Source organism: Triticum urartu, chromosome 3A (assembly GCF_056163025.1).
Source record: "Triticum urartu cultivar PI428250 chromosome 3A, HENAU_Tu73, whole genome shotgun sequence".
Lineage (NCBI taxonomy): Eukaryota > Viridiplantae > Streptophyta > Magnoliopsida > Poales > Poaceae > Triticum > Triticum urartu.
This window is the reverse complement of record NC_141875.1, coordinates 452,450,024-452,521,822: the sequence shown is the minus strand read 5'-3', so window position 1 is coordinate 452,521,822 and position 71,799 is coordinate 452,450,024. Positions and strand designations below refer to the sequence as shown.

General features: G+C 47.4%; 2 protein-coding genes and 1 pseudogene across 5 annotated transcripts; 2 read left to right on the top strand and 1 right to left on the bottom strand.

Moving 5' to 3' along the window:
• Positions 1 to 53,840: 53,840 nt before the first annotated feature.
• LOC125544295 (Peptidase S41 family protein) lies at positions 53,841 to 62,596 on the bottom strand. Of its 4 annotated transcripts, none has more exons than XM_048707922.2 (13): positions 62,149 to 62,593; positions 61,879 to 61,998; positions 61,145 to 61,282; positions 60,411 to 60,515; positions 60,141 to 60,309; positions 59,707 to 59,783; positions 59,293 to 59,337; positions 55,961 to 56,044; positions 55,461 to 55,499; positions 55,319 to 55,381; positions 55,078 to 55,207; positions 54,934 to 54,990; positions 53,841 to 54,146 (listed from the first exon to the last, which is right to left on the bottom strand). In XM_048707922.2, exons 1-12 carry the CDS (start codon positions 62,497 to 62,499, stop codon positions 54,935 to 54,937), a joined length of 1,377 nt encoding a protein of 458 aa, XP_048563879.1. In that variant the 5' UTR covers positions 62,500 to 62,593; the 3' UTR covers positions 53,841 to 54,146; position 54,934. The 4 variants fall into 4 exon arrangements, with proteins under 4 accessions (XP_048563879.1, XP_048563878.1, XP_087403457.1 ...); XM_048707921.2 differs by having other exon boundaries at positions 54,902 to 54,990; positions 62,149 to 62,592; XM_087547331.1 differs by having other exon boundaries at positions 54,934 to 55,207; positions 62,149 to 62,596.
• On the top strand, positions 56,051 to 58,174 carry LOC147980040 (uncharacterized). Its single transcript, XM_087547332.1, has 2 exons — positions 56,051 to 57,702; positions 57,789 to 58,174. The coding sequence occupies exons 1-2, from the start codon at positions 57,442 to 57,444 to the stop codon at positions 58,116 to 58,118; spliced, it is 591 nt and encodes a 196-aa protein (XP_087403458.1). The 5' UTR covers positions 56,051 to 57,441; the 3' UTR covers positions 58,119 to 58,174.
• Positions 62,597 to 70,739: 8,143 nt separating the features above from the next.
• Positions 70,740 to 71,799, top strand: part of LOC147980039 (protein FAR1-RELATED SEQUENCE 5-like) — a 2,630-nt pseudogene continuing 1,570 nt past the window's right edge.

Genomic DNA, 71,799 nt, shown 5'->3' with positions numbered 1-71,799 from the left:
AACACAAAACCGACAAAAGAACAGAGACACGCACCTCTCCAAGAGAGGGCGGTGGCCGAGGCCACCTATGTTTGAGTTCAGAGGTATGGCGCCGCGAAGATTTTAACCTTGGGCCCATGACCAACACTCATATTTGAAGTAAAATAACCATCAAAATGGCTAAAGTGAAAGAGTTTGATTAGTTTATGCATTATGGGGGAGGGAAAGTTCATTGAGAGAACAACACTCCCCCTATGTCCATGCCTATACCTAAACTAGACAACAAGTTGAGTGTGGTGGGGTGAGCAAGGGCTCAAGTCACATTGCTCGAATCAATGATATTTAGCTCATGCCTTAACTCGCGAAATCTTGCTTCATCCAAAGGCTTCGTGAAAATATCTGCAAGGTTATCATGAGTGTTGACATAGCTGAGCTCGATCTCCCCTCGCCTAATGTGATCCCGGATGAAGTGATACCTAATCTCAATATGCTTTGTCTTGAAGTGTTGCACCGGGTTGAGAGAAATCTTGATGGCACTTTCATTGTCACACCAAAGAGGCACTTTGTCACAAGTGACACCATAATCCTTTAAAGTTTGCCTCATCCGTAAAAGTTGTGCACAACAACTACCGGCAGCCACATACTCCACTTCCGTGGACGAGAGAGACACACAACTTTGCTTCTTGGAAGACCAACTCACCAAAGAGCAACCAAGAAATTGGCACCCTCCGAAAGTGGACTTCCTATCCACTTTGTCTCCCGCCCAATCCGAGTCCGAATAACCTACAAGCTTGAAGTTTGCTCCTCTTGGGTACCATAGGCCAAAGTTTGGGGTATGAGACAAATATCGAAAGATTCGCTTGACCGCCACAAAGTGACTTTCCTTAGGTGCGGCTTGAAACTGTGCACAAATTCCCACACTCAACATGATATCCGGTCTAGATGCACAAAGGTAAAGCAAGGAGCCAATCATGGAGCGATATACCTTTTGATCCATCGCTTTACCATTGGGATCAATGTCAAGTTGGCACTTGGTGGGCATGGGAGTGGAAGCCGGCTTGACATCACTTAGCTTGAATCTCTTGACCATGTATTGAGTGCATTTGGCTTGGTTGATGAAGGTTCCTTCTCTCCCTTGCTTCACTTGGAACCCAAGAAAGAACTTCAACTCTCCCATGGAAGACATCTCAAACTTTGAGGTCATGAGAGCGGCAAATTCCTCATTGAAACCTTTGTTAGGGGAACCAAAGATAATGTCATCAACATATAATTGGCACACAAACAACTCCCCTTTGACCTTCTTAGTAAAAAGAGTGGGGTCGATTAGCCCAACTTCAAAACCATGGTCTTGTAACAACTCGGTAAGGTGGTCATACCACGCACGTGGGGCTTGTTTAAGGCCATAGAGTGCCTTATCGAGTTGATACACGTGATCGGGAAAGTAGGGATCCTCGAACCCGGGGGGTTGCTTGACATATACCAATTCATTAATAGAACCATTAAGAAAAGCAGTCTTCACATCCATTTGTTGTAACTTAAAGTTATGATGAGAAGCATATGCAATTAACATGCGAATGGATTTAAGACGAGCAACGGGAGCAAAGGTTTCACCGTAGTTAATACCCTCGACTTGGGAGTAGCCTTGTGCTACCATACGAGCCTTGTTGCGAATGATAATCCCATGAGAATCTTGCTTGTTCTTGAATATCCACTTGGTTCCAATGACATTGTGGTTCCCCGTAGGCCTTGGCACCAACACTTTGTTGCGCTCGAAGTTATTGAGTTCTTCATGCATGGCATTGAGCCAATCTGGATCTTCGAGCGCCTCATAGACCTTTTGGGGTTCAACACACGAGACAAACGTGTGATGTTCACAATAGTTTGCTAATTGTCTATGTCGGATTTTGGGTTCCGGCAGACCCTTGAGGTTCGAACACTGGGGTGCGCGCGGAGATTTCGCCTCCTACCTACCTGCACCCCTCCGCCACGCTAGGATCAAATCTATGGGAAGAACAGCACAAGAGACACAGGGTTTATACTGGTTCGGGCCACCGTTGTGGTGTAATACCATACTCCAGTGTGTGGTGTGTGGATTGCCTCTTGGGCTGATGATGATGAACAATACAAGGAAGAACAGCCCTGCGAGGGTCTGTTCTTGGCTGGGGCGATGAACTGCTGGGAGGAGTTCAGTCACCTTTCTCTCTCTCTCTCTCTGCTTCCAACCGGCCGACCTCTCCCCTTTGCTGTGTGGGTGGCTGGTCCTATTTATAGAGGCCCTAGTCCTCTTCCCAAATATTGAGCGGGAAGGGAGCCAACAATGGCGGGCTAATTTGAAGGGGGACAGCAAGCATCAGCTATCCTGACAAAAGTAGTCTTCGCCTGTGCAAAGCTCTCGTGATGACGCCGTCTTGGGCTCCACGGTGACCTTCGTCTCGTAGTCCTCCTGGTCTTGGTCTCGTTGCACCGGAATGGCAACCTTTGCCTGATGCCTCGGTACTCCGCGGCTGCACTTGCCCCCTTTGCACCAAAGAGGAAAGGAGGACGCTGCGCGGGCTGGCACCCGCCTGGCGCCCTGAGTCGTCATGGCTTGCGTCATGGGCACCTCGTGAGGTACCCCGCCTTGATCTCTCCGCCTCCTCGTGAGCCTGCCTGATGAGGCAGTGCCTGAGGAGGCTCCGCATCGTCCGCCCCGTGAGGCTTGGCCCCTCGCGATGGTCTTGAGTTTGAGTTGGTGAAGATGGGCCGTGCTGGGCCCCCCTTTGAGCCACGCCGCAGGCCGCAGGCTGGCAAGTCTGGGGACCCCCATTCCCATAACGCCGACAGTAGCCCCCGGGCCCAAGGCGCGCCCGGACTTGGCCGTGCAGGGAGGCGGAAGGGCAAGAGCGAAGCGCCGCGGGCCCTAACAGCCTGCGGCCTTGGGCGCTGCGTGGCGATTGACTGGACGTGGGCGCCTCCACTTCCCCACGGCGCCTCGGCAACTGCACGGATTGGACAAGTCCCTTCATGCAAACGGGTCATGATTACCTGCGATCATGGAGGTTGGCGGTTGGCCTCTACCGGCTATAAGTACGGAACGTCGCGCGCCCTTCCAGTCCATCCCTCCTTGCTTCTCCTTCTTCCCGATTCTTGCTCCGTCTTGCTGCGATGGCTCCGATCTGCCGGTTCTCAACGGCAGAGAAGGGAAAGGCTCCCCGAGAGGGACCAGACCCACTTCCGCCGAAGAAACGGCATGTCCACCGTGGCCCAGACGAGGGGTCCCTTCAGGTGGTGTCGAGGCCTTGGGGCGAGCGGGCGCCACCGGGGTTCCCGCTTCCATTGTACGCCCACGTCGAGGGCCCCGAAGGAGCTGATGCCGACCGCCACGGGCGGCGCCGACGGGTCAAGGTGTGGGCCGTCCCCCCTGGGGCCCACACCAAGGGCTCCTCCCAAGAGTTCGTGCTCCACGTCGCCATTCCTCTTCAGTCTTGGATCCTCCTTCCTCCCTTCTTCGCCTCCGTCATCCCGCAGGGGGAGCCCCTGGAGCTCTGGCTGCAGCATGCCGGCTGCAGCACCCTCGCGACCGAGGCAGAGGTCGCGGTCGTCGCCCCGGGCGAGGTCTACATGACCCGGGGCTGGAGAGAGATTGCCCGGGTTTGCAGGACAAGTGGCGTCTTCGCGGTCCACTTGGACTACGACGGTGCTTCGGTGATGCTCCTCAAGGTCTTCGACGCGAACGGGCGCCGGGTGGAGTGCTGCCCCGGTGAAGGCGGCCAGGGCCCTGCTGCGACGAGGACTGGGCTCGCCAATCGCTCCCTTGGTGGCTCCTCAGGCGGTGGGGACGTCGGAGGCTCCAGCAACTCCGGCGAGCCCTTCGCGACTCCGGAGACGAGCGATGACAGTTACGAGCCCCCAAGCCGGCGCCGCTCCCGGAGCAGGGCAGGCTCGTCAGGCCGCCGCCGACTCTGATCTGGATGGGGTTGGCGTCGGTGCTTGATGGCCCACTGTTGATGATGGCATCTTTTGTAGCGATGCGCGCAGTTTGCGTCTCTTTAGGATCTGTTCCCTGCGAGGAACCAAAAACGCGCCCCGTGGGGGCTTGTAAGGTGCCTGTGATCCTGTTTTGTTAATATAACTCTTGTCGTAGATTTGTGCGAGTTTCTCATCCCGTCTTAGCTCGGTCCTCCCTTTCGAACCTCACGAGGGCTTGGTGCTCTGCGCCGACAGGTCCCAGTCCCAAGGCGGCTTCAGCCGTCGCTGGTATGCCAGGTTGCGATGCCGTGGTCAAGGCCAGGAGGTGAGAGACCCGGAGTCCGGTAAGAGCCCCTGAGTCGCGATGCTCAGGAGGTCCCCTTTGGCGCCCAAGCAGCCGTCGTTCGGTGAGAAAGGGGAGCGACATCGCTAACATGGGATAGCATTAGGTGCAGGGATGGTGCCACGGTAGCTGGCGCGTTCGGGCGATAACTTATCTCGAGGATCAGGGGCCGCTCTCTGGTGTGTGGCCGGGTCCGTGCATCGACAGGCGCGAGGTTGCTCGGCAAGGTCCTTGTGTGTCTCTCCCCTCTCGCCTTTGCTCCCCTTTCTGCTCTATGTCCTCGGGTCCCGGCCCTCGAGCGAGTCTCAGCCGTCGCTGGTATGCCAGGTCGTGATGGCGTGGTCAAGGCCAGAGGGTGAGGGCTGGAGAGCCAGTAGGAGCCCTGAGTCGCGATGCTCAGGCACCCCCCCTTTAACGTGCAAGCGGTTCGCGCGGATGAGAGCGAAGGAGACACAGCAAGAGCCTCGCCTGACGCAGCTCCTTCAGGAGGTCCTGCAGGTCCATCATAGAAAAAGCAAGGGGTTGCCATAACAATTGACGGTCAGCCGTTGGTTGCTTCCGAAGGGTAGTGAGGCACTGAAGGCTTGACGTGGTGACGCTATGCGGGGCTGCCGCGGCCAGAGCTCAGCCATCCAGGTTTGTCGGCGTTGCAGGGACGGACCCATGTGCAAGCGTCGTGCCGTTTGGGAGCAGCTCCGTTAGTTGGCGTCAGCTGAGCAGGCAACTAGGTAAAGCACATTAGCCGCGGAGGAGTGGATTTGTTCAAATAGATGCTGGGAATGCGGAGATCACTAGGTCAGGCCCGAGCGACTTGGGGGTCATGCTGCCCGAGGGGCGCCCCCAACAAGGTAAGCTAACAACATGGAATGTAAAGGGATACACGCCGTAGGGACGGACCCACGCGGCCTGGGAATAATGCAGCCCTGGGGGCGCTCCCAGCTTGAAGTGAAACTTGAATGATGTCACCTGATGATGCTGAGGACGAAGGGGTGTTGGTGTAGCCGGCTCGGTGGGGTGCGGAAGCCGATCCTCATGAGCCCCCAGGCCCAGGGGCCTTGGGAGGCTCCGAAGGCGCTGGCGGTTCCTCGCGGGCCATCTTCATCTCCGCCAGGGCTGCGGAGCGCCTGGCCTCTTGTGCCTCCGTGATGCCCCTCATGAGGCGCTGGTGCGTGCCAGCCGTGCTCGGCAAGCCGTGAGGCATGCGAACGTAGCTGTGGGGTGGACCTCCGCAGCGCCCCACTCGCGAGGGCCAGAGGCGCTCTAGGGAGGCGACTTGGTTGAGCCCTGGTACGTCGACGTAGACGCGCAGCTCGCCATCCTCGCCTGGATGGGGAGCCACTGCTGGTAGGCGGCGGGCGCCTCTCATGACTCTTGACTCCTGTAACTCCTGAATGGCCTTGCTGACGAACTCCTGTGGGTCTGGATCTCCTTGCCTTGCTCCTTCTTGAGGGAAATGTGCTTCGAAACACGCCTCCATGTGGTGCCCAAGCGCCTCCCTCGTGACCCTAGCTAGGTCGGTGGCCCTCCAGGGGGGAGCCCCCGAGCCCTGCCTGAGGAGGGCGCCGGGCGCGCTTTCCTATGCGATGGAAGGAGGTTCCCCCTGGGCAGGCACGGGCCCAGAGGGGCCAGGCCGGACGATGTCTTCTTCTTCTTGGGGGCGGCCTCGGGAAGCCTCCTGCTTCCGCGATCCGGGTCTTCCAGTGACGCGGCCTGAAAGGCTCGCTCCAGGGAACACACCGCGTCCTTGTATTCACAGGGCACTGTGATGACTCCGCCGCTTCCTGGCATCTTGAGGACGTTGTAGCCATGGTGAGTCATGGCCATGAACTTGGCCTGCGCTGGGTACCCAAGGATGGCGTTGTACGGCAGGCGGATGTGAGCGACATCGAAGTCGATGAGCTCGGTGCGGTAGTTGTCGCGTGCCCCGAAGGTGACAGGGAGGCGGACCTGCCCGATCGGGACCGTGGAGCCATCAGTGATGCCGGAGAAAGGCTTGGTTGGCTGGAGTTGGCTGTAGGGCACTTGGAGGTTGTTGAATGTCTCTACGGACAAGACGTTGAGCCCTGCCCCACCATCGACGAGGGTCTTGGTGACCACCACGTTGCTGATCATTGGGGAACAAAGCATCGGGAGGACTCCGGCTGTAGCTGCGCACTTGAGTTGGTCCGCTGAGCTGAACGTGATGGCGCATGCCGACCACCTGAGAGGGCGCGTGGCTTCGAGCCTGGGGAGGGCTGCATTCACTTCGCGGGCGAACTGCTTGAAGATGCGTTGAGAGGCTGGGGCTTGAGCTCCGCCCAGGATGCAGGCGATCGCGCGCGGCTCCTGGAAGCCCCCAGCCTCCTCGTCCTGGTGGCGGTCCTCGTTTCTCCTTTGCTGCGGCGGCAGCGGCGGGAGGCCTGCGTTGCCCTGCGGGCAATCCTCGCGAGGCTGATCCCTCCAGCCTCCCTCACGAGGTGGGTCTTGCCAGCGATCCTCGCGAGGTTAGTCGCGCCACCCCTGGCGCGGGCCACGGTCTTCCCAGCGCCCTGCGTTCCTTCCTCCTCCTCGGCCGTAGCCTCGGTCACCGCGGTCAGGGCGACGGCCGATCCTTCCTTCTCGCACGGCTCAGAGTTCTTGGCATTCGCTGGTGTTGTGGGTGTGGAGGTCGTGGTACACGCAGTACCGGCTGCCCTTGGGAGGTTCGGGCTGATCTCTGCCCCGCTTGGTGTCCGGTTCTGCCGCGAGCACGGCAGCCCCCTTGCGCTTCACTTCCTTGGCCTTGAGCTTCTTCTCTTCTGGGTCTGCGGCAGGCAGCTCGAGGAGGGAGAGACGCCCTTCCTCAGCCCTGGCGCACTTGTTCACCAAGTTGAACAGCTCCAAGGAAGTGCACAGGTCTTCATGCATCGCCAGCTCCTCCTTCATCTTGACATCGCGCACGCAGTCGAAGAAGGCTGAGATGATGGCCTCTTCAGTCACCTTGGGAATCTTGAGGCGTGCGTTGTTGAAGCGCTGGATATACTTCTGCAGGGTCTCCCCGGGTTGTTGCTTGATGCGGTGCATGTCGCTCACGGCGGGTGGCCGGTCGCGAGTACCTTGGAAGTTGGCGATGAAGCGGGTGCGCATCTCTTCCCTGGAGGAGATTGTGCTTGGAGCCAGGTTCAGGAGCCAGGTGCGGGCCCCGTCCTTGAGCGCCATGGGAAACCAGTTCGCCATGACCTTCTCGTCTCCGTTGGCAGCTTCGATGCCCAGCTCGTAGAGCTGGAGGAACTCCGTAGGGTCGGCCGTGCCGTCGTAGCGAGGAGGCAGGTCCGGCTTGAACTTGCCTGGCCACGCGACGCTGCGCAGTTCGGTGGTGTAGGCGCGGCAGCCTGCTGTGGCCACGGGAGGCCTTGGGTGATGGAGAGCCTGGTCTTGCATGTCCCCACGCACTGGAGCAGGAGGATGGTCGCGACGTGCTGGCGCAGGGAGCGCCCGAGCAGCTTCTGGTGGGCGAGGGACTTCTTGGCAGCTCTGTTCTTGCCGCGCTGGCACCTGACGAAGCGGGTTCCGCCCAGGGACCACGCGCCTTGGAGCCATGGCGTCTTCTTGAGGAGGAGGAGGCCGAGGCGCCGCCGGAGCCTCTTCGCCCACGCGGGGCGGAGTACGGTACAGCGGAACGGATAGCGCGGAAGAGCCCCCTGCGGCGCGGACGAGCTCAGCGACGTGGTCGAGCCATTCTTCATAGACGTCGTCGACGGGACGGTAGCGCAGGAGCTCGTTCGCCGCGATGAGTGCAGCCCGAGCCTCCATGTGCGCGCGGAGCGCGCGGGACGAAGATCCAGCTGGGGCGAGCGAGGGAGTTGCGCTGCGGCCGTCTTGCCGCACGGACGGATGCTGAGACGATGCTTGCTGCTCGTCCCCCGCCGGGCCGGTGGCGGCGTTGACGGCAGGTGACGGGGAACGGCGAGGACGCCCGTCGACAGGGGCCGTCTGGGCGACGCGGGAAGCGAGGGCGGCCCGGCGCTCCGCGTGGGCCCGACGAGCGTCAGACATGAGCGCGATGGTCGGAGGAGAACGGGGCGGTGGAAGACGAATTCCGGCGCACCCCTACCTAGCGCGCCAAATGTCAGATTTCGGGTTCCGGCAGACCCTTGAGGTTCGAACACTGGGGTGCGCGTGGAGATTTCGCCTCCTACCTACCTGCACCCCTCCGCCACGCTAGGATCAAAGCTATGGGAAGAACAGCACAAGAGACACAGGGTTTATACTGGTTCGGGCCACCGTTGTGGTGTAATACCCTACTCCAGTGTGCGGTGTGTGGATTGCCTCTTGGGCTGATGATGATGAACAATACAAGGAAGAACAGCCCTGCGAGGGTCTGTTCTTGGCTGTGGCGATGAACTGCTGGGAGGAGTTCAGTCACCTTTCTCTCTCTCTCTCTCTCTCTCTCTCTCTGCTTCCAATCGGCCGACCTCTCCCCTTTGCTGTGTGGGTGGCTGGTCCTATTTATAGAGGCCCTGGTCCTCTTCCCAAATATTGAGTGGGAAGGGAGCCAACAATGGCGGGCTAATTTGAAAGGGGACAGCAAGCATCAGCTATCCTGACAAAAGTAGTCTTCGCCTGCGCAAAGCTCTGGTGATGACGCCGTCTTGGGCTCCACGGTGACCTCCGTCTCGTAGTCCTCCTGGTCTTGGTCTCGTTGCACCAGAATGGCAACCTTTTCCTAATGCCTCGGTAGTCCGCGGCTACGCTTGCCCCCTTTGCACCAAAGAGGAAAGGAGGACACTGCGCGGGCTGGCACCCGCCTGGCGCCCTGAGTCGTCATGGCTTACGTCATGGGCACCTCGTGAGGTACCCCGCCTTGATCTCTCCGCATCCTCATGAGCCTGCCTGATGAGGCTGTGCCTGAGGAGGCTCCGCATCGTCTGCCCCGCGAGGCTTGGCCCCTCGCAAGGGTCTTGAGTTTGAGTTGGTGAAGATGGGCCGTGCTGGGCCCCCCTTTGAGCCACGCCGCAGGCCGCAGGCAGGCAAGTCTGGGGACCCCCGTTCCTAGAACGCCGACAGTCTATGAGTGCTTACCCCCTTCATTAAGCTTCCAAGCACATTTGTCATGAGATGATCCTTGGTGGAGATCTTGGAAGCAACCTTGGCAGCACGACGCTCTAATTCCTCCTCGGGGGTGAGACGAGGAGTGGTCACTTGATCATCTTGAGCGTCGTCTTGAGCTTGTTCTTGATCTCATGGAATCTCTTGATCTTGAACTTGCTCGGAGGTGGGAACTTGACCTTGGGCATCACTTGATGTTACAACACCATCTTGAGATTGACCTTGCCCTTGGTCTTGTTCTTGAGGTTGAGGGCCCTCACTTTGTTCTTCGGAAGCGTGTGGGTCTTGGGTTGGTGAAGGTTCCACTTGAGTGGAACATTGTCCTTCTCCTTCGGCCACAAGGGGTTCCTCAATGGGTAGGATATGACCAACACCCATTCTTGTTATGGCTTGGGGAGGAATTTCATCACCTACATCACAAGTACCACTTTGCTCCACTTGGGAGCCGTTATTCTCATCAAACTCCACGTTACACGTTTCCTCAATAAGTCCCGTGGACTTATTGAGAACACGGTAAGCATGAGAGTTTGTAGCATAACCAACAAATATGCCCTCATATGCTCTAGCCTCAAATTTAGACAAACAGTCTCCTTTCTTGAGAATGAAACACTTACACCCAAACACCCGAAAGTATTTGAGGTTGGGCTTGTTACCGGTGAGTATCTCATATGGAGTCTTGTTCAAGCCTTTGCGGAGGTAGAGCCGATTAGATGCATGACACGCGGTGTTGATGGCTTCGGCCCAAAAGTTGTAGGGAGACTTGAACTCCGCCATCATGGTCCTTGCCGCATCCATCAATGTCCGGTTCTTCCTCTCCACAACACCATTTTGTTGAGGGGTATAAGGTGCGGAATATTGATGCTTGATTCCCTCATCACTCAAAAACTCATCCAAGGTGTAGTTCTTGAACTCGGAGCCGTTGTCACTTCTTATAGTCAAGATCTTTGCATTGTGTTGTCGTTGAGCTTTCATTTGCAAAGTCGATGATGATTTGTTGGGTCTCGCTCTTCCTCTTTAAGAAATATACCCAAGTGTATCTTGAATAGTCATCCACAATCACCAAGCAATACTTTCTACCCCCAAGACTATCAAAGGATGGAGGTCCAAAGAGATCCAAATGAAGGAGCTCCAAAGGCCTCTTCGAGTAGATGATAGTCGTGGGAGGGTGAGCCTTCTCATGTAGCTTTCCTTTGATGCAAGCACTGCAAGCACGATCTTTGGCAAAACTAACATTTGTTAGTCCACGGACATGGTCCCCCTTGAGAAGATTTTGCAAAGATCTCGTATTGACGTGGGCGAGCCGGCGATGCCAAAGCCATCCCACGTCAACTTTAGCCATTAGGCATGTCGCGGTCTTAGTGGGTCACTTGGAAAAGTTAATCACATAGAGACCATTCTCGACATGCCCAACAAAGGCTACTTTAAGAGTCTTGCTCCACAAGAGAGCCACGGTATCAATATCAAAGAAAGTGGCAAAGCCCATGAGTGCTAGTTGACGAACAAAAAGTAAATTGTATGCAAGGGACTCAACAAGCATGACCTTCTCGATCGTAAGATCATGAGAAATGACAACTTTGCCGAGTCCCAATACCTTAGAAGACGAGGCGTCACCCCACTCGACATTGGTGGGCATGGATGGAATCTTTTGCACGTCCACCACCAAGTCCTTGCTTCCAGACATATGATTAGTAGTTCCACTATCGAGCAACCATGATCCCCCACCAGAAGCAAACACCTACAAGAGATCAATGCTTGGTTTTAGGTACCCATTTTGTAATGGGCCCTTTGATGTTAGTAACAAGGGTCTTAGGAACCCAAATAGACCATTCAATGTACTCATAAGGAGAACCAACAAATTTGGCATAAACATGCCCATCTCTAGCTCGGCACAACACATAATAAGGGTTAAAGTCGCCGGCTTTGTTGGGAAGGGAAGCGTTTCCCTTCTTGGCATCACTACCCCTCACGGAGTTCTTCTCCTTCTCCTTAGTAGCACCCTCTCCCTCCTTCACAAAGGTTTGGTTGAGAGGAGGAGGTCGTTTGGCCTTGTCATTCTTCTTCTTGTTCTTGGACTTGGGCACGTACCCAATCCCTTCCTTGGCCACAACTCCCTTTTGGTTGGTCAAAAGGTCGTTGAGGTTCTTCTTGCCTTGTATGCAAGACACAAGACAGTTCTCAAGTTGCACCTTTAGCTTAGCGTTCTCCTCAACAAGATGCATATGCTCACAACATGGGGTAGTACCATTTGCATTATCAATTAACATCATACGAGGAAAAGTGGCTTTCTCCTTGGTTAGCTTTACTTGAAGTTGATCATGAGACCCTTTGAGGCTAGCATGAGCACCCTTCAAGACCTTGTGAGCCTTGCCAAGTAGATCAAACTCCTCTTTGAGTCAAGCAAGATCAACCCCAAGTTTGGCCTTCTCAGAGTTTAGCACATGAGAAACAACGAGAGCATGATCAAAATCTTTCTTTAACTTAGCATGATCAACGTTGTGTGACTCCTCAAGAGCCAAATGAAGACCACACTCTTCCTCAAGAGCATTGGAAAGATCCGAAATCTCATCGGCATAGTCATGACTATGCCCCTCCATCTTGGAGATAGTATCTTCGTGAGACTCGATCATGTCATTGGCTTCACCAAGTTGTTCCAAGAGAGCAACAAAATGCTTCTTGATTTACCCTTGAGTATACCCATAAAGGACTCAAACTCATTTTCCTCCACATTAGATCCCTCACATTCATCAATGCAATCCATCAAGGAAGGATTATTAATGATGGTAGTTTTGATGTTGGGGGTTACGTTGTTGGTGGCTTTGGCCATGAGGCACTTGGCGGTGATGTTCTCATTGGGTGAGTCGAAGAGAGACACTCGTGGAGTTTTTGCAATGGCAACGGAGGCCATGACAACCGACTCACCATCATCATCATCATCATCATCCTCATGGTACTCTTCTTGAACCACCAACGCCTTGTGAGGGGTCTTCTTGGTGAAGTTGCTTGATGTCTACTACACAACCTTCTTCTTGTAGACGTTGTTGGGCCTCCAAGTGCAGAGGTTTGTAGGACAGTAGCAAATTTCCCTCAAGTGGATGACCTAAGGTTTATCAATCCGTAGGAGGCGTAGGATGAAGATGGTCTCTCTCAAACAACCCTGCAACCAAATAAAAAAGAGTCTCTTGTGTCCCCAACACACCCAATACAATGGTAAATTGTATAGGTGCACTAGTTCGGCGAAGAGATGGTGATACAAGTGGTATATGGATGGTAGATAATAGTTTTTGTAATCTGAAAATATAAAAACAGCAAGGTAACTAATGATAAAAGTGAGCGTAAACAGTATTGCAATGCGTTGAAACAAGGCCTAGGGTTCATACTTTCATTAGTGCAAGTCCTCTCAACAATAATAACATAATTGGATCATATAACTATCCCTCAACATGCAACAAAGAGTCACTCCAAAGTCACTAATAGCGGAGAACAAACAAAGAGATTATGGTAGGGTACGAAACCACCTCAAAGTTATTCTTTCCAATCAATCTGTTGGGCTATTCCTATAAGTGTCACAAACAGCCCTAGAGTTCGTACTAGAATAACACCTTAAGACACAAATCAACCAAAACCCTAATGTCACCTAGATACTCCAATGTCACCTCAAGTATCCGTGGGTATGATTATACGATATGCATCACACAATCTCAGATTCATCTATTCAACCAACCCATAGAACTTCAAAGAGTGCCCCAAAGTTTCTACCGGAGAATCACAACGAAAACGTGTGCCAACCCCTATGCATAGGTTCATGGGCGGAACCCGCAAGTTGATCACCAAAACATACATCAAGTGAATCACGTGGTATCCCATTGTCACCACAGATACGCACGGCAAGACATACATCAAGTGTTCTCAAATCTTTAAAGACTCAATCCAATAAGATAACTTCAAAGGGGAAAAATCAATCCATTACAAGAGAGTAGAGAGGGGAAGAAACATCATGGGATCCAAATATAATAGCAAAGCTCACGATACATCAAGATTGTATCACCTCAAGAACGCGCGCGAGAGAGAGAGAGATCAAACACATAGCTACTGGTACATACCCTCAGCCCTGAGGAAGAACTACTCCCTCCTCGTCATGGAGAGCACCGGGATGATGAAGATGGCCACCGGAGAGGGATTGCCCCCTCCGGCAGGGTGCCGGAACGGGTCTAGATTGGCTTTCGGTGGCTACAGAGGCTTCTGGCGGCGGGACTCCTGATCTATTGTGCTCCCGGATGTTTTTAGGGTATATGGAAATATATAGGCGGAAGAAGTACGTCAGGGGGGCCACGAGGGGCCCACGAGGGTGGAGGGCGCGCCCCCCTACCTCGTGGCCTCCTCGAAGCTTCCCTTACGTGCACTTCAAGTCTTCTGGGCTTCTTTCCTTCCAAAAATGGGTTCCGTGAAGTTTCAGGTCAATTGGACTCCGTTTGGTTTTCCTTTTCTTCGAAACCCTAAAACAAGGTAAAAACAGAAACTGGCACTAGGCTCTGGGTTAATAGGTTAGTCCCAAAAATGATATAAAAATTTATAATAAAGCCCATAAACATCCAAAACAGTAGATAATATAGCATGGAGCAATCAAAAATTATAGATACATTGGAGATGTATCAGCATCCCCAAGCTTAATTCCTGCTCATCCTCGAGTAGGTAAATGATAAAAACAGAATTTTTGATGCGGAGTGCTACTTGGCATAATTTCAATGTAATTCTTCTTAATTGTGGCATGAATATTCAGATACGAAAGATTCAAGACAAAAGTTCATATTGACATAAAAATAATAATACTGCAAGCATACTAACTAAGCAATCATGTCTTCTCAAAATAACATGGCCAAAGAAAGTTCATCCCTACAAAATCATATAGTTTAGTCATGCTCCATTTTCGTCACACAAGAATGCTCTCATCATGCACAACCCTGATGACAAGCCAAGCAATTGTTTCATACTTTAGTAATCTCAAACCTATAAACTTTCACGCAATATATGAGCGCGAGCCATGGATATAGCACTACGGGTGGAATAGAATATAATGAGGGGGTTATGTGGAGAAGACAAAAAGGAGAAAGTCTCACATCAACGAGGCTAATCAATGGGCTATGGAGATGCTCATCGATTGATGTTAATGCAAGGAGTAGGGATTTCCATGCAACGGATGCACTAGAGCTATAAATGTATGAAAGCTCAACAAAAGAAACTAAGTGGGTGTGCATCCAACTTGCTTGCTCATGAAGACCTAGGGCACTTGAGGAGGCCCATTGTTGGAATATACAAGCCAAGTTCTATAATGAAAAATTCCCACTAGTATGTGAAAGTGAAAAAACAAGAGACTCTCTATCATGAAAAGATTATGGTGCTACTTTGAAGCACAAGTGTGGTAAAAGGATAGTAGCATTGTCCCTTCTCTCTTTTTCTCTCATTTTTTTATTTGGCCTTCCCTTTTTTTATGACCTTTATCTTTTCTTTTTCTCTTTTTTTGGGCCTTCTCTCTTTTTTATGGTCTTTCTCTTTTTTTATAATTCCTCACTTGGGACAATGCTCTAGAAAATAAAGATCATCACACTTCTATTTATTTACAACTCAATGATTACAACTCGATACTAGAACAAGATATGACTCTATATGAATGCCTCCGGCGGTGTACCGGGATATGCAATGACTCATGAGTGACATGTATGAAAGAATTATGAATGGTGGCTTTTCCAAAAAATACTATGTCAACTACATGATCATGCTAAGCAATATGACAATGATGAATGTGTCATGATAAACGGAATGGTGGAAAGTTGCATGGCAATATATCTCGGAATGGCTATGGAAATGCCATAATAGGTAGGTATGGTGGCTGTTTTGAGGAAGATATGAGGAGGTTTATGTGTGACAGAGCGTATCATATCACGAGGTTTGGATGCACCGGCGAAGTTTGCACCAACTCTCAATGTGAGAAAGGGCAATACACGGTACCGAAGAGGCTAGCAAGGATGGATGGGTGAGAGTGCGTATAATCCATGGACTCAACATTAGTCATAAAGAACTCACATACTTATTGCAAAAATCTACAAGTCATCAAAAACCTAGGCACTACGCGCATGCTCCTATGGGGATAGATTGGTAGGAAAAGACCATCGCTCGTCCCCGTCCGCCACTCATAAGGAGGACAATCAAATAACACCTCATGTTTCAAATTTGTTACACAACATTTACCATACGTGCATGCTACGGGACTTGCAAACTTCAACACAAGCATTTCTCAAATTCACAACTACTCAACTAGCACGACTTTGATATTATTACCTCCATATCTCAAAACAATCATCAAGCATCAAACTTCTTTTAGTATTCAAAACACTCATAAGAAAGTTTTTAGTAATCTTGAATACCTAGCATATTAGGATTATTTAAGCAAATTACCATGATATTTAAGACTCTCAAAATAATATAAGTTAAGCATGAGAGTTAATCTATTTCTACAAAATAAAACCACCACCGTGCTCTAAAAAGATATAAGTGAAGCACTAGAGCAACAACAAACTACTCCGAAAGATATAAGTGAAGATCAATGAGTAGTTGAATAACTATGCAACTATGTGAAGACTCTCTAACATTTAACAATTTCAGATCTTGGTATTTTATTCAAACATCAAGAAAAACAAAATAAAATAAAATGACGCTCCAAGCAAAACACATATCATGTGGCGAATAAAAATATAGCTCCAAGTAAAGTTACCGATGAACGAAGACGAAAGAGGGGATGCCTTCTGGGGCATCCCCAAGCTTAGGCTTTTGGTTGTCCTTGATTATTAACTTGGGGTGCCTTGGGCATCCCCAAGCTTAGGCTCTTTCCACTCCTTATTCCATAGTCCATCGAATCTTTACCCAAAACTTGAAAACTTCACAACACAAAACTTAACAGAAAACTCGTAAGCTCCGTTAGTATAAGAAAGTAAATCACCACTTCAAGGTACTGTAATGAACTCATTCTTTATTTATATTGGTGTTAAACCTACTGTATTCCAACTTCTCTATGGTTCATAAACTATTTTACTAGCCATAGATTCATCAAAATAAGTAAACAACACATGAAAAACAGAATCTGTCAAAAACAGAACAGTCTGTAGTAATCTGAATCAAACGTACACTTCTGGAACTCATAAAATTCTCAAATAAATTTCTGGACCTGAGGAATTTATCTATTAATCATCTTCAAAATTAATTAACTAAATAGCACTCTCCAAATAAAAATGGCAGCAATTCTCGTGAGCGCTAAAGTTTCAGTTTTTTACAGCATGATCAACAAGACTTCCCCCAAGTCTTCCCAAAGGTTCTACTTGGCACAAACACTAATTAAAAGCATAAAACCACATATAAACAGAGTCTAGATGAATTATTTATTACTAAACAGGAGCAAAAAGCAAGGAACAAAAATAAAGTTGGATTGCCTCCCAACAAGCGCTATCGTTTAGCGCCCCTAGCTAGGCATGATGATTTCGACGATGCTCACATAAAAGATAAGAATTGAAACATAAAGAGAGCATCATGAAGAATATGACTAGCACATTTAAGTCTAACATACTTCCTATGCATAGGGATTTTGTGAGCAAACAACTTATGGGAACAATAATCAACTAGCATAGGAGGGAAAAACGAGCATAACTTCGAAACTTTAAGCACATAGAAAGGAAACTTGATATTATTGCAATTCCTACAAGCATATATTCCTCCCTCATAATAGTTTTCAGTAGCATCATGAATGAATTCAACAATATAACCAGCACTTAAATCATTCTTTTCATGATCTAAAAGCATAGAAAATTTACTACTCTCCACATAAGCAAAATTCTTCTCATGAATAATAGTGGGAGCAAACTCAACAAAATAACTATCATAGGATTGAAAATTGAAATCAAGATGACAAGTTTCATTGTTATCATTATTGTTTAAAGCACACGTGTCATCACAATAATCATCATAGATAGGAAGTATGCTTTTATCATAGTAAATTTGCTCATCAAAACTTGGGGGACAAAAATATCATCTTCATCAAACATAGCTTCCCCAAGCTTGTGGCTTTGCATATCATTAGCATCATAGATATTCAAGGAATTCATACTAACAACATTGCAATCATGCTCATCATTCAAATATTTAGTGCCAAACATTTTAATGCATTCTTCTTCTAACACTTTGGCACAATTTTCCTTTCCATCATACTCACGAAAGATATTAAAAAGATGAAGCGTATGAGGTAAACTCAATTCCATTTTTTGTAGTTTTCTTTTATAAACTAAACTAGTGATAAAACAAGAAACTAAAAGACTCGATTGCAAGATCTAAAGATATACCTTCAAGCGCTAACCTCCCCGCAACGGTGCCAGAAAAGAAGTTGATGTCTACTACACAACCTTCTTCTTGCAGACGTTGTTGGGCCTCCAAGTGCAGAGGTTTGTAGGACAGTAGCAAATTTCCCTCAAGTGGATGACCTAAGGTTTATCAATCCGTAGGAGGCGTAGGATGAAGATGGTCTATCTCAAACAACCCTGCAACCAAATAACAAAGAGTCTATTGTGTCCCCAACACACCCAATACAATGGTAAATTGTATAGGTGCACTAGTTCGGCGAAGAGATGGTGATACAAGTGGTATATGGATGGTAGATAATAGTTTTCGTAATCTGAAAATATAAAAACAGCAAGGTAACTAATGATAAAAGTGAGCGTAAACGGTATTGCAATGCGTTGAAACAAGGCCTAGGGTTCATACTTTCACTAGTGCAAGTCCTCTCAACAATAATAACATAATTGGATCATATAACTATCCCTCAACATGCAACAAAGAGTCACTCCAAAGTCACTAATAGCGGAGAACAAACAAAGAGATTATGGTAGGGTACGAAACCACCTCAAACTTATTCTTTCCAATCAATCCGTTGGGCTATTCCTATAAGTGTCACAATCAGCCCTAGAGTTCGTACTAGAATAACACCTTAAGACACAAATCAACCAAAACCCTAATGTCACCTAGATACTCCAATGTTACCTAAAGTATCCATGGGTATGATTATATGATATGCATCACACAATCTCAGATTCATCTATTCAACCAACACATAGGACCTCAAAGAGTGCCCCAAAGTTCTACCGGAGAATCACGACGAAAACGTGTGCCAACCCCTATGCATAGGTTCATGGGAGGAACCCGCAAGTTGATCACCAAAACATACATCAAGTGAATCACGTGGTATCCCATTGTCACCACAGATACGCACGGCAAGACATACATCAAGTGTTCTCAAATCTTTAAAGACTCAATCCGATAAGATAACTTCAAAGGGAAAACTCAATCCATTACAAGAGAGTAGAGGGGGAGGAGAAACATAAAATCCAAATATAATAGCAAAGCTCGTGATACATCAAGATCGTATCACCTCAAGAACGCGCGCGAGAGAGATCAAACACATAGCTACTGGTACATACCCTCAGCCCCGAGGGAGAACTACTCCCTCCTCGTCATGGAGAGCACCGGGATGATGAAGATGGCCACCGGAGAGGGATTGCCCCCTCCGGCAGGGTGTCGGAATGGGTCTAGATTGGCTTTCGGTGGCTACGGAGGCTTCTGGCAGCGGGACTCCCGATCTATTGTGCTCCCGGATGTTTTTAGGGTATATGGAGATATATAGGTGGAAGAAGTACGTCAGGGGGGCCACGAGGGGCCCACGAGGGTGGAGGGCGCGCTCAGGGGGTGGGCGCGCCCCCCTACCTCGTGGCCTCCTCGAAGCTTCCCTTATGTGCACTTCAAGTCTTCTGGGATTCTTTCCTTCCAAAAAGGGTTCCTTGAAGTTTCAGATCAATTGGACTCCGTTTGGTTTTCCTTTTCTTCGAAACCCTAAAACAAGGTAAAAACAGAAACTGGCACTGGGCTCTGGGTTAATAGGTTAGTCCCAAAAATGATATAAAAGTGTATAATAAAGCCCATAAACATCCAAAACAGTAGATAATATTGCATGGAGCAATCAAAAATTATAGATACGTTGGAGACGTATCATTGCTCTTGTTGGGGAAAGACTTGGCTTTGTCCTTTCGAATGAGCTTGCCACCATTGTCTTCCCTCTTCTCATACGGGCACTCTGCAACAAAATGGCTCACATTGCCACAATTGTAGCAAGTCCTCACACGTTGCTTGCTTTTCGTGCCACTTGAGTTGTTCTTGTTGAAGTTTGGCCTTGAGTTTTTCTTGCTCCAAAATTTCCTTGAAGCAAGTGCCATGTGTTCATGATAGGCATACTTTGTATCTTCGGGGTTGCTTCCCTCTTCTTCCTCTTCTTCTTATTCTTCAACACAAACCTTGGCCTTCAATGCAAGGTTGGACTTCTTTTCCCTTTGAGAACGAAGCACCACATTGTCGGCGGTCTTGTCCAAGATGTTCATAGCTACAAACTCATCCAACACTTCACTTGAGGTCAATGTGTGGAAGTCCGGCCTTTGACGAATGGCGGAGGACATCGCCTTGTGGTATGGCATCATTGCCTTGAGGAATTTGCGCTTGATCCAATTGTCATCCATGTCCTTGATCCCATGATCTCGGAGTGAGACCGTGAGTTTGGTTACTCTCCGATAAAGCTCACGAGGTTCTTCATCTTATTTCATTGCAAACTCATCGGCTTCATCTTGCACTACTTCATAGTTGGAGCGTTGAATGATTGTGCTTCCCCGGTAGAGAGAGACAACACAAAGCCATGCATCTTTGGCTAAGGCGAAGGGCCGAAGATGAGTTAGATCTTCGGGTGGGATTGCATCTTGGATCATGAAGAGAGCATTCTCATTGAATTGATTATCCGCGGCTTCTCGAGGAGTGAAGTTGCTTGGGTCATGCGGATAGAAACCTTCTTCAATGATTCTCCAAATATTAGTGTTCACATGATTTAAATGACGCTTAAAGCGATAAACCCAAGAATCAAAGTCCTCATTTTTCACAATCTTAGGGGGAGGACCGGCATGATTCAAATGAGTGGAAGGAATCGGTCCACCATAAACAAGTGGTGGATCCACATGGGCAAAGATGTCGGTGCCATTTTGCCACTAGAAGAAGGAGCCTCTTCACTACTAGCTTCCCCCTTGTCGGAGTTAGCATCCGTCACCTTGTCAGTGGGATCACCCACTTTCAACGGTGTGGTGGATAGTTTAAGCCCTTCAAACATGCTTTCAACCTCAGTCATCATGGAGGTTTTCAATGTCTCCAAGGCCACATTGAATTCCTCACGAGAGACAGAGGTTCCCCCATCGCCCGTAGACGAGATCGGATTCACGCTGGAGTGTTCCTCCACACCGTCTACGGTATCAACCATACTCTTCGGACGACAAAGTCCTTAATAAAGAGACGAGGCTCTAATACCAATTGAAAGGATCGATATGGTTGACTAGAGGGGGGGTGAATATGCAACTAACAATTTTTAGCTTTCCTTTACCAAATTAAACTTTGCATCAAAGTAGGTTGTTTGGAAGTGCAAATAGGTGAGCAACCTATATGATGCAACAACAACAAACACACAAGCAAGCAAGGGAAGTAACACTAAAAGCTTGCACAAGTAAAGGTACGAGATAACCAAGAGTGGAGCCGGTGAAGACGATGATTTGTTACCGAAGTTCCTTCCTTTTGAGGGGAAGTACGTCTCCGTTGGAGCGGTGTGGAGGCACAATGCTCCCCAAGAAGCCACTAGGGCCACCGTATTCTCCTCACGCCCTGACACAATGCGAGATGCCGTGATTCCACTATTGGTGCCCTTGGAGGCGGCGACCGGACCTTTACAAACAAGGTTGGGGCAATCTCCACAACTTAATCGGAGGCTCCCAACAACACCACGAAGCTTCACCACAATGGACTATGGCTCCATGGTGACCTCAACCGTCTAGGGTGCTCAAACACCCAAGAGTAACAAGATATGCTAGGGATTAGTGGGGGGAATCAAATTTCTCTTGGTGGAAGTGTAGATCAAGGCCTTCAACTACTCCTGAGCAAATCAACAAGTTTGGTTGGCTAGGGAGAGACATCGGACGAAAATAGAGCTTGGAGCATTAATGGAGCTTTTGGGGGAAGAGGTAAGTCAACGAAGAAGAAGGGGACCCCTTTTATAGTAGGAGAAACAATCCAACCGTTACCCCCCTGAACAACCCCGTAGAGGGCGGTACTACCGCTGGGACTGCGGTACTACTGCTCCCCCACGCGGTACTGCCGTTCGGGCCGCTGTACGGTACTACCGCGGTGGTAGGGCGGTACTACCGCTCTTGAGCGGCACTACCGCATCTACTATCGTGCTTAGTGCCGCACAATCCGACACGAGAGGCGACCCCCTCGAATCGATGCGGTAGGAGCATGGTACCGCAGCGGTACTACGGCTGAGGACCCACAGGCGGTACTACCGCTATGGAGCGGTACTGCCGCCTGTGGCTCTTGAGCGGTACTACCGGTGGGGACCGTGGTACTACTGCTGGGACCCAAAACAAGCACAAAGGAAGGGGAATGAGCACTCCATTGAAGTGGAAAGGCTCAGAGGGTGTGAACAGGATGTGTACGTGTTGATTCCACCCAATCTAAACCAAAGCGGACCCCCTCTTGATAGTACGGTGCCTCCTACGAAAACTAGTCCACCAAAATAGAAACGAAAGAGCTACACGATCTTGAATAACACTCCAAGGGGAAAGAAATCGTCTCGTGCCAGAGGATGAAACTCTGAAATGCTCAAAGCACACGATTAGTCCGCAAACATGTTGTCATCAATCACCAAAACTACATCGAGAGAGATATGCCTTAACACGTGTTATGTTTATCTGCATCTCAAGATGCCGGGTTATAAAGGTACTATCACAGTACATGGAAGTCAGAAGATAGCCTTAGAGTGTGAGGAAGGCGATGCTGCTTACGTGGAATCTGTTTGTGCAACGGAGGAGTTAAAGTTCTACAAAGACAACATTGACCCAGCAGACATGACATCTTTGAAGAAGCCAACTACGGAGGATGAGCCGGCGTTGAAGTTTAAGTCAGCTGACGATACCAAGATGATTGATTTTGTTCCTGGCGACTCATCCAAGCAATTAATTATCAGTGTTAATTTGGATCCCAAATAGGAAGGTGCGCTCATCGAGTTCATCCGTGAGAACCGGGACATCTTTGCATGGAAGCCTTCTGACATGCCGGGTGAACCGAGAGAACTTGCTGAGCACACTCTCAATATTGATCCAAAGTTTAAGCCGGTCAGGCAGTTTCTTCGGCGATTCAATGAGGAAAGGCGCAAGGCTATTGGAGAAGAGGTGGCCCGACTTTTGGTAGCCGGGTTCATTATTGAAGCCTTTCATCCAGAGTGGTTGGCTAACCCGGTGCTCGTGCTTAAAAAGAACGGTACCTGGCGCATGTGTATGGATTATACAGACTTAAACAAAGCTTGTTCGGCTGATCCTTTCGCTCTCCCTCGTATTGATAAAATCATTGGTGCTACGGCGGGTTGTGACGTTTGAGCTTTTTGGATGCTTATTCTAGTTATCATCAGATCAAGATGGCAGTTAAGGACCAGGAGAAGACGGCTTTTATTACTCCGTTTGGAGCCTTCTGCTATGTGTCTATGCCCTTTGGGCTTAAGAGTGTCCAGGCAACTTATCAGCATTGTGTACAGAACTGTCTTCACGATCAGATTGGGCGCAACGTTCATGCTTATGTGGACGATATAGTGGTGAAATCCAAGAGAAGGAAACCTTGATAGATGATCTGAAGGAAACCTTTGATAACCTCCGGGTCTACAAGATGATGCTTAACCCGGCTAAGTGCGTTTTTGGAGTACCGATGGGCAAGCTTTTGGGTTTTTTGGTGTCTAACAGAGGCATTGAGGCTAATCCGGAGAAAATCAAGGCGATTACGTCTTTGGCTAAGACGACGTGCATCAATGACGTTCAACGGCTGGCGGGTCGTGTCACAGCTTTAAGCCGGTTCATAAGCCGGTTAGGTGAGAAGGCTATGCCGTTATATCAAATGATGAAGAAGATGGATGATTTTGTCTGGAGTGATGCTGCTAACTCTGCCTTTGAAGATCTGAAAAGACAGCTCGCTGAGTCGCCGGTTCTTACTGCTCCCATTGATAAGGATCCACTGTTGTTATATGTGGCTGCTAACACACGTGTTGTTAGTGTGGCCATTGTTGTAGAGCGCAAAGAAGCTGGCAAGGAATATACGGTTCAACGGCCGGTTTACTACGTCAGTGAGGTGCTCATTGAGTCCAAACAGAGATATCCACATTGGCAGAAACTTGTTTATGGGGTGTTCATGGCGAGCCGGAAGCTTAAGCATTACCTTCAGGGTCATCCCATCACTGTGGTTAGTTCTGCTCCTTTAGGAGATATTATTCAAAATAGAGAAGCCACGGGATGAGTTGCCAAGTGGGCCATTGAACTTGGGTCTCATGGTTTAAAGTATGTGCCACGTACTGCCATCAAATCTCAAGCGCTGGTGGACTTCATTAACGATTGGACGGAGTTGCAGATACCTGAAGAGAAGCCAGACAACACATATTGGACGATTCATTTTGACGGGTCCAGGCAATTGGAAGGCTCGGGGGTTGGAGTTGTTTTAACTTCTCCTTGAGGTGACAAGTTTTGTTATGTGTTGCGGTTGATGTTTCCTTGTACTAACAACACAGCTGAGTATTAGGCCTTACTCCATGGTCTTCGAATGGCTAAAGAAATGAGTTTAAGCCGGGTACGGTGCCTTGGCGACTCAGATTTGGTGGCTCAACAAGTATCAGGCAAGTGGGATTCCAAGGATCCTCTCATGGCGGCTTATCGTTGTGAGGTTGACGCTGTTGCTGGACACTTCAAGGGTTATCAAGTGGAGCACATTGACCGCAGAAAGAACGAAGCAGCCGATGCTGTAAGCCGGTTGGGATCTCAGCGTAAGCCGGTGCCGCCTAACACTTTTTTAGATGTTCTGCATAACCCTTCTGTCAAGTTGCCTACAGAAGAAGACTTGGCTATTCCAGACCCGGAAGCACAATTGGTGGCGGCTCTTCATGTCATTCTAGATTGGACAGTGCCGTATTTGGCTTATATGACCCGGGGCGAGTTGCCAGAGGATGAGACATTGGCTAGACAGATAACCCGGCGGTCTAAGTCAATGACAATCTCCAATGGTGAGTTGTATCATCGCAGTGTCACCGGAGCGTTTCAACGTTGTGTCTCTCCTGAAGAAGGGCAAGAAATTCTCCATGAGAACCATGAAGGAGATTGTGGCCATCATGCCGGTTCAAAGTCTCTTGTGGCCAAGGCTTTCTGTCATGGTTTTTACTAGCTAACGGCTCATGCTGATGCAGAGGATTTGGTCAGTAGGTGCGATGGGTGTCAAAAATTCGCACGACGAGCACACGTGCCGGCTCAGGAATTACGGATGATTCCAATTACTTGGCCGTTTGCAGTCTGGGGGCTTGATATGGTTGGACCTTTCAAAAGATCCAAAGATAAAAAGACGCACCTTTTGGTGGCAATGGACAAATTCACCAAGTGGGTTGAGGCAGAGCCAGTTAGTAAGTGTGATGCGGCCACGGCGGTTCAATTCATAAAGAAAGTGATCTTTCGTTTTGGTTTTCCACACAGCATTATCACTGACAATGGCACTAACCTGTACCAAGGAGCTATGGAAGAATTCTGTTAATGGGAACATATCCGGCTTGATGTTTCATTAGTAGCTCACCCCCAATCCAATGGTCAAGCTGAAAGAGCCAATCAGGAAATCCTGAAAGGTCTAAAACCCCGGCTCATGGTCCCTTTACAACTGACGCCGGGTTGTTGGGTGGAAGAGTTACCCTCTGTGATATGGAGCATCAATACTACCCCTAACAGGTCTACGGGTTATACGTCTTTCTTCATGGTTTATGGAGCAGAGGCAGTCCTGCCCAGTGACATCCATCATGACTCACCCCGAGTGGCGGCTTACGTTCAAGCTGATAACGAACAAGCTCGTCAGGATGCACTTGACCTATTAGATGAAGAGCGTGACTTAGCAGCAACCCGTTTAGCGATTTACCAACAGGACCTGCGCCGTTATCACAGCCGCCGGGTTAAGTCAAGAACCTTTCAAGAAGGTGATTTGGTGCTCTGACTCATCCAGGATCAGTCTGATGCGCACAAACTATCCCCACCTTGGGAAGGACCCTTTGTGGTCAGCAAGAACTTGAACAATGGGTCACACTACCTTATCGATGTTCGAGAGCACAAAGACTCACGTAAGTCGGGGGAGGAGACCCGCCGGCCGTGGAATATTGCTCATCTTCGGCCTTACTACACTTGATCCACCGACTCTCATAATGTACATACTTTGACGTTGTATATATTATGATAAGTAATAAAGCAGGACCTCTGTCCTTTTTTCCTTAATGATCACATGTCTTTGTTATCTTAAGTATAAGACGACCAATTGGAGGCTGATCGTATTCGAATCTGGCTTAACCCTCTTGGTCCGACTCATGATCGTATTTGAATCTAGCCGTTAAAACCTCATGGTCACTAGGGGGCTTCCTGTTCAAACATAGGTCGTATTTGAACCAAAGAGAACATAGCTGTCGTTACCCTCTTGATCGGCGCAAAGACAAACTCACTAGGGGGCTTCCTGATCGTACTCGAGTCATAGCTTAACCCCTTTTGGGTCCGACTTGGATCGTATTCGAATCATGGTCGTTAAAAACCTCTCAAGGTCATTTGGGGGCTTCCTGCTCAAACATAGGTCGTATTCGAACCAAAGAGAACATAGCTGTCGGTACCCTCTTGATCGGCGCAACGCCACAGCCACTGGGGCTACATGATCATATTTGAATCCTAGCTTAACCCCTTTGGTCCGGTTTACTGATCGTATTTGAATCAGAAGCCTCTAAATTTTTCTTGATGCTTGATTTACATTGTTTGAAAGATAATCTTTTGTTGTACTGGTTTTTTGTTGTCTAGAATCTAACTGTAAGTATGGTTTCAATTTAAACCGGCTTGGTTCTTTGTCAATGAGTTGCCAATGTATAACAGTCATCATGCATATGGAAGTATTGACTTCTAAAAATATTGGGTTGTCACCCTTACTGTCCGGGTCACATAAGCCGAAAGTCCAGATTCAACGAACACAGGTATGATATTGTCGTTTAAAATTCATAAACAGAATTATCTATGTTTTTCTTTAATCAAAGGCTTTCCAGCCTTATCTAGCCTTTATTATACCGTTATGTTAATTTCATAGTTATGTATTGGGTGTTTTGACCCGTCCAGCGACAAACCACCAGGACAGTTTTCATCTTTCATAGTTATGCTACGGATATGATAAAGGATGTAAAGCATATATTGACAAAGGATGTAGGATATGATAAAGGATGTAAAGCATATATTGACATAACGGATAAAAGTGTCGTACGGAGTATGATATGCGCGATGGCATAGGCAGAACATGAAGTTTTAAGCTAGCCTATTACAAGGCGTTTGGAGCCCAAAGGTTAATACTGTTTTTCAATAAGCAGATGCCGGTTCATTAAATCTTGGCCGGATTATTTGGATGGTTACGACTCCTCCCCTGCCGGTTCATCTTCCTCCACTATTTGGAAACTGGGCTTGGACCAATCAAAGCCATGAAGAGCAACGAACTCAGCTTCATCATCAATTAGACCGGACAGGTCAATTTCTAGGGCAAAGGTGTGTTGGCGAACCGGTGGGATTAGATCTATCACTTTATACAAAGGAGTCTCCATCTCTTTATTCTCAACGTCAAAACCCGGCTGATACTTATCAACATTGGTCTCGTCACCAAGGACGGTAGCATGAGGACGAATTCCCTTCACGCAAGAAGCGAAATCTTCTTGATCAAACGGAGTCTCATCTTCCTTAAAGCTAGGATACCCCTTGGCTACATCTGCCAGGTCTAGCTCTAGTACCCAGGCTTTGGAGCGGCTTAGAGCAGTTAGGGCTCCGGCTCTTGCACATGACCGCTTGACTTCTTGGAATCTGGCGGGTAAGATAGATAACTTCTTCAAGACATCACTCAAGAGGTTTGGTCCTTGGTTGGCTAGGGAAATAATGGCAAGCGCCCGTTGAGCTCCAGTGTACAGTTGCTCCACCAGGGTGTAAACCGCCTTGAGTTTTATCAAACTGTTTTGGCTCATATTGCTGCTCCGTGGACCTATGAGTATTTTAAAAGGTTAAGCATGCGGCTTATATTTATGGCAAAAATAGAGTTTAAGTAAATAATACAATGACTCACCGAAAATTGCAGAGACCATCTGAGACACACGATTCTTTAAACCGGTGAGTTCCGTGCTAACCTCCTTGAGAGCCGCATCGGCTGTCTCAGCACGCTGTATCAGCAAGGTTTTTTCATCGGCCCAAGATTTTTTTCTCTACATCAAAACTGGTCTTTAGTCTCTCTGCTTCAGATAGGCTCAATTGGAGTTTGGAGTCAGCATTCTTTATCTCAGTCTCTTGAGCCGCCAACTGGGTTTTCGCATCAGTCAGTTGAGAATCCAAGTCGGTTATGGCAGTCTACAGACATGTACAGGTGTGTAAAAATTTATTCCAATAAAGGTCATAATGATTAAAGTCCCAAGTGCTTGCAACGCAACACCACTTGGCACTTGGGGGCTAATGTCTGCCAAAGCAATTTTAAATGCAAAAATGACTCTTCTATGATTAAAGTCCCAAGTGTTTTACAAGTAACAATGCTTGGCACTTGGGAGCTAATGCATGATATTCAGAAAGTTTTTCCTCTTGAGCCGGATAAAAATATTAGTTTGGACTGATTCAAGACAACTATGAAGTTAAGTACCGGCTCATTCATGATGAAGTAAGCTGGCCCTTGGAGACTAGAGATGAAATTATGCTGATTAGATAAATCTGGTTAAACATTTTAAACCGGACTTGGAAAAATCTAGGTCAGAACATCAACATATATCACAAGTCTATAGATCATTCAAGTTTATCATAATCAGGAGACTTGGGAGGCTGGCAGAGCATATAAGTTAAGGAAAGCTGGAGATCATACCTCATATTTTAATTGCAGCTGTTTGACCATCTCAATTTCAGAGTCATGGCTAGAATGCACGTGACTAAGGTAGCCAGATAGCACATCACTAATGCTCAGGTGAGCATAGTGAGAGATGTCAAAGAGAACTTTCTGCTTTTCCAAAGCCTCTTGCTTGGCGGAGTGTCTGGCCAGTACCGTTGGATTGCCCGGTTCAACAAATCTACTACCAGTGATTAAAACATCACTGTCGTAAGTCACCGGCGGGTTAGCTGAGCTTTACGGTTCAACAGTAGATGGGTTGAGAATAGTTTCATCAACAGATGGCTCAGGAGGATCTATTCGAACGTTGACAACAGGGTCTTCTGGTGCTTCAGGTTGTCCCGTGGCAGGAGTTGGCAGTGCCGGTTCAGCGGCGTCCGGGTTTTCAGTTGGCTTAACCACTCTGGCCTTCTTGGGTTTTGCTTGACCACTAAGAGGAATTTGATGAGTCAGTGTAATGATACGGACATAAAGATGCAGAAGAAGGATAATTATTTTTACCCAGGGGTAGTCTTGAAAGCCGGAAGTTGAGTTCGTGAAGAATCACCAGAGGAAAGAGAGACTGATAACCCACAAGTATAGGGGATCGCAACAGTTTTCGAGGGTAGAGTATTCAACCCAAATTTATTGATTCGACACAAGGGGAGCCAAAGAATATTCTCAAGTATTAGCAGCTGAGTTGTCAATTCAACCACACCTGGAAACTTAATATCTGCAGCAAAGTGTTTAGTAGCAAAGTAATATGATAGTAGTGGTAATGATAGCAAAAGTAATATTTTTCGTATTTTGTAGTGATGATAACAATAGCAACGGAAAAGTAAATAAGCGAAGAACAATATATGGAAAGCTCGTAGGCAATGGATTGGTGATAGAGAATTATGCCGGATGTGGTTCATCATGTAACAGTCATAACCTAGGGTGACACAGAACTAGCTCCAATTCATCAATGTAATGTAGGCATGTATTCCGAATATAGTCATACGTGCTTATGGAAAAGAACTTGCATGACATCTTTTGTCCTACCCTCCCGTGGCAGCGGGGTCCTAGCGGAAACTAAGGGATATTAAGGCCTCCTTTTAATAGAGTACCGAACCAAAGCATTAACACATAGTGAATACATGAACTCCTCAAACTACGGTCATCACCGGGAGTGGTCCCGATAATTATTACTTCGGGGTTGCCGGATCATAACACATAGTAGGTGACTATAGACTTGCAAGATAGGATCAAGAACTCTCATATATTGATGAAAACATAATAGGTTCAGATCTGAAATCATGGCACTCGGGCCCTAGTGACAAGCATAAAGCATAGCAAAGTCATAGCAACATCAATCTCAAAACATAGTGGATACTAGGGATCAAACCCTAACAAAACTAACTCAATTACATGATAAATCTCATCCAATCCATCATCGTCCAGCAAGCCTACGATGGAATTACTCACGCACGGCGGTGAGCATCATGAAATTTGTGACGGAGGATGCTTGATGATGACGACGGCGACGGATTCCCCTCTCCGGAGCCCCGAACGGACTCTAGATCAGCCCTCCCAAGAGATTTTAGGGCTTGGCGGCGGCTCCGTGTCGTAAAACACAATGAATCCCTCTCTCTGATTTTTTTCTCTCCGAACACGAATATATAGAGTTGGAGTTGAGGTCGGAGGAGCTCCAGGGGGCCCACGAGGTAGGGGCGCGCCCCCCACCATCATGGAAAGGGTGTGGGCCCCCTGGCCTTGATCTTTTGCCAGTATTTCTTATTATTTACAAAAATAATCTCCATGGAGTTTCAGGTCATTCCGAGAACTTTTGTTTCTGCACATAAATAACACCATGGCAATTCTACTGAAAACAGCGTCATTCCGGGTTAGTTCCATTCAAATCATGCAAGTTAGAGTCCAAAACAAGGGCAAAAGTGTTTGGAAAAGTAGATATGATGGAGACGTATCAACTCCCCCAAGCTTAAACCTTTGCTTGTCCTCAAGCAATTCAGTTGACAAACTGAAAGTGATAAAGAAAAACTTTTACAAACTCTGTTTGCTCTTGTTGTTGTAAATATGTAAAGCCAGCATTCAAGTTTTCAGCAAAGATTATGAACTAACCATATTCACAATAACGCTTAGGTCTCATGTTCACTCATATCAATGGCATAATCAACTAGCGAGCAATAATAATAAATCTCGGATGACAACACTTTCTCAAAACAATCATAATATGATATAACAAGATGGTATCTCGCTAGCCCTTTCTGAGACCGCAAAACATAAATGCAGAGCACCTTTAAAGATCAAGGACTGACTAGACATTGTAATTCATGGTAAAAGAGATCCAGTCAAGTCATACTCAATGTAAACTAATCAGTAATGAATGCAAATGACAGAGGTGCTCTCCAGCGGGTGCTTTTTAATAAGAGGGCGATGACTCAACATAAAAGTAAATAGATAGGCCCTTCCCAGAGGGAAGTAGGGATTTGTAGAGGTGCCAGAGCTCGGTTTTAAAATAGAGGTGAATAATATTTTGAGCGGCATACTTTCATTCTCAACATAACAACCAAGAGATGGTGATATATTCCATGCTACACACATTATAGGCGGTTCCCAAACAGAATGGTAAAGTTTATACTCCCCCTCCACCAACAAGCATCAATCCATGGCTTGCTCGAAACAACGAGTGCCTCCAACTAACAACAGTCCCAACGGGAGTTTTGTTTGCAATTATTTTGATTTGATTTGCATAAAGCATGGGACTGGGCATCCCGGTGACCAGCCATTTTCTCGTGAGTGAGGAGTGGAGTCCACTCCTCTTGAGAATAACCCGCCTAACATGGAAGATACGGACAATCCTAGTTGATACATGAGCTATTCGAGCATACAAAACAGGATGTTTATTTGAAGGTTTAGAGTTTGGCACATACAAATTTACTTGGAACGACAGGTAGATACCGCATATAGGTAGGTATGGTGGACTCATATGGAACAACTTTGGGGTTTATGGAATTGGATGCACAAGCAGTATTTCCGCTTAGTACAAATGAAGGCTGGCAAAAGACTGGGAAGCGACCAACTAGAGAGCGACAACAGCCATGAACATGCATTAAAGTCAATGAACATTGAGTGCAAGCATGAGTAGGATATAATCCACCATGAATATAAATATCATGAAGGCTATGTTGATTTTGTTTCAACTACATGCGTGAACAGGTGCCAAGTCAAGTCACTTAGATCATTCAGAGGAGGATACCACCCTATCATACCACATCACAACCATTTTAATAGCATGTTGGCACGCAACGTAAACCATTATAAGCTCCTAGCTAATTAAGCATGACATAAGAAACTATGATCTCTAATTGTCATTGCAAACATGTTTATTCATAATAGGCTGAATCAGGAACGATGAACTAATTATATTTACAAAAACAAGAGAGGTCGAGTTCATACCAGCTTCTCCTATGTCAATCAGTCCATCATATATCGTCATAATTTCCTTTCACTTGCATGACCGAATGATGTGAATAATGATAATAGTGCATGTGCATTGGACTAAGCTGGAATCTGCAAGCATTCAATAAACAGGAGAAGACAAGGCAATATGGGCCCTTTTGACAGATCAACAATAATGCATATAAGAGCCACTTTAACAATTTCATTATGGTCTTCTCCTATCGACCCCCAAAGAAAAGAAAATAAATAAAACTATTTACATGGGAAAGCTCCCAACAAGAAAAAGAAGAACATGAAATCTTTTTGGGTTTTTCTTTTTAATTACTACTACAAGCACGGAAATTAAACTAATTAAAGGCTACAACTATATTTTTTTTGTTTTTCTGAAGGTTTATTAAACACACAAGAAGAAGGCATAAAAAGAGAAAATAAACTAGCATGGATATTATAATGAAAAAGGATGAGCACCGACATCTGGCAGTGAGTGTGTGAACATAAATGTAATGTCGGTGGGAAATACATACTCCCCCAAGCTTAGGCTTTTGGCCTAAGTTGGTCTATGGCCATGGCTGGTCTGGCGGATATCCAAAGTTGTAGTTGGGGTCGTACTGAGATGAAGTAGTCATTGCATCATGGGCTGCAGCTTGGAGGCGAGCTATCTCAGCCCTCCTCTTATACTCTTCCGCCTCCTCTCTGGTTATAAAATATCTCCCTTTTGCCTGAAAGTCAAAGAAAGTAGAAGCAAGAAGAGCGACGTGATAGGTGCGTCGTCTGTCAAAGATTATTCGGTACTGGAGGAACTGATTGTTCCTCTCAACAAAATGATGACGAACCATAGCCTCATAACCCAAATAAGCAGGAGGCAACTCAATATCATCCTCACGTATGGTTATACCAAGAAAATTAGCTATACGGGTTGCATAAATTCCACCAAAGAAATCTCCATTAAATCTATTGTGATGCAACCTACGTGCAACAATGGCTTCCAAATTATAAGATTTATCTCCTAACACAGCACTCCTAAGAATACTGAGGTCAGGGACACATATGTGACATGCTTCATCTTTACCATTAATGCATCTACCTATGAAGAGAGCAAAGTAATGTATAGCAGGAAAATGAATGCTCCCAATGGTAGCTTGTGTTATATCTCTAGATTCCCCCACAGTTATACTAGCAAGAAAATCTCTAAACTCAGATTTGCAAGGTTCATTAGTACTACCCCATTGTGGAAGTTTGCACGCAGTGGTAAAATCTTCTAAGTCCATAGTATAAGAATTTTCATAAAGATCAAACAGGACAGTTTGAGAATTGCGTGAAGATGAAAATTCAAACCTCCTCACAAAGGAACTAGTGAGATAGTGGTACTGGCGGCACTTTTCTGCCTCGAAGCTCACAAGATTAGCATTACGCAAATATGCGTCAAATTCTTCCTTAATCCCTGCTTGATCCATGAAGTCCTCTGAAGGCCATTCACAAGGCCGCACTGGAGCGTCCCTTGGTGGCTCATCATCAGCATCACGCATTGCAAGCCTGGGTCCTTGTTTCCTTGAAGAACCACCTTGGTACATTTTCCTAAACATATTTCTTCCTCTGAAAAATTTCTGAAATTTTTAGTAACTTCAAAATAAAAATGAACCAAACTCAACAAAATTGGTAGCAACTACTCCTACAAGTGCCTAGAGCCTATATCATGCATCAAAACTACTTGGAACCATATAAATTTGGCATGCAAGCTCAAGAACATGGTCACCTAGGCAGCACAAATATGCAATGAATAAAGCACTAGAACAAAAACTAATTGGACCAATGGAGGAGTCACATACCAAGGAACAATCCCCCAAAGCAGTTTTGTGAGAGGTGCTCTGAGCAAGGAGATCGAAAATCGCAGCAAAATGAGCTAGAACTCGTGCTTGAGCTGGATGGTGGTGTTTGTGGGAGGAAGAAGGAGTGTGTGGGTGCAGGAATAAGTGGAGGGGAGCCACCATGGGCCCACGAGGCAGGGGGCACGCCCAGGGGGGTGGGCGCGCCCTGGACCCTCGTGGCCAGGTGCCAGCTCCCCCTACTGCGTTCTCAGTGCCAAATATTCTCAAATATTCTAGAAAAAATCATATTTAAATTTGAGGGCATTTGGAGAACTTTATTTTCGGGGTATTTTTATATTGCACGGATAATTCAGATAACAGAGAGAAAATACTATTTTTACTTTATTTCAGCTAAATAATAGAAAGTAAAAGGAGGGTACAGAAGGTTGTGCTTTCTAACTTCATCCATCTCATGATCATCAAAAGGAATCCATTAACAAGGTTGATCAAGTCTTGTTAACAAACTCATCCCGAATAACATGGAGCCGGAGAAATTTCAAATAACACTAAGTTACCTCAACGAGGATATGCACATCCCCAATAATTAGAATATCATATTTCTTCTTGACAGTAGGGAGAGGAAATTCAAAACCTCCAAAAATAATCGATGGAATTTTTCCAATAGAATTGATACTATGAACTTGAGGTTGTTTCCTCGGAAAGTGTACCGTATGCTCATCACCATTAACATGAAAAGTGACATTGCCTTTGTTGCAATCAATAACAGCCCCTGAAGTATTCAAAAAGGGTCTTCCAAGAATAATAGACATCCTATCGTCCTCGGGAATATCAAGAATAACAAAGTCCGTTAAAATAGTAACATTTGCAACCACAACAGGCACATCCTCACAAATACCGACAGGTATAGCAGTTGATTTATCAGCCATTTGCAAAGATATTTCAGTAGGTGTCAACTTATTCAAATCAAGTCTACAATATAAAGAGAGATGCATAACACTAACACCGGCTCCAAGATCACATAAAGCAGTTTTAACATAGTTTTTTTTAATGGAGCATGGTATAGTGGGTACTCCTGGATCTCCAAGTTTCTTTGGTATTCCACCCTTGAAAGTATAATTAGCAAGCATGGTGGAAATCTCAGCTTCCGTTATCTTTCTTTTATTAGTGACAATTTCTTTCATATACTTAGCATAAGGATTCCTTTTGAGCATATCAGTTAATCGCATACGCAAAAAGATAGGTCTAATCATTTCAGCAAAGCGCTCAAAATTCTCGTCATCCTTTTTATTGGATGGTTTGGGAGGAAAAGGCATGGGTTTCTGAACCCATGGTTCTCTTTCTTTACCATGTTTCCTAGCAACAAAGTCTCTATTATCATAACGTTGATTCTTTGATTGTGGGTTATCAAGATCAACAACAGGTTCAACTTCTACATCATTATCGTTGCTAGGTTGAGCATCATCATGAACATTATCATTAACATTATCACTAGGTTCACGTTCATTACCAGATTGTGTTTCAGCATCATAAATAGAAATATCATTTGTATTCTCAGGTGTTTCATCAACAGGTTCACAAGAAGCATGCAAAGTCCTATCATTTTTCTTTTTCTTCCTTTTAGAAGGACTAGGTGCATCTATATTATTTCTCTGAGAGTCTTGCTCAATTCTCTTAGGGTGTCCTTCAGGATACAAAGGTTCCTAAGTCATTTTACCATTTCTAGTAGCCACTCTAACAGCATAGTCATTATTCTTACTATTCAATTCTTTGAGCAAATCATTTTGAGCTTTAAGTACTTGTTCTACTTGAGTGGTAACCATAGAAGCATGTTTACTAATGAATTTAAGTTCACCTTTAACTCTAGACATATAATCACCCAAGTGTTCAATCATACAAGCATTTTGTTTCAATTGTCTACCAAAATAAGCATTGAAGTCTTCTTGCTTAACCATAAAGTTATCAAACTCATCCAAACATTGGCTAACAAACTTAGTAGGAGGGATTTCAGCTTTATCATATCTATAGAGAGAATTTACCTTTACTACCTGTGTCGGGTTATCAAGACCATGTGTTTCATCAACAGGCGGTAAATTAAGACCATGTATTTCTTCAATAGGAGGTAAATTCTTAACATCTTCAGCTTTAATACCCTTTTCTTTCATAGATTTCTTTGCCTCTTGCATATCTTCAGGACTGAGAAATAGAACACCTCTTTTCTTCGGAGTTGGTTTAGGAATAGGCTCAGGAGTTGGCTCAGGAAGTGTCCAATTATTTTCATTAGTCAACATATTATTCAATAGAATTTCAGCTTCATCCGATGTGCTTTCCCTGAAAACAGAACCAGCACAACTATCCAGGTGATCTCTGGAAGCATCGGTTAGTCCATTATAAAAGATATGAAGTATTTCATTTTTGTTAAGAGGATGATCAAGCAAAGCATTAAGTAATTGGAGAAGCCTCCCCCAAGCTTGTGGGAGACTCTCTTCTTCAATTTGCACAAAATTATATATATATCCCTTAAGGCAACTTGTTTCTTATGAGCAGGGAAATATTTAGCAGAGAAGTAATAAATCATATCCTGTGGACTACGCATACAACCAGGATCAAGAGAATTAAACCATATCTTAGCATCACCCTTTAATGAGAATAGAAATATTTTAAGGATATAAAAGTAGCGAATTCTCTCACCGTTAGTGAACAGGGTGGCTATATCATTTAATTTAGTAAGATGTGCCACAACAATTTCAGATTCATAGCCATAAAAAGGGTCAGATTCAACCAAAGTAATTATATCAGGATCAATAGAGAATTCATAATATTTATCAGTAACAAAGATAGGTGAAGTAGCATAAGCAGGATCATATTTCATTCTAGCATTCAGAGTTTTTTGTTTAAGCTTAGCTAATAATTTCTTAAGATCACTCCTATCATTGCAAGCAAGAAAATCTCTAGCAGTTTCTTCATCCATAACATAGCCCTCAGGCACAACAGGCAATTCATATTTATTAGGAGAGCCTTCATCATCACTTTCATCAGTATTATCAGTTTCAATAATTTCATTCTCTCTAGCCCTAGCAAGTTGTTCATCAAGAAATTCACCAAGTGGCACAGTAGTATCAAGCATAGAAGTAGTTTCATCATAAGTATCATGCATAGCAGAAGTGGCATCATCAATAGTATGCGACATATCAGAATTAATAGCAGAAGCAGGTTTAGGTGTCGCAAGCTTACTCAAAACAAAAGGTGAATCAAGTGCAGAGCTAGATGGCAGTTCCTTACCTCCCCTCGTAGTTGAGGGATAAATCTTGGTTCTTGGATCTTTCAAGTTCTTCATAATGATAAGCAGATATAAATCCCAAGTGACTCAAAGAATAGAGCTATGCTCCCCGGCAACGGCGCCAGAAAATAGTCTTGATAACCCACAAGTATAGGGGATCGCAACAGTTTTTGAGGATAGAGTATTCAACCCAAATTTATTGATTCGACACAAGGGGAGCCAAAGAATATTCTCAAGTATTAGCAGCTGAGTTGTCAATTCAACCACACCTGGAAACTTAATATCTGCAGCAAAGTGTTTAGTAGCAAAGTAATATGATAGTAGTGGTAGCGATAGCAAAAGTAATATTTTTGGTATTTTTTAGTGATGATAACAATAGCAACGGAAAAGTAAATAAGCGAAGAACAATATATGGAAAGCTCATAGGCAATGGATCGGTGATAGAGAATTATGCCGGATGTGGTTCATCATGTAACAGTCATAACCTAGGGTGACACAGAACTAGCTCCAATTCATCAATGTAATGTAGGCATGTATTCCGAATATAGTCATACGTGCTTATGGGAAAGAACTTGCATGACATCTTTTGTCCTACCCTCCCATGGCAGCGGGGTCCTAGCGGAAACTAAGGGATATTAAGGCCTCCTTTTAATAGAGTACCGAACTAAAGCATTAACACATAGTGAATACATGAACTCCTCAAACTACGGTCATCACCGGGAGTGGTCCCGATTATTGTCACTTCAGGGTTGCCGGATCATAACACATAGTAGGTGACTATAGACTTGCAAGATAGGATCAAGAACTCTCATATATTGATGAAAACATAATAGGTTCAGATCTGAAATCATGGCACTCTGGCCCTAGTGACAAGCATTAAGCATAGCAAAGTCATAGCAACATCAATATCAAAACACAGTGGATACTAGGGATCAAACCCTAACAAAACTAACTCGGTTACATGATAAATCTCATCCAACCCATCACCGTCCAGCAAGCCTACGATGGAATTACTCACGCACGGCGGTGAGCATCATGAAATTGGTGACGGAGGATGGTTGATGATGACGACTGAAAGTGCAACTATCCCTGGGTGGTCTTGGTAATTCCTAAACAACATATAGCTCATTGAGCTAACATTATTCCAAGATTAATATTTCAGGAAAAGCTCAATGAATGGCATGGCATGGATGAGGAAAGTGGATCCCTCAAAATTCTAAGGACAAAAAGTTTGGCTCAAGCTTCAAGATCAAGACTCTACATTTTATATTTTAGTGATCCAAGATCACATTGAGTCTATAGGAAAAGCCAATACTATCAAGGAGGGATGAGGTGTTGCTTAATGGCTTGCTTGCTCAAATTGCTTAGTGATATGCTCCAAAATCCTCAACTACCTTCCCACATCCACATATGACCTAAACCAAAAGTCAAACTCGGCCCCACCGATTCTATCTATCCGGCGCCACCGAGTTTCAAATGTCATAGCCACTGCCACAAACCCTAGGCAAATCGGTTTCACCGATAGGGATCCCGGTCTCACCGAGATGGGATTGTAATCTCTCTGTTTCCCTTCGTAACATTTCGGTCTTACCGAGATGAGCGATCGGTCCCACCGAGATTGCAATGTAAACTATCTGTTTCCCTTTTGTAACATTTCGGTCTCACCGAGATGAGCGAATCGGTCCCATCGAGTTTACCTGACCAACTCTCTGGTTAGCTTATTACCAAAATCGGTCCCACCGAGTTTGTGTAATCGGTCACACCGAGATTACGTTATGCCCTAACCCTAACCATATCGGTCCTACCGAGTTGCATCTCAGTCCCACCGAAAATCCTAACGGTCACTAGGTTTGCTGAATCGGTCCGACCGAGTTTAACCATTCGGTCCCACCGAGTTTGCCAAATTGTGTGTAACGGTTAGATTCTGCGTGGAGGCTATATATACCCCTCCACCCACTCTTTATTCGTGGAGAGAGCCATCTGAACATACCTACACTTCCAATACACATTTTCTGAGAGAGAACCACCTACACTTGTGTTGAGACCAAGATATTCCATTCCTACCATATGAATCTTGATCTCTAGCCTTCCCCAAGTTGCTTTCTACTCAAATCTTATTTCCACCAAATCCAAATCCTGTGAGAGAGAGTTGAGTGTTGGGGAGACTATCATTTGAAGCACAAGAGCAAGGAGTTCATCATCAACACACCATTTGTTACTTCTTGGAGAGTGGTGTCTCCTAGATTGGCTAGGTGTCACTTGGGAGCCTCCGACAAGATTGTGGAGTTGAACCAAGGAGTTTGTAAGGGCAAGGAGATCGCCTACTTCATGAAGATCTACCGCTAGTGAGGCAAGTCCTTCACGGGCGACGGCCGTGATGGAATAGACAAGGTTGCTTCTTCGTGGACCCTTCATGGGTGGAGCCCTCCGTGGACTCGCGCAACTGTTACCTTCCGTGGGTTGAAGTCTCCATCAACGTGGATGTACGATAGCACCACCTATCGGAACCACGACAAAAACATCCGTGTCTCCAATTGCGTTTGAATCCTCCAAACCCTTCCTTTTACATTCTTGCAAGTTGCATGCTTTACTTTCCGCTGCTCATATACTCTTTTGCATGCTTGCTTGAATTGTGTGGAGATTGCTTGACTTGTGCTAAGATAGCTAAAATCTGCCAAGAACTAAAATTGGGAAAAGGCTAGATTTTTATTTGGTCAAGTAGTCTAATCACCCCCCTCTATACAGACTTTTGATCCTACAATGACGACGACAGATTCCCCTCTCCGGAGCCCCGAACGAACTCTAGATCAGCCCCCCCGAGAGAGTTTAGGACTTGGCGGCGGCTCCCTATCGTAAAATGCGATGAATCCTTCTCTCTGAACACGAATATATAGAGTTGGAGTTGAGGTCGGAGGAGCTCCAGGGGGCCCACGAGGTAGGGGGGCGCGCCCAGGGGGGCAGGCGCGCCCCCACCCTCGTGGCTAGGGTGTGGGCCCCCTAGCCCTGATCTTTTGCCAGTATTTTTTATTATTTCCAAAAATAATCTCCGTGGAGTTTCAGGTCATTCCGAGAACTTTTGTTTCTGCACATAAATAACACCATGGCAATTCTGCTGAAAACAACGTCAGTCCGGGTTAGTTCCATTCAAATCATGCAAGTTAGAGTCCAAAACAAGGGCAAACGTGTTTGGAAAAGTAGATACGACGGAGACATATCAGAGACCTCCTGCAAAAGTGAAATCACAATTAAAAAGAGTAAGAAAATAGATTCATTGATAAAGGTAAAAGTTAAAGGTGAAGGAAACCTCATTCTGGCGTTTCCGAGGAGTTTTCGGTAAGCCGGAGTGCAATTCATTGTCATCACTGGTCCGGGTCTGGCGGCGGCTCTCATGTTGCTGTTTTTTCAAAAGAAAATGAATATCCAAATAAGCCAAATGGTGTGAAAACCTTACTTTCCAGGTTACCAGTCGAGGTTTCTATCTTGGCAAAGGTTCTGAGTCGGAGGAAATAATTACCTCTTCTTCTACTGCCTGGCTAGCCCCCGTGTCATCCTGGTAATAGTCAGTGTCAATAAGATTGTTAAAAAGTAGGCCAAGAGAGTCAAGGGCTACCTCCGAATCAGAAACATCATCCAGCTTGAACATATCAGAAGCAGTTGTTTTCTTCTTAGATTCCCAGGTCGTCTTCTTGGCGGCTATGGCGGCAGCTCTAGCTTTCTTGGCAACTTCATGATCATATTTGGCCTTCCAAAAGTCAGATTTGGCATGTAGGCAAATAACAGGTTAAAAGTCATGCAAGTACTTAACTACTGAAGGAAAAAGGGAGTCAAGGGGATTTACCTCTGGTGCCGGGTTAAGCTTGCAGAAAGGATTCAATCTAACTTTACCGCAGTCTTCGTATTTACTGTTTACAAGGGTGGTTGACATTTCAACAATGGCCTCTTCAGTCAGTTGTAGAGAACTATGACGCAGAGGGTCATCTGGTCCTCCGGCATAGTTATACATCAAGTCAGAGCGGCGGCTTAGAGGGATGACCCGCCATGCGATCCAACAGCGGATCAAGTCAACTCCAGTTAAGCCGTTTCCCAGCAAGGCTTGAACCCTTTTAATGGTTGGGATGAGCTTCTTATGTTCAGCGGCATTGACTTTTCATTAGCTGGCGACGTGTCTTTTCAATAAAACCAAGTTTGGTTCCAATCCTTGGGATGGCTTGGTAAGACTACTAAGGGAAAGACAGCATCCCGTCTGCGCTGAATCGAAATTCCACCAAGTTCCAAGCTGGGGCCGTTGGTATATTCATTATGGTGGTTCAAATAGAAATACTCTCTGAAGAGTTCAACAGTAGGTTCTTCTTGAAGATAAACCTCGCAGAGAACTTGGAAATTGCAGATGTTTGATATGGAGTTGGGTCCAAGATCTTGTGGATGAAGCTTGGAAAAATGCAGAACATTTCTGAAGAATTTTGAGCCGGGTGGTGAAAAACCCTAGTTCATATGATCAGTGAAGACGATGACTTCACCATCCTTGGGCCAAGGTTTTTCTTCGGCCGGGCCAGGGGCGCGATAAGACATAATGCTCTTCTCCGGTAAGTACCCAATGGTAACAAAATCGTTCAGAGTGGCGTCAGTGACTGTGGAAGGGACCCAGTTGCAAACTGTCATCATCTTTGGCGGCATGGTGAGAGGACAAGCTAAAAAGGAAGTAATTTGCCGGTTCAAGTTAATTGGTGAAATCACTGGTTAATGATTGCAATACAGATGAGTAATGGCGGCTTAATTAAGGGCTAATGGTATATGAAGGAAAAATGAGCCGGCATGATAAGCCGCCATGACTAAAGGTATTCAAAAGTTGCCAGCAACAAAAAATTGGCTAAGTACTGAGATGAACAAGTTTCACAGGCTGTTGCTATTATTTTGGATCAAGACTGTTCAAAAAAGGAAAATAAATATAGACCTAAAAAACCAGTGCAGAGGAGTTCATCAGTTCTAAGGAGGCCTTTGTGCAAGAAAAGGGGATCTACTAGCATCTAAAATGGATGTGAAACAGCTACCGCATGAGTTCTATACTTCTTTTAGATCAAAAGAGGATGCGGTGGAGAAACTACGAAGAATCTGTGATGAACAGCGAAGAACACAGAAGAACTTGCAAACCCTAATGCGGATCTAAGGTGCGGAAAAGCAGGAACTTACGGACGCAGTTCTACTATGGAGGATTGCCGCCGTTCTCGGGACAAGCTCAGGTTGATGCAACGGCCAAGGTTGAGGACGATGGTGAGCGCTGCGGCGGCGGCGGAGTTCGAGCGATAGAGGGGTTGCGAGAGAAGGAAGAAGAAGAAGAAGAATAAGAAGAATGAGGAAGACCAGCCGTGCCTATTTATAAGGAGATAGGCGAACAGGAAGGCGCGAAAAACGAGGAAGGCCAAAATGATGATTATCCAGCTAATTAGATGCCTCGATTTTCAAAAGGCATTTAAGATAAGGATCCGTTAAAGATGACGTCGTGGCGGGTTTCCAAATTTTCTGAAGGTGACGTCATGGCAGGTTACAGAGCTTTTACAAGCAGTGGAAGATGGATTTTTTCTAAGTGTTGAAGATTGACATGAACAAAGTTCAAATCAACCTGGGGCCTAATGTTGGGGTATGACTACCAGGTATGACCCGCCCAGGAGGGGCCGGGTCAACCACAACGGCGGATTACGTGAATGAAGCCCGAAGAGTATACAAGGTGACGGTTTACAATAAGGCTTATAATAGGCTCAAGCCCAGAGGCGGCTTAAGGCCTGTAAGTATAAACCGCCATGTATGAATAGACTTGTAATACAAGGCATGTAAGAGATGTCACCAGTCGTACACGTTGTACGAGCCGGCCGGGACTCTGTAGTCCGCAGGGCGTCAACCCGTGTATATAAGGGGATGACCCGGCGACGGCTTAAGGGAAGAAAAACAATAGATCGAGAGCCAAGCAAGCGTATTCGCTCCTTGGTCATCGAAACCTAGCAATACCACATCAACTGGACTAGGCTTTACCTTCACCGCAAGGGGCCGAACCAGTATAAACCTCTCATGTCCTTTGTCCCGATTAACCCCTTTAAGCTTCCTAGTTGCGATGGCTCCACGACTAAGTCCTTCCACTAGGACATCTGTCGTGACAATTCCACGACAACAGCTTAGGTTTCTTGCTAAACCACAGTTCATACGGTGTCGTCTCAACGGATTTTTAGACGGTGCCCTATTAACGTGAATGCAGCTGTCTCTAATGCATAACCCCAAAACGATAGTGATAAATCGGTAAGAGACATCATAGATCGCACCATATCTAATAAAGTATGGTTATGACGTTCGGACACACCATTACGCTGTGGTGTTCCAGGTGGCATGAGTTGCGAAACTATTCCACATCGTTTCAAATGAAGACCAAACTCGTAACTCAAATATTTGTCTCTGCGATCAGATCGTAGAAACTTTATTTTCTTGTTACGATGATTTTCCACTTCACTCTGAAATTCTTTGAACTTTTCAAATGTTTCAGACTTATGTTTCATCAAGTAGATATACCCATATCTGCTCAAATCATCTGTGAAGGTCAAAAAATAACGATACCCGCCGCGAGCCTCAACACTCATCGGATCGCATACATCAGTATGTATTATTTCCAATAAGTCAGTTGCTTGCTCCATTGTTCCGGAGAACGGAGTCTTAGTCATCTTGCCCATGAGGCATGGTTCGCAAGCATCAAGTGATTCCAAAAGCCCATCAGCATGGAGTTTCTTCATGCGCTTTACACCAATATGACCTAAACGGCAGTGCCACAAATATGTTGCACTATCATTATCAACTTTGCATCTTTTGGCATCAATATTACGAATATGTGTATCACAACGATCGAGATTCAATAAACCATTCACCTTGGGTGTATGACCATAGAGGGTTTTATTCATGTAAATAGAATAACAATTATTCTTTGACTTAAATGAATAACCATATTGCAATAAACATGATCCAATCATATTATGCTCAACACAAACACCAAATAACATTTATTTTAGGTTCAACACTAATCCCGAAGGTAAAGGGAGTGTGCGATGGTGATTTTATCAACCTTGGAATCACTTCCAACACACATCGTCACCTTGCCCTCAACTAGTCTTTGTTCATTTTGTAACTCCTGTTTTGAGTTACTAACCATAGCAACTGAACCAGTATCAAATACCCATGGGCTACTATAAACACTAGTAAAGTACATATCAATAACATGTATATCATATATACTTTTGTTCACTTTGCCATCCTTCTTATCTGCCAAGTATTTGGGGCAGTTCTGCTTCCGGTGACCATTTCCTTCGCAGTAGAAGCACTCAGTTTCAGGCTTGGGTATAGCTTTGGGCTTCTTCATGGGAGTGGCAACTTGCTTGCCATTCTTATTGAAGTTCCCTTTCTTTCCCTTGCCCTTTTACTTGAAACTAGTGGTCTTGTCAACCATCAACATTTGATGCTTTTCTTGATTTCTACCTTCGTCGATTTCAGCATCACGAAGAGCTCGGGAATCCTTTTCGTAATCCCTTGCATATTATAGTTCATCACGAAGTTTCAGTAACTTGGTGATAGTGACTAGAGAACTCTGTCAATCACTATTTTATCTGGAAGATTAACTCCCACTTGATTCAAGCGATTGTAGTACACAGACAATCTGAGCACATGCTCACCGGTTGAGCTATTCTCCTCCATCTTGTAGGCAAAGTACTTGTCAGAGGTCTCATACCTCTTGACTCAGGCATGAGTCTGAAATACCAATTTCAACTCTTGGAACATCTCATATGCTCCATGGCATTTCAAAACATTTTTGAAGTCCCGGTTCTAAGCCGTAAAGCATGGTGCACTAAACTATCAAGTAGTCATCATACCGAGCTTGTCAAACGTTCATAACGTCTGCATTTGCTCCTGCAATAATTATGTCACCTAGCGGTGCATCAAGGACATAATTCTTCTATGCAGCAATGAGGATAATCCTCAGATCATGGACCTAGTTCGCATCATTGCTACTATCATATTTCAACATAGTTTTTCTTTAGGAACATATCAAAAATAAATGGGGAGCTACATCGCGAGCTATTGATCTACAACATAGTTATGAAAATACTATCAGGACTAAGTTCATGATAAATTAAAGTTCAAGTAATCATATTACTTAAGAACTCCCACTAAGATAGACATCCCTCTAGTTATCTAAATGATCACGTGACCCATATCAACTAAACCATGTCCGATCATCACGTGAGATGGATAAGTTTTCAATGGTGAACATCACTATGTTGATCATATCTACTATATGATTCACACTCGACCTTTCGGTCTCAGTGTTCCAAGGCCATATGTGCATATGCTAGGCTCGTCAAGTTTAACCGAAGTATTCCGCGTGTGCAAAACTGGCTTGCACCCGTTGTATGTGAACGTAGAGCTTATCACACCCGATCATCACGTGGTGTCTCGGCACGACGAACTGTCGCAACGGTGCATACTTAGGGAGAACACTTGTACCTTGAAATTTAGTGAGAGATCATCTTATAATGCTACCGCCGTACTAAGCAAAATAAGATGCATAAAAAGATAAATATCACATGCAATCAAATAAGTGATATGATATGGCCATCATCATCTTGTGCCTTTGGTCTCCATCTCCAAAGCACCGTCATGATCACCATCGTCACCGGCTTGACACCTTGATCTCCATCGTAGGATCGTTGTCGTCGCGCACTATTGCTACTACGACTATCGCTACCGCTTAGTGATAAAGTAAAGCAATTACATGGCGATTGCATTTCATAAAATAAAGCGACAACCATATGGCTCCTGCCAGTTGCCGATAACTGTTACAAAACATGATCATCTCATACAACAATTTATATATCATCACGTCTTGACCATATCACATCATAGAAAGCCCTGCAAAAACAAGCTAGACGTCCTCTACTTTGTTGTTGCAAGTTTTATGTGGCTGCTACAGGCTTCTAGCAAGAACCGTTCTTACCTACGCATCAAAACCACAATGATTTTTCATCAAGTGTGTTGTTTTAACCTTCAACAAGGACCGGACGTAGTCAAACTCGATTCAACTAAAGCTGGAGAAACAGACACCCACTAGCCACCTGTGTGCGAAGCACGACGGTAGAACCAGTCTCATGAATGCGGTCATGTAATGTCGGTCTTGGCCGCTTCATCCAACAATACCGCCGAATCAAAGTATGACATGCTGGTAAGCAGTATGACTATTATCGTCCATAACTCTTTGTGTTCTACTCGTGCATATAACATCTACGCATAGACCTGGCTCGGAGGCCACTGTTGGGGAATGTAGTATTTCAAAAAGAATCCTATGATCTCGCAAGATCTATTTAGGAGAAGCATAGCAACGGGCAGGGAGAGTGTGTCCATGTACCCTCATAGACCGAAAGCGAAAGCATTTAGTAACGTGGTTGATATAGTCAAACGTCTTCGCGATCCAACCGATCCAAGTACCGAACATACGACACCTCCGCGATCAGCACACGTTCAGCTCGGTGATGTCCCTCGAACTCTTGATCCAGTTGAGGCCGAGGGAGAGTTCCGTCAGCACGATGGCATGGTGACAGTGATGATGAAGTTACCGGCGCAGGGCTTCGCCTAAGCACTACGACGATATGACCGAGGTGTGTAACTGTGGAGGGGGGCACCGCACACGTCTAAGAAAAATGTTTGGAGAGCCTTTGGGTGTCCCCCTGCCAACGTATATAAAGGAGGGGGGAAGAGGAGGCCGGCCTAGGAGGGGCGCGCCTATAGGGGGAGTCCAACTAGGATTCCCAATCCTAGTTGGAGTCCCCTTCCTTTTCCAAGAGGGGGGAGAGGGGAAGGAGAAGGAGAGGGAGAAGGAAAGAGGGGGACGCCGCCCCCTCCCTAGTACAATTCGGACCATCCCATGGGGGGCGCGCAGCCTCCCCTTGTGGACCTTCTCTCCTTTCCACTAAGGCCCATGAAGGCCCAATACTTCCCCCGACGAATTCCTGTAACTCTTCGGTACTCCGAAAAATACCCGAACCACTCAGAACCTTTCCGATATCCGAATCTAGCCTTCCAATATATCGATCTTTACGTCTCAACCATTTCGAGACTCCTCGTCATGTCCGCGATCTCATCCGGGACTCCGAACAAACTTCAGTCATCAAATCACATAACTCATAATACAAATCATCATCGAACGTTAAGCATGTGGACCCTACGGGTTTGAGAACTATGAAGACATGACCGAGACACTTCTCCGTCCAATACCCAATAGCGGAACCTGGATGCTCATATTGGCTCCTACATATTCTACGAAGATCTTTATCGGTCAAACCGCATAACAACATACGTTGTTCCCTTTGTCATCGGTGTGTTACTTGCCCGAGATTCGATCGTTGGTGTCATCATACCTAGTTCAATCTCGTTACCGAAAAGTCTCTTTACTCGTTTTGTAATGCATCATTCTGCAACTAACTCATTAGTCACATTGCTTGCAAGGCTTATAGTGATGAACATTACCGAGAGGGCCAGAGATACCTCTCCGATACTCTGAGTGACAAATCCTATCTTGATCTATGCAACTCAACAAACACCATCGGAGACACCTGTAGAGCATCTTTATAATCACCCAGTCACGTTGTGATGTTTGATAGCACACAAGGTGTTCCTTCGGTATTCTGGAGTTGCATAATCTCATAGTCAGAGGAACATGTATAAGTCATGAAGAAAGCAATAGCAATAAAACTAAACGATCATTATGCTAAGCTAACAAATGGGTCTTGTTCATCACATCATTCTCTAATGATGTGATCCCGTTTATCAAATGACAACACATGTTTATGGCTAGGAAACTTAACCATCTTTGATTAACGAGCTAGTCAAGTAGAGGCATACTAGGGACACTCTGTTTGTCTATGTATTCACACATGTACTAAGTTTCCAGTTAATATAATTCTAGCATGAATAATAAACATTTATCATGATATAAGGAAATATAAATAACAACTTTATTATTGCCTCTAGGGCATATTTCCTTCACAAAACATCAGGCATAAGGCCGAACCTTCCACCCTTTACCAAGTATATATATGCATTAATTAAATAAGAGATATTATGATATCCCATGATATCCATGTCCCAACATGGAATAACCTGCAACTGCACCTGCAACTAGCAACGCTATAAGAGGGGCTGAGCAAAGCGGTAACATAGCCCACAACGGTTTGCTAGGAAGGGTGAAGAGGTTAGAGGCTATCATGGCAATCTGGGAGGCTTGATAAACAAGTGGTAGGTAGCGCGACATAGCGATAGCATCGAGACAACTAGCATAGCAAAAATAATAGTGAGATCCAAGGTGATGGTCATCTTGCCTGAAATCCCGCTAGGAAGAAGAACGAGTCCATGAAGAAGACAAAGCCACGTATACGAACCAAGCGTAGTCGAACAAATCCTCACAATCGCAACGAAACATGAACTATCGAGAAGGAGCACAACCGAAAAGAAGCAAACAACATGGTAAACACAAAACACATAAACAAGACATGATGCTCAACCAAGTATGATGCATGACAAGGCTACATAATGCTACTCATGACAAGGGATGATGCATACAAGAACAACACATCAAAGCAAGTTTAAATGAGGCCGGAAACAACATATAACAATTCCGGTAAGTCCTCATATGCAAATTTCGAAATTGGTCCAGATCTGATTAGAACACAATGTTGAAGTTGTTAAACATCAAGTTAAAATGCACCAAGATGATCTACACGGTTTTCTAGTCAAGTTACATATAAAGTTTGTTTAATTCGGAGCTACGACCTAAAAGATATGAGCAAAACAAGTTAAACATGGCATTGATGCAAATGCAAGCAAAACAATATCACAAACACTTCAAAACATGGATGCAACAATGTAACATGAAACTACATGCAAAACTAAGCAAGTTCCATATAGAGCATGCTCAAAACAGAGCAACGGTTCGACACATACACTCCATACAAGGTTCAGATACAAACTGCCCAAAACAACAACTAAGCACTTTGCAAACAAGGAAACAACATGCTACAGGAATCATATGAGCGCAAACTTGACATGCACTTAAGGTACCGATAACATGCTTCAAATAACATTTAAGGTTCAGGTTCATAGGCATCAAGATTAATCCAAGATGATCAATGCAAAAAGCAACTTGATAACAACGATTATGACTTAGTGAAAAACAGGGCACACATGAGCAGAAATAACATGTTGACATGTTGAAGGCATGAAACAAAGATGATATAGTGCAAGAACATGGCAAGAAAAAGCATGGCATGCTAGTACAGATTAAACATGGCAAAACATTATTACTAAGCATCTCCATATAAGCCCTAGATCAATGGCAATCAACAAGAGAAGATGCAACATGATATAAACTGATTCTCGGACTTAGAGGAAACCTGAGAATGCAAAACATAACATTATGATGCTGACTTTGGAGGCACATAACAGCAAGCATAGCAACTTTAATAATGATGAAAAAGACATGGACATGTAGTAGACATGATATACTTTAACTTAGTCCATGGGCACAAGTTCATATGAAGCATGGAGCAATTACTATGATGCTTGCAAAATGGAACATATTGTTAATAGGATGACAGATTTAGCGTGATGGAAACTTGAGAGCAAGCAAGAGACAAACTACAACAAGATATATGGCGACCAAGGGCATGGCATCAAAGTACGCATAACAAGGAGCAAATAACAAATGCATCATATACATATGACTCATGGATTAGTGAGAACCAACAAGACAAGATTGCATGTTGTAACAGTTTCAGTAAGTGTAAATCAGCAACAACAACATAACATGTTTGCAAGCTTGGAACAGAGGTCATATGAAGTCCAAAATTAACAAACGTGGCATGTGGACAAAGTAATCATAGCATACTTCAAATCATGCAACTGGATCAGCTCCAAAAGAGGCATAGATCAATCAATAACAAGCTCACAACATGGCATCATGAAGTTAATAGAAAACTGGAACATCATTTAGGCATGTTCATGGCAATGAAAGCATATGCTACCGGACATATATGAGGCTTAAAAGGGCATGGCATGATAGAGCATAACATGGAAATCAAAACATGTCAACTAGGCACCTTCAGATTATGCATGGAATAGATGGTAGCAACAAGTTAACAAGGCAACATCATGTAACAGTTACAGACTTAGCAAAATTCACTAAGTCTCAGAAATCAGCAACATCAAGTAGCATACTTCACAAGCTTGTGCTAGTTACCACAAGGCACATAAAAATACATGGATTGCACTACTGTAAAGATGGCATGAATATGCTCCTAAAACATATATACATGATGCACAAAAGATGAACACACAATATGCAATGAAAAAGACAAAACAACAAGTTATAACAATTTCAGCAGGTTATATCATTTAGCACTCTTGCAACGATGATTAGGGCATCAAGATGGACAGTAACATGCATGCAATGGACACTAGCATGTAGAGCACTCTTAGATGAACAAATCGGTATATCATTCAACATCATAGGACAATTATGCACAAATTTATGACCTCTCAAACAAGCACTCATGATGTTGATGAAAACTAGGACTTAGCCGTTTTCATGAAAAAAACAGAGTGAGCGCGATTTAGCTAAAGTGCGCACGAGCGTAAGATAGCTGCTGAAGCTCACCTTGGGCCTGTGGGCTGGCTCGGTGGTGGATCTGAAGAAAACCCGAGCGGTTCAGGGGGGGTTCGGGCAGGCCGGGTGCGGACCGGGCCAGTTCAGCCGAACCGACCGGTCCCACTGGTTCGCGGGACCAGAGGCGGGGAGGAGACGTCGCCGGATCCGGCAAGGACAGCGCGACGGCACGGCAGCAGGGAGGCCTCCGATGGGGCTGGAGGGGACCAGGTAGGTGGGGCACGGCGGATCTGGCCACTCCCGGCCAGATCCGGCCGGCGGAACTAGCTGCGGCGACGTGGGCGACGGGATCCGACCAGCGGGGCTCGCCGGAGATCCAAGCCGGCGGCGGCGTTACTGTCCCAGGCAGAGAGAGGAGGGAGGTTAGGGAGCAGGGAGAGAGCGGAGAAGGAGGAGACGGGGTCGGGGTGAGGTCGACCTGGTGGTCACCGGCGGCAGCGAGGTCGCCGGAGGGCGACGCGGCGAGGGTCGTCGGCGGGAGGCGCTGACTGAGTGAGGCGACGAGGACGATGGCTCGGGGCGACGGGGAGAGAGGCGGGCTCGTTCGGGCCCGATCTGGGTCCTGGCGAGCCGTGGTGGCAGGGCTGGACAGGGGCGATGCGAGGCGACGTGGGCGGCTCCTGTTGGTCGCGGACGCTTGCAGGGCGGCGGTTGGCCCATGGGGCGGCGCCAAGTGGCGGCGGGAAGGTGGTTGGCATGAAAATTGAGGGCGGCGGCGCTGATCAGGTGGCGGCGGGAGGATCCCGAGGCTGGAGGTGGGAGGAGGCTGGCGGCGTGCAGATTTCGAGGAGGGGCTAGGTTTTCCAGAAATGGAAGGGGGAGGTGGCTATTTATAGCAGGGAAGGCTAGGAGAGGGGGATTTCATCCGTTTTCGGACCGTTCGATTGCCATCGGGCGGTCCAGATCGGAGGAGGCTTATGTCAGGGGTTGGTGGGCTGTGTAGATGGGTTGGGCTGGGAGGAAAGAAGCGAAATGCGGGCCGACACGGGTTTCCGGAGACCAAAAATGTCGAACGAATAGACCGACTATATTGCGGCTATATGTTTAGCGGTTGGGCTATCAAACGGACTCCGAATGCGATGAAGTTTGACAGGCGGTCTACCTACACTATAATAAGACCGCACACCAATTTTCATCCCATTCAGAGAACATTTTTATGCCACTTATAAAAATAATATTTCGGAGGTGCCGCGGGCGCGGGTATGTTTGGGCTCAGAACGGGCAACGAAAAGAATTGGGAGACCCGGACGGATGCAAGTTTTGAAAACATGATGATGCAATGCACATGACGACATGGCAAAGTGCAACACACAAGCAAATGACATGGCAACGACATCGAATAACTGGAAGACACCTGGCGCATCAGACTCGGGGCGTTACAATACTTTTGTCAAAGTGTAAGGTTGGACCAGAGGAAGTGCCACTGGGCGTTTGCGAAATCCGACCGGCGCCGGCATGGGTTCTCGCGGAGGCCTGGGCCCACGACCGGTTACCGATGACCACAGCAGAGACGTCCGCGCGTCGGCTATGCCGTGTCAACGAGAAGATCAGCGAGGAGTGGTCGCTTAGTGACACCTTCACCGCTGTCGGCAGGTGCAAGCACATGGCACCCTAGCCAGGGTCGGCATTGGCCGAGGCGGCCCTCCGCACGGAGCGGGAGGAAGTGGGGCGGCTCCTCCACGAGCGCCAGGTAGTAGTCAGGCTCCCGCGCACATGCGCTCTTCTGCCATTAGAGGGGCCGCTCTGACGATGACGATGACATGGACGATGAAGGAGGTGCCTTCGGCCAAGCCGACCACAGATACGAGGTCACCGTGCGCTACAAGCTAGTTTAGTTTTTTTCTAGATTTTAGTTGAACGAACGAAATCTGTTTTACGTAAATTATGTCCGAATTTAAATGAATTCTGTCGTGTTTGCATGAATTTCATCCAAGTGTGTTTGTATTGCGGGCGGATGTTTATGTCTAGCGTTGGATGCCATACCACTGTACCGTTCCAATGATGACGATGACATGAACGACTAAGAAGGAGCACCGTACCGCGAACGCGTCTAGACGCATTCGCGGACAAATACCTGTTAAATCCTCTGGATCGGTGTAGGCTACTGATTCCGATGAACCTACCTTCTCCTTTGGCGGAGGCCATCGTGGTGCTGTGGCGCACGGTGATGGCGGAGAGTAGGCGAGGTGGTGGCGGTGCTTCCCGTCACTACTGTGAAAACCCTAGATCGAAAAGGATTATCGGTGGGGTGTGCGGCTTGCGACGAACCTCGTGTTGTGAGCCGCCGGCCCCCACCTCTTTACATGGTGCAGTGTGATAGGGGCCCGCCAGCCATAGTGGGTTGGGTGCCCCCAATCAAGGCGCGGATCTAAAGGTCCGGTGAGCCGTTGGACCCACACGGAGGAGATCATCCTAACAATACCGTGTCCGTTTTAGGGGATAGCACTGAAGATGCCATAAGTTCTGCTAAAGAGGTTAAGTAGGGAAAAGAGATATTACAATGGTAATAACTAGAGCCTGCATAAGTAGAAGTAAACGTTGATGTTCCGGGAAAAAGGTGTGAGCAAAAGAATGTAAAGCCGCACATCTTCACTTAAGTCGCCTTGGCTCACCTCAGTCTGTCATTCTCTGGAGCATTTTGTTCCACTCAGTGCTAGTGTTGTGTTCCATTCTTTGGAGAGTGCTAGTGTTGTGTTTCATTCTCTGGAAAATTTTGTTCCACTCAGTGCTAGTATTGTGTTTCTTCAGGTAGCAGTGTGTCTGTTCAGATGAGTTTGAGACAGTATAGACTATCGTCATCTTGAGTTGCGCCTTGTCCTCAAGGGCAAAGAAGTTTGTGACGTGGAAATGTATTTGTTGATGATCGGTGCATCCTCCCATGTGTTGTCATCGGGAGCGAGGATTTCCCATTGCGCGCACCAGGTACTACCGCCCAACTGAGTCTTGTTGCGATGCCTGATGCGTCTGTGCAAGACTGCCACAGAACTACAGTTTTTTGTTTCTCTATACTTCAAATATGTCCTGTAAAATTTAAAGTGCACTCCAAAACGATTTTGGAGGCTGCCCTTTTGGGGATCTGCTAGCGTTGCTCTAAGATAGTGTCTTGGCAAAATGCTTGGATTAGAGCTACTATTGCACTTCTTCTTTATATGACGAATGCCACTGGTTGCACACGGATCACAAGCTATTTACATATTGGTGCTGGGTATATTCAGCAGAAGCCAATGTGCTCTTTCCTTTCTCTACCGAGCTGCAGCACCGGTGAATCCAAGGACATGCTCACTCTGATCTCTGCAGATGCCTATATTGAATTGAGGCTTCGATGTAGAGCTTGAGCTTGTGGTCTCACCTCACCAGGGAGAGTTCATTCTTCGCTGTGCAATTCTCCTGGGCATAACGCTCCATTCCGTACTTCTAATGTGTTGCCTGCAAAGGAGAGAAATTCCAACTATTATGACAGCTAGCTACATCTAACCAGTAGTAGGTTCATATTCAGTAGCACGCAGGTCAAAAGGGGCATTTTATGAGATGGAAACATATCGTAAACACCCAGTGGAGAATCATACACCAGGCCAGTATTTCTTCGCAGTGTAGGACCTGTTCGAGTGTGAGCACACGTGGCTCCAAAAATTATGAACAGACAGTGTATGAATCTCTATGATTTACCCATGAGAATATTTTAGACAATGTTTTGTGAAATTAATTGAGATATCTCTACTTCTTCGTCCAACCTTCCTTATATACACGCCCCCCCTCTTCCCTTCTCCTTGATTTTTTCCTCCCATCTCTGATTTTTCTCCCATTGTTTTTTCCTAAAATAGAATCAATTGCCCCATGTTTTATTAACTTATACCAAAATAAAAACATGTTTTCTTTGGTAAGACAACAAATGAGTGATTAACCATAAGATGGCAGGTAAATCATGACAATTGCATACAAAAACTTACTAAGATTTTAGCGCATCAATGTAATATAGTAGACATGCTGTCACGGGCTAGAATGTTTATACTCCCGTTGCAACGCACGGGCAATTATCTAGTAAAATTAGAAGTACTAATGAGAAATAGTGCAAGCTGTCAAACTCAATCAGCTGGATTAGCATGTGCAAACAGTCAAGCGTATCTTTTCTCTTTATTATAGCATGAAGACCCAAATATGCAAGGATAAATAGTTTTCCTTACTGTGTAAGAAGCTTTGTAATAAAGCACTTCACCTCAACTTAATTTCTTGCTTTGGCAACGCGAAAGGTAATCTCTGGCTTCATTGAGATCTGTCACAAAAGTAAATTCAGCCGAGCAGTAAACTACATTGCATGTTGGGTGTAACAAAAGGAAAATCTGGTGAACGTGAATAGCACCAGGAAGACGGCGGTAGTCTGGTTCTATTCCATCTCCATTGATGTCTTTGTGATTTGGCGTGACATATTTGCCAACTGTGACGACAATACCAGAACCATCATGAAGTTCAAATACTGATTGGATTAAGCCCTGCAATATCATACACTTGAGTTACATATGAGAACGGACATACTATAAGCCTGTTGGTTATAGCAGGCATTGCCATAGGATCTGCTATTTTAGGCGGTTCAAACTTCAAACCTTGCCAAAAGTCCTTTCACCGACAAGAACAGCTTTGCAATTGTCATGAAGTGCTGAAGCGACCTATAAAATTATTATTAACTTGGTGAGATCCTACTACTATGATCTTTTATACTACGAGTGAGGCAAAAAAATTACTTACTATTTCGCTGGCACTTGCTGTCCTATTATTCACCAGTACCTGTGTGTCATAAGGTGCGGATGGACAGGTGAGATACAAATGAGTCTGAAGATCTTGTACCATAATAAATATATGGCATGACCTACTAAATTTCAGTAAGCGACAAGTTAACTAGGGGACTTGCTGCAATAAGCCATTTATTTATAGTATTGGTCTGATTAAAAAGTATGAAGTAAGAAGACCCATGGAGTATGGACACAGTTAAATCAGGAAATAATCTGCAACTCAAGGATACTCACATTGTCAAGTTTAGTATAGGAAAGTGTTTAACATTGCGTTAGCCAGCTGAAGCTGCTTAACAGCTTTAATGTGGTAAGGACTGAGGAATATGTGGGTAAATGCTGTATTCACACTTACACGGTTCAACAAAACAGTGGAGAAGTGCATCTGCTTGAGATTTATCTGTACTACTAACTCTTGAAGCATTTCAAAATAGGTACATCACCATCATTAAAACATACCATCACAGGAGTTGTAACCAAAGGTCCACTGTCAGCAACAATTGTATTTTGGACTTGACGATCCCGGCCAGTAGTATAAATGACCTGAAAAACAATCCATTAAGGGCATAAATATTTCACCACCAAAGTTCCGTTAACAACATGAAACTATAAATAGAAATGCTTTAAGCAATTAAATACATGGCGCCCTCAAACTTGCCACTATGTACAGAAAGGCTTTACGACTGTTAACAGTCTTTATCGAAAGCATATGAAGAATGGGAACTACTCCCTCCGATCCATACTAATTGTCGCTGGTTTAGTACAAAGTTCTACTAACTTAGTACTAAACCAGCAACAATTAATATGAATCGGAGGAAGTACTAACTAGAAGCCCATATGCATTGGCTATTTAACTAACTATTGGTCTGTTAAGGTTAGCAAGGATATCAATTTGATAAATGTTACTAGCTGTTCAAGAATGAGAAAAAAAATTCATACAGAGCCTGCATTAGAGTTAGGCTGGTGACCAGCAGAAAAAATCAGGACCTAAAACCAGCAGTAACCACTATTTACCGGGTTTACTGGTAGCTACTGATTGCTATGTAAATGGCTGGTTTATGGGCCAAATGACACCATTCAATTCCTCCCATCAGTAGAATATATGCATTTTCCCTTGTATGCACGATACAAACATCAAAATTAAAACTATAACTCAACAAAACCACATGCTGCTAAATGAGCGCATGATTTTTTATTAATTGAAAAATATGAATCACGATGGTGATGGTGATGGTAACAACCTCTCATGTTGTTAATGTTTTCAACTGCAGAATTAGTTTAGAATTTCAAATCATTAGTCCACATCAAAGAAAAAGTAGCATGATTAGTTGTTTCCATGACCATGTCCCAACCAAGATTCATGCGCTCATGCACTGTACTTAATTCCTGAGTTACTGTTTCATGGAAAGTAAGCTTCTATCCAAATGGACATCAAAAGTTCCATAAGATTTTAAGGCCAGATTTAGAGCAACTCTAGCAGACCCTGCATCCCGCCCCGACCCGTAAAATAACCGCCAAAATGCGGGTCCGGGCGAAAAAACCAGCCCGATCAGACCCCGCATCCCGCCCCGACCCGCAAAAAATTTTGAGGGGCGCGGCAAAATCCCGACCCCAACCCGGGAAAACGCGGGTTTCCCCCTCGCGGATGCGGTGCCCTGCATATAAGCGGAAGCAGTTGGTGGGGGGACATTTCATCCTGCGCTTTCCCCCACCAACCACCTCTCCTCTCCCCCCTCGCGCCGCCGCCGGCCGCCGCCCAAGATTCCGGCGAAAGCAGCCGGCAGGAGCACGCCGAAAGGCCGCCACGCGCACGAGGCCTCCCCTCCCTTCCCCCCTGCGTCGGCGGGCCGCCGGATTTGCGGATCTGTGGCACTTGAACGCGGGCTGCCGGATTTCCGCCGGATTTGGCTTTTTCCGGCCGCCGGTTGCTGCCCCAAGCGATGGAGTGGTCGGGGAGCCTCTCCCGCAGCCCAGGCAAGGGCGCATCGCCGCATGCAGGTACGGGTTCGTCCGCCCGCCGCCGAAGGTTTGCGGGCATGGATTCGTCCGGCCGTCCACCTGGCTCGGCGCTCGTGCAGCGTCTTTGTGGCTTGCCGATGCCGCTCATACAGTGCGACGACTGCACGCGGAAAGCGCTGCGGCTCACTTCAGGCACGCCGAAGCACCCCGGATGGGTGTTCTTCAAATGCGAAAACGACGGGGTACATGCACTTGCGGTAGCTCATTTGATAGCTCATTCTTTAGTTCAATTGCGGTAGCTCACTTCGAGCTTGCTCCTTTTGTGTAGGACGATGGATGCTCATTTTGGTTTTGGGAAGGCCAATACATTGATTTATTGATAGAAAGAAACCTAATAGATGTTGGTGCACTCCTTAGTACAATCGAGGGCAATGATGCGGCTGCATGTGCAAATAGAGGGGAAGCAACGTCTACTTCTTTCGAACCAAAGATGAAGAAAGAAGAATGCAAAATCAAGAATCCGCAGATCAACAATGAATGCATGGAGAAGATATTAGTCCAACTTGTGGGAGCAGTTATGGAAGTTGGAAATCTTCTGAAATGCATACTTGTGGTTCTTGTTTTCTTTGGTTTTGCTATTCTAGCAAAGATTTGGTGATGTCTTTTGTATCTAACGTTGTTGCAAAAGCAAGGAAATGCATTATGCTAGATCAATTTAAGTTGCAAATTTAAGTTTTGCGGGCCGGGAGGAGCTGCGCCAGATCAGACGCCGCAAAGCCGACCCATAAAAAAGGATATTCTGGGAATATCCTTTTTTACGGGTCCATTATGCGGGGTCTGCAACTGTGGCCGTCCGCGCCGGCGCGCAAAGGCGTTTTTGCGCGAACTGCAAACACGTTTTGCCGGCCGGGAGGATGCGGGGTCTGCTCGAGTTGCTCTTAGAATACTCAAATTGGTGAACACCAGACCAAGGAAACCGCAGGAATAGTGCAATCCTATGGGAAACAAAACCAAACGAATGGTGCAATCCTTTGGGAAACAAAACCAAACGAATGGTTTCAAATGGCTGTTTTGAAGCATACAAGAATTTGGAGTGGATTTTTCTTCTTTCTATAACAGCCTTTGGAATGTCGGAATGGACCAAGGAACTACAATGGAAACCCTTCCTCTCTTCTACATATTGGAGGATTAGTATGAGCTCAGCTCAAACCCCATTTTAAAGCATGACCGCTCTTTCTCACACATCTTCTCTCTACAACAAAACAAAGCCTTTCAGTCCCAAACAAGTTGGGGTAGGCTAAATTTGAAACCCATAAGATCTCAAAACCTAGTCATGGTTCATCTTCTCTCCGTAATAATTCTTTTTGTTACTGTTAAGAATACATGTAGAGCATTCAAATAGCTATCTTGTACATTTCCCGTGTCTTCAATTCCTCTAGGAACGTACTAGAATTGACATCTAATTCTTGTGTTTCTCCTAATCCTGCTTCTAATATTTCCAATGTCCCAAGCGGGCCCTTGTTGTCACCCAAATTTCCCCTATATGGGTCATTCCATAGAAACTTCAAAGCAATCCTAAGCTGACATTCATACATCCCAGACACATGCATAGGAAAATCCAGTTCCCTCCAAAATTTCCTCTACTTATCCTTCATTACAGAAAATCCCCAACAGAATTTACTTTGACTAGTCATGTGGATAAATGCAAAGCTGTTAAAGCCATAACCAATGATCTAGCACCATTGTGACATGAAAATAAAACATATGCGCCAATTTTATAAGGATTGCAGAAAAGAAACAACAAGTTAAAAATAAAGAAGAAGATTCCATACCGTGTCTCCTTTGTTCAAGAAGAGCTTTGCAATCTCTATTCCAGCCTTCAAGATAAACATAACATCAGACCATGTAAGCATAACCCATCCAAAAAAGATGATATCTGGGCAGTTCATTTCTGAACCTATGTGGTGAGCCTCAAACTATTTCGAGAAATTCACAATAACTCAAGAGCCTCAATAAGAAGAAATACCCTACCAAATAACATTCAGTTCTAGGCTTCAAGCAGATTAAAGATAGGACATTCTAGCATTCAAATTTTGGTTCCTATACACCATCTGAGAGAAAGAAGTGACCTAATGAAGGGCGGTAATATAGTCCTTTGTATACATGCCTTTAGATATTGCGCATAATCCTAGAATGACATCTACTTTAGGAGCCGAGGGCATAATTTGAAAAGAAAAATGGCATACTTGCACTAGTCCACCAAGATTGTCTCTCAGGTCCAAAACAAAATAGGAGGCACCTGAATTTTGTAGACGTTTCAGTGCTGCAAGAGACAGGTAACGTTAAAAGGACAAATCTTGCTGTAAATCAACAACAACAATGATATATACAAGACTACAACTAAGATTGTTGTAGTGTCAAAAGAATAACATGCAAGCCAAAGGTACTAAATGAGCAGAAACAATCAATAGTGTACATTCAGTTTGTAAAAAAGGGAGGCAGTATTTTAAACTGCGCGATGTTCTCAATTTGGATAAGGAAGAATTTAAATATTTAGATGTATGCAAATCAGCTCACTAGAATTAGACACTAGATAGCCATTTGCAAAACATAGTAATAAAAAACTGACTAACAGATTTAGAAACGACAAGAGGATAGGGTGAACAAACCAGCAACACACCGCTGACCAAATCTTTTTTGGCCACTGCATTAAATTCTTTAATGTGAATATATCCGACAGATGAATTCTCATTGTCTCTTTTCTCCAAACGATAGAAAATTGGAGTGCGAGCAGCAATCTGCCTTTGCACTTTCATTGACTCAACAGGACCACAGCTGTCATGCTTAACCTATATGTAATATTAAAAAAGAGTAAGATAGTTAGAAAATAAAGAGCACAAAGAGATGCCAGACAAATTCTTAATACAGTGGTCATAAGATTATTCAAAACCTTAATTGTAACAAAAGTTTCCTTTGGGCCTTGCAGCATGGACGACACGTCAAATGCAGATTTACCTCTTACATCGATACCATTGACAGACAAAAGCTCATCACCCTGATAACAGATAAATGACCCGGAAGGATTAGGTGATGTGTGTGTATGATCTAATTTCATGCTCAACTAGGTCGCGGGATAGTCCCAGGCTCCCAGCAACCAACAGTAAAAATAACAGTGTTCTCTGATAGCCAAAAGTGCATTTCCAGAATAGATGCTGTTTTTCCCTCAAAAATGCTGCTTTTGATAATTAAAATGTTGAGAATAAGAGAAGTCATAATAGAACTTGTCATTTGTCCAAACACCTCAATACGCTTAATCTTTAGCAGTGAAACAAAAACAGCTAAAACTGAGAATACTAGTATGTTCTATAGTGAAGTGCTTAGCACAAAAAATTAAATTGATAGGGTCAGTTAACCCTCACCAAAAATAAAAGCTTTTGTTACTCCATAAGGTATAAGTAGAAACATTTGCCAACATTATTTCAGCATTTCGGCATCTTAAATTGGGAATATGTATAGTCAAAATCTGCCCATATGTAACTGCTCATGCAGTTTGACTATCGCTAAGATAACTTTGTACAAGAAGTACGTGCCAGAAAATGGAAACATGATCGGTTTGAAAACATTGTGATAAAAGCAAGATTCCTGTCGAAAAGGGAAGCAAACTAAATGCTTAGCAGTTGATACCTGTCTAACACCAGCAGAGTGAGCAGGCCCATCTAGTATCAATCCTAATACCACCAACCTTAAAGAACCATTGTCATCAGGAATCTCTCTTAAGTTCAACCCAATCCCCGTCATGTCATACTTCGACATCTTCGAGAACTTTAGCAGATTGATCGAACGTATGCAAAATTAGCAAATAAAAGCAATCAAAGATCAGCAGTGGGTAAAAACATTAAAGCAGGAGTTTTGTATTACATCACTATGAAAGCAAAGGAGGAAAAAAAACACAAGATGACATCACATTGCTGCAGTCTCTAAATATAGGTTCGTTAGGCCAGAGTGTGTACCATGTACCAAACATACAAAAAACAATAACAGACAGAGAACTCTTTGAAGATCAGCATGCATGACACTAGGACTTCCAGTTCCAGGGCAGAAACAAATAAATTATTTTTTTGGCTGACATCCAAGTGGAAACAGTAGATCTGGTTTACATCAACTTTTGCACATGTACTTGACGATATCATGGAACTCAAGTGCTCGTGGCATGCTAGTAACAATGCAAAATGGCCCAGGGAGAGCTTCTATTTCATTATTATCTAACAAAAGATGTAAAATGGATACCGTGAATCATGAAGGACAAAAGGTAATAACCTTAGTGGATTGGACAGACAATAAACATCACTCCAAATTTGAGCCATGTTTCACCTACTGAAATCAATAGCATAGTACAGTGCCACTTATAAAGAACTTACATCTGAGGACGACAGGAATCTTGTATATGGATCACCCAGGCTAGCTAGCATTTTCGTGATGATGTCGTGGGCTCTAGAGCGGGATTTGATTGAACCTTGAAGAATATCTTGCTTCCGTTGCTGCATCAAATTAAAATTGAGAGACTCACTATCACTCATGATAGAAGTGAGCGTTCTGGGCTTCTGGCTACAGTGTGCATCGAGACTTTATTGCAGTCATTTGAACCATTAAATAAAGTGATACAGAATCGCATCACGAGGCAAATTTACCATCCACAGCTCCGGTGACCACGGGCGGCTGCCGGCGTCGGGGAGGAAGCCCTCGTTGACCACCTCCCACGCCTCCTCCACGAGCTGCTCGTTCGTCACCGCCTCGGCCTTCACCTCTACCTCCCTCCCGTCGTCCTGGCCGCGGCATATCTCCGGGGGCTGCTCCACCGCCGCCACAGCCGCGGCGTTGCCGGCGAGGAGGGAGAAGGAGATGGCGGCCGCCGCGGCCGCCGTTCGGAGGGCGGCAGGGAAGAGAAGCACGCACGGCTGGGGCTTGGGCTTGTGGCTAGGGCTGGGGTTCGGTCGCGACTGCGGCGGCGGTAGCGGTGGCGCGTAGGAGAGTGGTAGCATTGCTGTGCTGTGCTGGCTCCACCTCCACAAGCTTCGTGCAGGGAGGGGATGAAAGAGGGGGGAAAACACTTGGTTTTTGGTTTAGTGGTGGGGGTGGGGGTTTGGAGCGGATGTGGGGATGGGGCTGGCCGTTGAACAGTCCGCCACGGCGGAGGTAGTGGAAGACGAATTTTCGGATTCTCTCAACTTCCTTTTCACCCTCAAAAAAAAAACTTCTTTTTCGTGAAAAAATTTAGGCTTTATTTTTTGATACGACTCGCCGGCACCTGTTGGCTCGATAGTTATCCGGGGCACACGCCTGAAAAAGGTAGTGGGCACGATAACTGTCGTACGAAAAAGGAAGGTGCGCCCCCTTCCTCCTTGCACATGCCTCAATGGGGGAAAAATGATTCGGCCCCACACTCCTGGGAGCGCGTCGGCTTCACGCTATCGCGTGGAAAAACACAAGAGAGAATTTCTTATTTGGTCTTTTTTTAAATTTTGATTCCCTATTTGGCTCTATAAATTTCATTTTTCTCTTTTTGACACCACAACTTGGTTTTATTCCTTCCATGACATTTCTGTCAATTTTTTCTGTTAACGCCGTTAACTTCTACTTGAAAAGTCCTTTGTACCCCTGCTTCAGCATGCTAGGAAAAAGAACAGAAACATCTGGTTTGACTAAACAGTCCACATTCTCTCCCGATTGATTCTCCTCCCAATTCCTCTTTCTCCTAACCCTAGCTGCGGCGGCACGAGGTTGGGAGTGGGGCACGGAGGAGGGCGCGGCTGTCGGATTTGGGGTTCCGGCAGACCCTTAAGGTTCAAACTCTGGGGTGCGCGCGAAGATTACGTCTTCTATCTCTCCGTCTCGCAAAGATCTAGACTACTGAAAGAACTACGCAAGAGACACGAGGTTTATACTGGTTCGGGCCACCGTTGTGGTGTAATACCCTACTCCAGTGTGTGGTGGGTGGATTGCCTCTTGGGGCTGAAGATGATGAACAATACAAGGAAGAACAGCCTCGCGAGGGTCTGCTCTTGGCTGGGGCGATGAACTGCTGGGAGGAGTTCAGCCACCTTTCTATTTCTCTCTCTCTCTCTCTCTCTATTCAACCGGCCGACCCTTTGCTCTGTGAGCGGCTGGTCTTATTTATAGAGGCCCTGGTCCTCTTCCCAAATATTGAGCGGGAAGGGAGCCAACAATGGCGGGCTAATTTGAAGGGGGACAGCAAGTATCAGCTATCCTGACAAAAGTAGTCTTCGCCTGCACAAAGCTCTGGTGATGACGCCGTCTTGGGCTCCATGGTGACCTCCGTCTCGTAGTCCTCCTGGTCTTGGTCTCGTTGCACCGAAATGACAACATTTGCCTGATGCCTCGGTACTCCGTGGCTGCGCTTGTTCCCTTTGCACCAAAGAGGAAAGGAGGACGCTACGTGGGCTGGCACCCGCCTGGCGCCCTGAGTCGTCATGGCTTGCGTCATGGGCACCTCGCGAGGTACCCCGCCTTGATTTCTCCGCCTCCTCGTGAGCCAGCCTGACGAGGACGCGCCTGAGGAAGCTCCACGTCGTCCGCCCCGCGAGGCTTGGCCCCTCGCGAGGGCCTTGAGTCTTGTGTTGATGAAGATGGGTCGTGTCGGGCCCCCTTTTGAGCCACGCCGCAGGCCGCAGGCAGGCAAGTCTGGGGACCCCCGTTCCCAGAACGCCGACAGTAGCCCCCGGGCCCAAGGCGCGCCCGGACTTGGCCGTGCTGAGAGGCGAAAGGGTAAGGGCGAAGCGCCGCGGGCCCTAACAGCCTGCGGCCTTGGGCGCCGCGTGGCGGTTGATTGGACGTGGGCGTCTCCGCTTCCCCACGACGCCTCGGTGATCGCGCGAGTTGGACAAGTCCCTACATGCAAATCGTGTCATGATTACCTGTGATCGTGGAGGCCGGTGGTTGGCCTTCGCCGGCTATAAGTACAGAACTGTGCGTGCCCTTCCAGTCCATCCCTCCTTACTTCTCCTTCTTCCCGATCTTGCTCCGTCTTGCCGCGATGGCTCCGATTCGCCGATTCTCTGCAGTGGAGAAGGGAAAGGCTCCTCGAGAGGGACCAGACCCGCTCCCGCCGAAGAAACGGCTCGCCCTCTGCAGCCGGGACGAGGAGGACCGTCAGGTGGTGTCAAGGCCTCGGTGCGAGCGGGCTCCGCCGGGGTTCCCGCTTCCCTTGTATGCCCACATCGAGGGCCTCGAAGGGGTCGATGCCGATCACCGCGGTCAGCGCCGTCGTCGGCGCCGACGGGTCACGAAGGTGTGGGTTGTTCCTCCTGGGGTCCACGCCGAGGGCTCCTCCCAATAGTTCGTGCTCCATGTCGCCATTCCTCTCCAGTCTTGGATCCGTCTGCCTCCCTTCGTCGCCTCCATCATCCCGCCGGGGAAGCCCCTGGAGCTCTGGCTGCAGCACGCCGGCTGCAGCACCCTCGCGACCGAGGCAGAGGTCGCGGTCGTTGCCCCGGGCGAGGTCTACATGACTCGTGGCTGGAGAGAGATCGCCCGGGTTTGTAGGGTGAGGGGCGTCTTCGTGGTCCACTTGGAGTACGATGGCGCTTCGGCGATGTTCTTCAAGGTCTTCGACGCGGATGGGCGCCGGTTGGAGTGTTGCCCCGGGAGAGGTGGCCAAGACCTCGCCATGGTGAGGGCCAGGCCCGTCGACCGCTCCCTTGGCGGCTCTGCAGGCGACGGAGGCGCCGGGGGATCCAGCAACTCCAGCGAGATCTTCGCGACTCCGGAGACGAGTGACGACAGCTATGAGCCCACGAGCCGGCGCCGCTCCTGGAGCAGGGCGGGCTCGTCTGGCCGTCGCCGACTCTGATCTGGATGGGGTTGGCGCCGGCGCTTGATGGCCCACTGTTGATGATGGCATCTTCTGCAGGAGCGCGTTTAGTTAGCATCCCTTAGGATCCGTTCCCTGCGAGGAATCAAAATGCGCCCCATGGGGGCTTGTAAGGTGCCTGTAATCCTGTTTGTTAATACATAACCCTTGCTGTAGAGTTGTGCGAGTTGCTGATTCCGTCTTAGCTCAGTTCTCCCTTTCGAACCTCGCGAGGGCTTGGTGCACTGCGTCGACAGGTCCCAATCCCAAGGCGGCGTCAGCCGTCGCTGGTATGCCAGGTCGCGATGCCGTGGTCAAGGCCAGGAGGTGAGCGACCCGGGGTCCGGTAAGAGCCCCTGAGTCGCGATGCTCAGGAGGTCCCCTTTGGCGCCCAAGCAGTCGTCGCTCGGCGAGAAAGGAGAGCGGCGTCGCTGACACGGAATTGCATTAGGTGCGGGGGTAGTGCTACGATAGCCGGTGCTTTCGGGTGGTGACTTATCTCGAGAGTCGGGGATTACTCCTGGTGTGTCGTCGGGTCCGCGTGTCGGCAGGAGCGGAATCGCTCGGCAAGGTCCTCGCGCGCCCCTTCTCCCCCACCTTTGCTCCCCTTTCTGCTCTACGTCCTCGGGTCCCGGCCCTCGAGCTAGTCTCAACCGTCGCTGGTATGCCAGGTCGCGATGCCGTGGTCAAGGCCAGAGGGTGAGGGCTGGAGAGCCAGTAGGAGCCCTGAGTCACGATGCTCAGGCACCCCCCCTTTAACGTGCAAGCGGTTCGCGTGGACGAGAGTGAAAGGAACGCCGCGAGGGCCTTGCCTGGCGTAACTACCTTAGGGGATCCTGTAAACTCATCACAAAAGGAAGAAGAGGTTACCATGACAACTATCAGTCTGCCGTTAGTTGCTTCCGAGGGGAGGCGAGGCACTGGAGGCTTGACGAGGTGGCGCCATGCGGGGCTGCCGTGGCCAGAGCTCAGTCATTCAGCTTTGTCGGCGTTGCAGGGACAGACCCATGTGCAAGCGTCGTGCCGTTATGGGAGCAATTCCGTCAGTTGGCGTCAGTTGAGCAGGCAACTAGATCAAACACGTTAGCCGCGAAGGAGAGGATTCATTCAAATAGATGCTGGGAAGGTAGATATCGCTGGGTCGGGCCCGAGCGACTTGGGGATGATGCAGCTCGAGGGGCGCCCCCAACAAAGCAAGCTAACGACATGAAATAAAATGGGTACATACCGCAGGGACGGACCCACGAGGCCTGGGAACGATGCAGCCCTGGGAGGGCGCTCCCAGCTGGAAATGAAAACTTGTAATATGTCACCTGAGGGTGTCGAGGGTGAAGGGGTGTTGGTGCAGCAGACTCGGCGGGCTGCGGAAGCCGATCCTCATGAGCCCCCAGGCCCAGGGGCCTCGGGAGGCTCCGGAGGCACTGGTAGCTCTTCGCGAATCATCTCCATCTCCGCCAAGGCTGCGGATCGCCTGTCTTCTTGAGCCTCCATGATGCCCCTCATGAGGTGTTGGCGAGTTGCAGCCGCGCTCGGCAAGCCGTAAGGCATGCGAACGTAGCTGTGGAGCGGACCCCCGCAGTGCCCCACTCGCGAGGGCCAGAGGCGCTCCATCGTAGCGACTTGGTTGAGCCCTGGTACGTCGATGCAGACGCGCAGTCTACCATCCTCGCCTGGATGGGGAGCCACAGCTGGTAGATGGCGGCAACCCCTCATGATTCTTGATTCCTGTAGTTCTTGAATGGCCTTGTCGATGAACTCCTGCGGGTCTGACCTTCCTTGCCTTGCTCCTTCTTGAGGGAAACATGCTTCGTAACACGCCTCCATGTGGTGCCCAAGCACCTCCCTCGTGACCTTGGCCAGGTCGTTGGCCCTCCAGGGGAGAGCCCCCGAGCCCTGCCTGAGGAGGGCGCCGGGTGCGCTTTCCTATGCGATGGAAGGAGGTTCCCCCTGGGCAGATGCAGGCCCTGAGGGGCCCGCCTCCTGAGGGGCTGGTCCGGACGATGTCTTCTTCTTCTTGGGGGTGGTCTCGGGAAGCCTTCTGCTTTCGCGATCCGGGTCTTCCAGTGATGCGGCCTGAAAGGCTCGCTCCAGGGAACACACGGCATCCTTCTCTTCACAGGGCACCGTGATGACTCCGCCACTTCCTGGCATCTTGAGGACGTTGTAGCCATGGTGAGTTACGTCCATGAACTTGGCCAGCACTGGGTACCCGAGGATTGCGTTGTACAGCAGGCGGATGTGGGCGACGTCGAAGTCGATGAGCTCGGTGCGGTAGTTGTCACGTGCCCCGAAGGTGACTGGGAGGCGGACCTGCCCAATCGGGACCGTGGAGCCGTCGGTGACTCCGGAGAAGGGCTTGGTTGGCTGAAGCTGGTCGTAGGGCACTTGGAGATTGTTGAACGTTTCCACGGACAGGACATTGAGCCCTGCCCCACCGTCGATGAGGGTCCTGGTGACCAGTACATTGCTGATGACTGGGGAGCAAAGCATCGGGAGGATCCCGACTGTGGCCACGCACTTGAGTTGATCCGTTGAGCTGAAGGTGATGGAGCAGGCCGCCCACCTGAGAGGGCGCGTTGCTTCAAGCCTGGGGAGGACTTCATTCACTTCGCGGGCAAACTGCTTGAAGATGCATTGTGAGGCTGGGGCTTGAGCTCCGCTCAGGATGCAGGCGATTGCGCGTGGCTCCTGGAAGCCCCCAACCCCTTCGTCTCGATGGCGGTCCTCGTTTCTTCTTGGCTGAGGCGACAGTGGAGGGAGGCCTGCGTTGCCCTGTGGGCGATCCTCACGAGGCTGATCCCTCCAGTCCCCCTCGCGAGGCAGGTCTCACCAGCGATCCTCGCGAGGTTGGTCGTGCCACCCTTGGCGCGGGCCGCGGTCTTCCCAGCGTCCTGCGTTTCTTCCTCCTTCCTGGCCGTAGCCCCGATCGGCGCGTTCGGGACGACGGCCGATCCTTCCTTCTCTCACGGCGCGGAGTTCTTGGCATTCGTTGGTGTTGTGGGTGTGGAGATCCTGGTACACACAGTACCGGCCGCCCCTGGAGGACTCAGGCAGATCTTTGCCCCGCTTGGTGTCTGGTTCTGCCGCGAGCACGACAGCCCCCTTGCGCTTCACGTCCTTGGCCTTGGGCTTCTTCTCTTCTGGGTCTGTGGCGGGCAGCTCGAGGAGGGAGAGGCGTCCCTCCTCAGCCCTGGCGCACTTGGTCGCCAAGTTGAACAGCTCCAGGGAGGTGCACAGGTCTTCATGCATCGCCAGCTCCTCCTTCATCTTGACGTCGCGCACACCACCGGAGAAGGCCGAGATGATGGCCTCCTCGGACACCTTGGGGATCTTGAGGCGCGCGCTGTTGAAGCGCTGGATGTACTTTTGCAGGGTCTCTCAGGGTTGTTGCTTGATGCGGCGCATGTCGCTCACGGCGGGTGGCCGGTCGCGAGTACCTTGGAAGTTGGCGATGAAGCGGGTGCGCATCTGGTCCCAGGAAGAGATCGTGCCTGGAGCCAGATTCAGGAGCCAGGTACGAGCTCCTTCCTTGAGCGCCATGGGGAACCAGTTCGCCATGACCTTCTCGTCCCCGTTGGCAGCTTCGATGCCCAGCTCATAGAGCTGGAGGAACTCGGCAGGGTTAGTCGTGCCGTCGTAGCGAGGAGGTAGGTCTGGCTTGAACTTGCCAGGCCACGCGACGCTACGCAGCTCGGTGGTGTAGGCACGGCAGCCTGCGGTGGCCACGAAAGGCTTCGGCTAGTGGAGAGCTCAGTCTTGAGGGTCCCCACGCGCTGCAGCTAGGAGCAGCGCGGGGTCTTGGCGTGCCAGAGCCGGAGCAGGGTCGCGGCGTGCCAGAGCAGGGAGCGCCCGGGCAGCTCCTTGCGGGCGAGGGACTTCTTGGCAGCTCCGTTCTTGCTGCGCTGGCACCTGACGGAGCGGGTTCCGCGCAGGGGCCACGTGCCTTGGAGCCATGGCGTCTTCTTGGGGAGGAGGCGGCTGGTACGTCCCCGGAGCTTCGTTGCCCACGCGGGGCGGGGTGCGGCGCAGCGGAACGGACGACGCGGGAGAGCCCCCCGCGGCGCGGACGAGCTCGGCGACGCGGTCGAGCCACTCTTCGTAGACGTCGTTGATGGGACGGTAGCGCGGGAGCTCGTTTGCCGCGATGAGCACAGCTCGAGCCTCCAAGGGTGCGCGGAGCGCGCGGGGCAAAGAAACAGCTGGTGTGAGCGATGGAGTAGCGGTGCGGCCGTCTTGCCGCACGGATGGGTGTTGAGACGACGCTTGCTGCTCGCCCCCCGCCGGGCCGATGGCGGCGTTGATGGCAGGTGACGGGGAACGATGAGGACGTCCGCCGACGGGCGCCGTCTGGGCGACGCGGGAAGCGATGGCGGCCCGGCGCTCGGCGCGGGCCCGACGAGCGTCGGACATGGACGCGACGGTCGGAGGAGAACGGTGCGGTGGAAGACGAACTCCGGCGCACCCCTACCTGGCGCGCCAAATGTCGGATTTTGGGTTCCGGCAGACCCTTAAGGTTCAAACTCTGGGGTGCGCGCGAAGATTACGTCTTCTACCTCTCCGTCTCGCAAAGATCTAGACTACTGAAAGAACTACGCAAGAGACACAAGGTTTATACTGGTTCGGGCCACCGTTGTGGTGTAATACCCTACTCCAGTGTGTGGTGGGTGGATTGCCTCTTGGGGCTGAAGATGATGAACAATACAAGGAAGAACAGCCTCGCGAGGGTCTGCTCTTGGCTGGGGCGATGAACTGCTGGGAGGAGTTCAGCCACCTTTCTCTTTCTCTCTCTCTCTCTCTATTCAACCGGCCGACCCTTTGCTCTGTGGGCGGCTGGTCCTATTTATAGAGGCCCTGGTCCTCTTCCCAAATATTGAGCGGGAAGGGAGCCAACAATGGCGGGCTAATTTGAAGGGGGACAGCAAGTATCAGCTATCCTGACAAAAGTAGTCTTCGCCTGCACAAAGCTCTGGTGATGACGCCGTCTTGGGCTCCATGGTGACTTCCGTCTCGTAGTCCTCCTGGTCTTGGTCTCGTTGCACCGAAATGGCAACCTTTGCCTGATGCCTCGGTACTCCGCGGCTGCGCTTGTTCCCTTTGCACCAAAGAGGAAAGGAGGACGCTGCGCGGGATGGCACCCGCCTGGCGCCCTGAGTCGTCATGGCTTGCGTCATGGGCACCTCGCGAGGTACCCCGCCTTGATTTCTCCGCCTCCTCGTGAGCCAGCCTAACGAGGCCGCGCCTGAGGAAGCTCCACGTCATCCGCCCCGCGAGACTTGGCCCCCTCGCGAGGGTCTTGAGTCTTGTGTTGATGAAGATGGGCCGTGCCGGGCCCCCTTTTGAGCCACGCCGCAGGCCGCAGGCAGGCAAGTCTGGGGACCCCCGTTCTCAGAACGCCGATAGCGGCCAACGCGAATGGCGGGGTGGAAGGCACGGTGGAGGAGGGCCACGGCGCCGCACCGGGCGGCCATGGTGGGGAGGCGGAGGGCGGCCAAACAGTGGAGGAATGGGGAGGTTGCGTTGTGCAGAGCAAAGTCACGACACCGGAGGGCCACGGCCGTTCGGAGGCCTCAGCCTTGCGTGGTCAAGCCGCGGCGCAGAAGGGTGGCCTTCCATCACCGAAGAAGGGCGGCGGCGCTGCATCGTGTGGTCTTGGTGGGGAGGCAGAGGGTGGCCAAGATGTGGAGGAGGGGCGAGGCAGAGCTGTGTAGAGCACTACATCAGCTTGGGTAGAAGGGTGAATCCTCTCTTCTTTGGATTTGAAATTTCTGCCATGAGATGGATCCAAAATTTCTGCAAAGATTACTTAGAGACTAGATTTTTTGCACCATACACAATTAATCTTCTGCACATATGTTATGTATGCACATGCTGTTGTATAAGAAAGACCCATGATTATGTATCATTTGTGTATATATGAACTGCGCAGGGGATATGTCATCAAAATACAAGGGAGGTTTTGTCTAGTTTTCCAAATAAAATTGAAGATAGCAGATTTGGTTTCATTTGGTAACGTATTCAAGACAAAACAGATCACATTGCCATTGCTTTTTTAGTTCCAGTTAATAATTTTGGTCACAAAATAGACCAGGGGTAAAATGGACTTCTCATGTCACATTTAACGGCGTTAGTTGCCAAAACTGACGGAAATGTCGTAGAGGGAACAAAATGAAGTTTGAGTGTCAAAAAAGGAAGAAAAATTTTATCAGGGCCAAAAAGGGAACCAAATTTTAAGGAAGGGCCAAATAAGGAATTCTCTCAAAACACAACCCCCCCTCCACCTCACACTTCGCATGCGCCTTTTTCCTTCTTCTTCCTCTATTCTCCTTCCAAATCCAGTCCATGCGCCATGACTGTGGATCTAGAACTTCATGGCTCCCTAAAATGAATTAAAATTGCTTGTAGTTACAAGCAAACTTTGGCGGTATTGCAAAGAAATGAAAAAAGGCTATGGATGCAAAAATCATGATGTGTT

Coding starts and splice junctions, on each gene's coding strand:
- LOC125544295 (XM_087547331.1), bottom strand. CDS start 62,499: ATGCTACCACTCTCCTACGCGCCACCGCTACCGCCGCCGCAGTCGCGA. Junction 61,999..62,148: donor GGTCACCGGAGCTGTGGATG/GTAAATTTGCCT, acceptor AATTTGATGCAG/CAACGGAAGCAAGATATTCT. Junction 56,045..59,292: donor TCTTGAACAAAGGAGACACG/GTATGGAATCTT, acceptor ATTGTTTTTCAG/GTCATTTATACTACTGGCCG.
- LOC147980040 (XM_087547332.1), top strand. CDS start 57,442: ATGGAGTGGTCGGGGAGCCTCTCCCGCAGCCCAGGCAAGGGCGCATCG. Junction 57,703..57,788: donor TCAAATGCGAAAACGACGGG/GTACATGCACTT, acceptor CCTTTTGTGTAG/GACGATGGATGCTCATTTTG.